This window comes from Hemitrygon akajei, unplaced genomic scaffold (genome assembly GCF_048418815.1).
Source record: "Hemitrygon akajei unplaced genomic scaffold, sHemAka1.3 Scf000125, whole genome shotgun sequence".
In the NCBI taxonomy this organism is placed as follows: Eukaryota; Metazoa; Chordata; class Chondrichthyes; order Myliobatiformes; family Dasyatidae; genus Hemitrygon; species Hemitrygon akajei.
This window is the reverse complement of record NW_027332011.1, coordinates 1561438-1624304: the sequence shown is the minus strand read 5'-3', so window position 1 is coordinate 1624304 and position 62867 is coordinate 1561438. Positions and strand designations below refer to the sequence as shown.

At 43.9% G+C, this 62867-nt stretch overlaps 1 protein-coding gene across 1 annotated transcript; it reads right to left on the bottom strand.

Moving 5' to 3' along the window:
• Positions 1 to 2983: 2983 nt before the first annotated feature.
• On the bottom strand, positions 2984 to 42825 carry LOC140723680 (uncharacterized). Its single transcript, XM_073038243.1, has 5 exons — positions 42628 to 42825; positions 40870 to 41788; positions 15057 to 15139; positions 5678 to 5796; positions 2984 to 3155 (listed from the first exon to the last, which is right to left on the bottom strand). Exons 2-5 carry the CDS (start codon positions 41480 to 41482, stop codon positions 2984 to 2986), a joined length of 987 nt encoding a protein of 328 aa, XP_072894344.1. The 5' UTR covers positions 41483 to 41788; positions 42628 to 42825.
• Positions 42826 to 62867: the final 20042 nt, after the last annotated feature.

Genomic DNA, 62867 nt, shown 5'->3' with positions numbered 1-62867 from the left:
GTTTTAAAATCTCAGCAGCAGACAACTCTTCGTGAGCGAGAACAAAATATACTTTCTCACAACTCAGTAGAAAGTTTTCCACAAGCGTTGTCAACCATATTCAGTTTAATACAACTATCTGCTGAATCAAATATTTCTAAGGCAAATCCCACATACGGTTCATTCACATTCACAACTCTACATCCTGCCTCCTTCCTTATAAAACTGTCAGCTCTACCTCTCTATCAAATGACCAATCACGCCAAACGACAATATAATCCTGCACAGAAAAAACTTAACTGTGAAAATAATCTCTTTTCCTGAATACTCAAACCATCGGGGGATTCTGACAAATGAGCAACAGACTTCTCAATGTGTTGAGGATGAAAAATCAGGCTGGGATAGACTAGGATGCAGATACTCCACCCATCAGATCTTCATTTACAGCTTCCAACATAACAACGGTTACACCGAGATACCTTTCTGCAGCTTTCACAATCATTTTATGTTTTTGCCAGTAGGACGAGATGTCTGAACACTACAATTCACCACATCCATTATAAACATCCCAAACTCCATTGTATCCATTGTACAGTATCTTTTCTGAGAGAACTGTGATGCCGACATATATCCACTGACCCTCTAGTCTATTCTCTGACTCGGAACACTTTATTAAGTTTAGCAGTCAGAGTCAGGTTTAACTTTTTGCAAGGTCTCTGCATAAGACACACCCAACTGTACTTTAACCTGTTGAACTGATCCGCCTCTATTTTCCTGAGGCAACATAGTTGCTGTTTTCACATTCCCACCTCTCTCCAATGACTCTCCATGACTGAAATTCACATTAACTAATTATCTCATTTGACCGACAGGTTCCTTTGCCAGTGACAGCAGGGGACAGTGAAGGGTCTGAACTACGATAGGTCTGGTGGAAATTCTGCCCCAAACTCAGACCCTCCCTGTCTGCTCTATCGCTACGGCGGAGTTCAGCGATGCTGCTGTCGGTGGTCGCCGGCCGCGGCATCTACAGGGACGGGCGTGGCTCTCCGTCCACATCTCCGAGTGTCTGTTCCGGCGACGTTTGTCAGACCTCCCTCAGCCTCCGCCGATGCAGAGAAAATTGCGCCACCAGCCGGCAGCAGGCACTCTGGGAGTTATGAACTACGATCCTCCACACTCCTGGTGAATCTCCTGTGGAGACCTCCTGCACAAAATATACTTTGTATAGAATGCAACAGTTTAAGAAACATACCAGGTCAGGCACAATCTCCTGAGAGGAATAATGTCGAAGGGTTTGGATAAAACCCTGCAGTTTCAGCATTGAGAGTGGCCCTTCCAGGCTGCACTGGTGCCCACCAAAATTATCCCATCTGCCTGCGGTGAGAGCCATTTCCTCTGGGCATGAGTCAGCTTGAATAGTCACATGGGCACAGGTGCTGAAAAGTTTATTTTCCCTGCTGCAGGAGTCTTTAACTAAACCTTTCTTATCGTATACTTAATCACATCACATTGCTTATAAATTTGTCTCAGTACAGGACCACAAAGGAGGTAGTGTTTTGTCTCTTATAGAGGCAGTAAGGTGGATTATTTACTCAGAGCCTGGTAGGATATACTGCAGATTATTGGGAGAGGCGGGAAATGACATCACTGGTGACTTGACCAAAATATTTGTGTTCTCTGTAACACGAGTAAGATCTCAGAAAAGCGCTGATCGATCTTATTCTGTTATTTAAAACGGGGATGGATAATCCTGGAAAATATAGAGTCACGTTAGGGGGGGGTAGACACGTTTCTGGAGAAGATTCTTAGGGATTCGATGTAGAGGTATCAAACTCCTCACACATCAACATACCAATCGTCTCCTCCAGAGTGTGACAGTCTGTTTCCCGACGGCCCGTTCGGCCGGGCACAGGACCATCCCTCCCGTCCATGTACCCGTCCAAGTGGCTCAATGGAACCTCGTTTCTCCACTTCCACTGGCGTCTCATTCCACACTCACACTGTCCTCTGAGTAAAGAAGTTCCTTCACGTTTTACACTTAAACCTTTTTCCTTTTACCCGGAACTTATGACCTCTTATTCAGGCCTCACTCAGCCTGAGGGGAAAAGCCTCAGCTTCGGTGCGACAAAACCCTTTGAATCTTTCTCTCCAATTCAGGTCCTCACCTCCTGGAAACATCATTATAAATGTTCGCTCTAATCGTTCAAGGTTCTTGACACTTCTTATGTGTAGATTGGTGACCCTGGATAGATGCACGGAGCTTAGAAAAATAGAGGGTTATGGGTAAGCCTGAGTAGCTCTATTGAAATGACAGGTTGAGCTCAGCTATGTGGGCCGAAGGACCTGTATTGTACTGTAGGGTCATACTTTCTATGATCCAAACTGCACACAATACTCCAGAATTGTCCTCAGTAACGTCCTTTACAACTTCAACATAACATTGCAATTCGTGTGCTCAGTACTTTGATTCATGAAGGCCAATGTGCCAAAGGCTCTGTTCATGACCCTGCCCTGAACTATGGAACTGTATTCCCGGATGGCTCTGCTCTCCGCAGACCACAATCCCCAACCAGTCACTGTCTGAGTCCGACCCTGTTGTTCCCGGCAAAGCGCAACACCTCACATCGGTCCTCATTACATTCCAGCTGCAAAACCGTCAGCCCATTTATCCAGCTGCTAAACCCATCTCCAAGTTTTGATAATTCTGCCTCACTGCCACTCATGCTCTGTATCCAGGTGTCATCTGCAAATCAGTTTACCAAATTCCCCATTGAAATCCCAAGTTACGTGGAGCTGAGGAGGACGATGGCGCCTAACGGCGACTCCTTGTTTGCAACTTCGGAAGGAGCTCTAGTTCTATTTTAATATCTCTATTTTTCCCTTTCATATTTCTTTTGAAGGACCCCGACCTGGAAATTACAAACTGACTTTGGTTCTTTGCGGGAATCGGACCCGTTCTCGGAGTCTGACGACTGGCCGTTATTCGATATACCAAGGACAAGGGCTAAGACACCAGCGCGCTTTCAGTATTCCGGGATTTCGTGGCTCTGGAGGCGGGTGGAGTTGAGGTCGGTGGGTGTTGCAGGAAATCGGTGCGTCGTGGGAGACGGAAGATCGAAAGCAGCGAGCTAGCTGCTGGCCGAGTGCCCGGAGACCCGAGTTCCTCGGGCACAGAGCTCGGAACAAGCAACACAACAGACATTTAACACCTGTTTGTGATGTCCATCCTGTGTTTGTGAAACGGGCACACCCATTTTTCCCTTATTAGAGAGAGTGAGAGCGAGAGGAGAGAGAGAGAGAGAGAGAGAGAGGAGAGGAGAGAGAGAGACGAGAGACGAGAGAGAGAGAGAGAGGAGAACGGAGAGAGGAGAGAGAGAGGAGAGAGAGATTGAGAGAGAGAGAGAGAAGAGAGAGAGACGAGAGAGAGAGGAGAGAGAGAGAGAGAGAGAGAGAGAGAGAGAGAGAGAGATGGAGAAGGGAGAGAGAGAGAGAGAGGAGAGAGAGAGGAGAGTGAGTGGTTACCGGATATGTTGAATTACCCGGGAGAACCGTGTAGTCTTTGTGGGTTCTGCAAGTCTGTGTCCCTATTGACGCCTTTGCTGCACGTTTCAGTGCTCGGTGGAAGGGCGCCGATGCTTTCGTTAACTGGTGGGTGGGGGGGGAGATGGTTGCTTTGCTACCTGTTTATACGTGGGTGGGGTCAACTGGGGGAATTTGGGGTGCTGGCATTTAACTGTCATTCATTCTTTGGGACACTCCTCTGTTTTCGTGGATGGTTGCGAAGAGAAGAATTTCAGGATTTATGTTGTATACATTTCTCTTACATTAACTACACATTTGAAACATTTGATACCATTGAAATACTTCTATATCCTGTCCCTTAGTATGTCTGACAATAAGTTAACCGCTTGTCTCAGGCTCATCCGCCTCTACTTTCCTGGCTTATCGTCAGAGGCTTTCACCATTCGATAGGTTTCAATCGGGTCACCCCTCATTCTTCTGAATCCCAGTGAATGCAGACCGAAAGCCATCGAACCTGGAATCATGTTCGTGAACCTCGTTGAACCCTCTCCAGTTTCAACACATTCTTCTGAAGATAAACGGTCTAAACCTGTTCACAATACTCCGGTTGAGGCCACACCAGCACTTTATAAAGCCGCTACATTACATCCTTGCTCTTGCATTGTAGCTACCATCAAATAAATGCTAATATCGCCTTTTCTTTCCTCATCACACACTGGAACTCTATAATAACCTTGAGGGAATCCTGCACAACGAGTCCCAGTTCTCTGTGCTTGTCCGTGTTTTGCATTTTCTCTCCACTTAGAAAGTACTCAACCCCTTTCATTTCCTCTACAAGTGTGAATGACCATACACTTCCTGGCACTGCGTTCCATCTGCCACTTCTTTGTCCATTTTCCTCATCTGTCAGTCTTTCTGCAGCCTCGCTCCGTCCTTAAAACTATCTGTCGCTCCACCCAATCTCCGTATTGTCTGCAAACGCTGCAAGAATGCCATCAATTAGATCATCCAAATCATTGACATATAACGTGAAAGAATTATCACAACACAGTCGTCTGTCGAACAACACTTCTCACTGGCAGCCAGCCGGAAAAGGCCCCTCTCTTCCCATCCTTCGTCGCCTGCTAGTCAGCTACTGCTGGAATTATTTTTGTTGTATTTTATTCCCTGTCTGATGCTGGCTTCGACTTCTCTTGTCAGCCACGGTTGTCAATCTGTTCTATTCTTTGCCAGAGACGTCATTCGGTGTATTTAAGGCAGAGGTTGATAAATTCCTGTTTAGTCAGGGCAGGAAGGGCGACGGTGAGAGGGCAGGAGATGGGGGCTGAAAGGGAACATGGAACAGCCACGATGAAAACGCGGACTTTATGGGTCAAATTTCCCGATTCTGCTCCAGAATCTTATGGTCTTGTTAAGGCTGAGCAGCTGGATGCTGTGGTCCATATAGGTACCAATGTCATGGGTAGGAAGAGGGTCAATATTCTTCAAAGTGAGTTCAGGGAGATGTGCGCAAAGTTAAATGGCGGGATTTACAGGGCTGTGTCCTTAGGATTGCTACCCATGCCACAGTACCAGTGAAATCAGAAGTATGAAGATTATATAGTTTAACGTGTGGCGATGGGGCTGGTGCAGACGAGAGAGCTTCAGATTTTTGGATCATTGGGCTCTCTTTTAAAGTGCATCTCCATACACGTCCTGGCACTGTATTCCATTCGCCATTTCTTTCCTCTATTTCCTCAGGTGGCTGAGTCCCTTTGCAGCCTCTCTGCTTCCTCAAAGCTATCTGCCCCATTCACCGACCTTCATACCTTCGGCAAACCCTGCGACAAAGCTACCTGCCCCTTCACCGACCTTTATATCGTCCGCAAACCCTGCGACAAAGCTACCAACCCATTCATCGACCTTCATATCGTCCGCAAACCCTGCGACAAAGCTACCTGCCCCTTGACCCACCTTCATATCGTCCGCAAACCCTGCGACACAGCTACCTGCCCCTTCACCGTCCTTCATATCGTCCGCAAACCCAGCGACAAAGCTACCTGCCCCTTCACCGACCTTCATATCGTCCACAAACCCTGCGACAACGCTACCTGCCCCTTCACCGTCCTTCATCTCGTCCGCAAACCCAGCGACAAAGCTACCTGCCCCTTCACCGACCTTGATATCGTCCGCAAACCCTGCGACAAAGCTCCCTGCACCTTCACCGATCTTCATATCGTCCGCAAACCCTGCGACAAAGCCGTCATCTAATTCACTGACATAGAATGTAACAGCGATCGGTCCCAACACAGACGTCTGTGGAAAAACACCAGTCACGACAGTTGAAACGAGAAAAGGCTCCCTTACTTCAAACACTTTGCATTCTGCTAGTCAGACAATGCTGGAATCGTCCCTGTTTGTTAAGCAGCCTCATGTCCGGCACCTTGTCCCGCTCGGGATCTGAACCAAGTAGCTGATAGATTGCGGAGGCGTTAATAATGATCTTTCCAGAATCGATAGGTTCTGGCGAAGTACCAGATGACTGGAAAATTGCAAATGTTACTCTGCTATTTAAGAAGGGTGGAAGGCGGCATAAATGAAACTACAGACCCATTAGCCTGACATCAGTGTTTAGAAACTTGTTGGGAACGATTGTTAGGGATAAGATCATGGAGTACCTGGAGGCACATGACGAGATAGGCCAAAGGCAGCATGGGTTCCTGAAAGGAAAATCCAGCCTGATAAAGACCTACTACAATTTCTGAAGTAATTACAAGCTCATGGAGCGGCTGATAATACAGAATCTGAGGCCACAAACCAGGCACGCCCGGGATCCGCTTCAGTTTGCGTATCAGGAGAAGGTGGGAGTGGAGGATGCTATCACGTATTTGCTGCACAAATCACTCTCTCACCTAGATGGGGTCAGTTGTGCTGTGAGGATTACATTCCTTGACTTCTCTAGTGCCTTTAACACCATCCAGCCCAAGATCTTAAAGCACAAACTAACGGAGATGGGAGTAGACTCTCACATGGTGGATTGGATAGTGGACTACTTGACAGATAGACCTCAGTATGTGCGGTTGGGAGACTGTAGGTCTGACACAGTGGTCAGCAGCACAGGAGCGCCACAGGGAACCGTACTCTCTCCGGTCCTGTTCACCCTGTACACATCTGACTTCCAATATAACTCGGAGTCCTGCCATGTGCAGAAGTTCGCTGATGACACGGCCATAGTGGGGTGTGTCAGGAATGGACAGGAGGAGTATAGGAAACTGATACAGGACTTTGTGATATGGTGCAACTCAAACTACCTGCGTCTCAATGTCACCAAGACCAAGGAGATGGTGGTGGACTTTAGGAGATCTAGGCCTCATATGGAGCCAGTGATCATTAATGGAGAATGTGTGGAGCAGGTTAAGACCTACAAGTATCTGGGAGTACAGTTGGACGAGAAGCTAGACTGGACTGCCAACACAGATGCCTTGTGCAGGAAGGCACAGAGTCGACTGTACTTCCTTAGAAGGTTGGCGTCATTCAATGTCTGCAGTGAGATGCTGATGATGTTCTATAGGTCAGTTGTTGAGAGCGCCCTCTTCTTTGTGGTGGCGTGTTGGGGAGGAAGCATTAAGAAGAAGGACGCCTCACGTCTTAATAAGCTGATAAGGAAGGCGGGCTCTGTCGTGGGCAAAGTACTGGAGAGTTTAACATCGGTAGCTGAGCGAAGGGCGCTGAGTAGGCTACGGTCAATCATGGAAAACCCTGAACATCCTCTACATAGCACCATCCAGAGACAGAGAAGCAGTTTCAGCGACAGGTTACTGTCGATGCAATGCTCCTCAGACAGGATGAAGAGGTCAATACTCCCCAATGCCATTAGGCTTTACAATTCAACTGCCAGGACTTAAGAACTTTTTTTTTAAAGCTATTATTAATGCTTTTTGAGTTAGTGATTTAGATGCATATCATATTATTACTGAGTTAAGTATTGTATGTACAACAAGTGTATGGGACATTGGAAAAAATGTTGAATTTCCCCATGGGGATGAATAAAGTATCTATCTATCTATCTATCTATCTATCTATCTATCTATCTATCTAGACAAAAGAGATGCAGTAGATATGATGTATTTGGAAATTCCTAGCAAGATTGGAGTCCATGGCAATGCAGTCAGGCCAGACTGGAAAAATCGTCTAATGATGCGTTTTGCGTGGAACTGATGAATAAAAAAAATAGCTATGACCTTGTTCATGGGGCTGTATTACAGAGAGCCCAACACCCCGACGGATTTAAAGGAACAAATTTGCAGAGTGGTCGCAGATCGCAAGAAACATAAGGTTGGTGTTATAGTGGGATATTAGTTCCCATGCAGTTCAGGTGCAAATCGTCCCTTCTGTGCAGGTCCCAAAATGTCCCCTTACACACATCTGTCAGCTGCTGTCTATCACAGAGACTGGGAACAAACTAAAACCTTTCTGGTTGACTTCCAGTAACTCATGGTTTTCTAGAGTGACTGTGCTGGGACCATTTCTTTTTAACCTGACTCTCAGTGACTTGGATGACGCATTTGATGGGTTTGTGGCCAGAATCGTCAGACTATGAGGTCACTGTGCGTGAATGGGAATAGATGGACATATCCAGAGACCAATTATTCGGTGGCATTCCGAAATAGTTCTTTGACTGATATTTGGCAGGCCATTGAGGAACTGAGTTAGATTCAATTTTGTTATGAACATGGAAATAACTACAACTGTACAGAGTGCGATACTTGATCTGCGATTAGAGAATGAGAGAGGGCAGTGGCAAAAGTTTGTGTAGAGAACACTTTGCATCTAGTGATCACAAGGTCATTTGTTTCACGGTAAATACGCATAAAGTTAGGTCTGCTGTACGGGGTGAGATTCTAACTTGGAGAAAGGTCAATTTTAATGGAATCAGAAGTAATCTGTCAAGTGTGGATTAGTTCAGGTTGTTTTCTGGCAAATGTGAACTTGGGAAGTGGGAAGCTTCAAAAAGTGTAACTTTGGGGCTAATATTCTTATATATGTGTGACTGAATAAAAGGTAAAGTTGAAAGATGTAGGCATCTTCGGTCCTTTTAGATGTTGAGGCCCTGGTGAAGATATAAAAGGAGGTTCACTGCAGGTATAAGCAGGCCGGAACAAATGAGGTGCTCATGGAGTATAAAAATGGAAGAGAACATAAGACACTGACGCAAAGCAATTGGCATTTTTACGACATTTAATTGAAGCATACAGACTACACACGGTGATTTCCATTTAACTAATTATATGAATTCTAAAACAAATTGAATGCACCAGTGACTATTTGGTTTGTCATATTAAAGGGGTGAATATCACTTTTTAGACATCACTTTCATTTTGACACGAAATCGTCTTTCTGTTATTCAGTGTCAAAAAGCCAAATTAAACCACTGTGGATGAATGTTGTAAAACGATAAAACATGAAAACTTCGAAAGTGGGTATGCATACTTTATAAAGTGCTGTAAAATACAAAAAATCCTGCGTACAATTAAGAAACATTAGGAGCGATGTTGTCCTTGATCCTGGTGCTGTGTGTTCTCAATCCTTTATGTCTGCTGCCCAATGGAAGGTGTGAGAAGACAGAATGACGGGGTGGAAAGGGTCTTTGTTTATGTTAACTGCTTTCCAGGGGCAGCTAGAAATGCAGCTGGAGTCAATGGAGGGGAGTAATGATCTGTGACAGACAGTGTTGAGATCACAATGTCCTTCTCTGACATGACTTCACAAATTGCCACACCTGACTCATCTGGACTGAACACCATTTGCCATTCCTCAGCCTACTCAACAAGCTGATCAAGAATCACTTGTATCAGAATTAGAACCGGGTTTTTTTTCTCACCTGTATGTGTTGTGAAATTTGGAAATACCCTCTACAATCCGATTCCTGAATGGGCATTGAAACCTTGGACACTATAATTGTTATTATTATTTTATTTTTTCTCCTTCCATACTATGTATCGCAGTGAACTGCTGCTGCTAAGCCAACAAATTCCACGACACATGCCAGCGGTAATAAACCTGATTCTGATTTGTTAACTTACCAGCAGCAGTTTCATCCAATACATGAAAACATAGAAAGGGAAAAAACAAAACAAGTAAAACAATAACAGTAAGTATATATGCATATTTAAATGATGAAATATGCTGCAAATACAAAAATAATATATATTATAAAAGTGAGGTGGTGTTCATGGATACAATGTCCATTTAGGAATCGGATGGCAGAGGGGAAGAAGCTGTTCCTGAATCACTGAGTGTGCGCTTTCAGGCTTCTGTATTTCTTTCTTGCCGTTAACAGTGAGAAGAGGGCATGTCCTGGGTGGTGGAAGTCCTGCATTATTGACGTCAATTTTCTGATGCATCACTACCTGACGATGTCTTGGATACTACGGAGGCTCGGACCCAAGATGGAGCTGACTAACTGCAGGTCAGTCAGCCTGACTTCAGTAGTTCGGACGCTACTGGAGGGGATTCTGGGGGACAGGAATCACCTGTATTTGGATGGACAGTGTCTGATTAGCAGGAGTCAGCGTGGCTTTGTTTGCAGGAAGTTGTGGTTGATGGATCTACAGAGGTTTTAGTAGATTTACAAAATCTTATTAACAGAGGTGAATAAAACTGTTTCTGAGAATGCAGGCTGGGGATTAGTGATGTGCTCCAGAGGGCAGAGCTGTGAGTCTTGTTGTTCATTATTTTAACAATGTATTTGCATGCAATTGCAAAAGACTTCATCAGTAAGTTTGGACATGTTGTTGATAGTGAATAATATTCGCATGGAGATCCTGATCAGTTAGGGAAGAGGGCCAGAGTGGCAAATGCCTCACAACACAGATACAGATGTGAGAGAAATTTGTGAATTCTGTAGCATCTTCTCTATTTCTGCATGAAAATGATCTACATGTGATCAGATCTTCACCTAAGTCCTAAAACTAGATAAAGAGTAGCCAATTAAATTAATAACACCAAAACATTATACTTCTTCACTTATTTATTTAGATGAATGGTCATGAGTCTGTGGGTCTTTGAAACTGGTGGCAGTGTAAACAGGATGGTGAAGAAATCCTCTGGCATGAATCCTTCATCCGTCAGGGCACTGAATACAAGAGTTAGGATGTATCCTCAAAACTATATAATATTTTGTTGAGACCGTACTTGGATTGTTGCCCAGCAACAGAAAGGATGTGATTCAGCTGGAGAGGGTGCAGTAAAGATTCACAAGGAGCGACTGGGACTGAGTTACAAGGAGAGACTGGAAAGCCTCGGTCTGTGCTCCCGGAATGTAGAAAGCTGAGTGTTGAGCGTATAGAAGTGTATAAACTCTGAAGGACATGGCTGATAAAGTGAATGGCTGCAGTCTTTTTCACAACAAAGGCCATCTAAAACTAGATGGAGTTGATCTGTGGTGAGAGGAGAATGATGTAAAGGACGTGTGGGGAGAAACTTTTTTGCATCTTTTACATTCCCCCCTAGTCACATGTGAACCATCTACACCTGGAGTGAGGAATCTCTAGCGCTGTCCATCTTCCACTCAGCTATAGAAATGCACAGGACAAAAACGCGGCCATATTGACCACGGTGTGTATCCCAGAGTTCCATTCAACCTGTGTTTGGTTCATTTCCCTCTCAACCTGTCCGATCCATTCACCTGTCCGAATGTCTGCTAAACATTGTGATTGTGTCTCCTCTGCAGCTTCTTCTGGCAGCTGGTACCATACACCCACCACTCTCTGTGTGGAAGAAGTTGCCCGAGTTTCCCATTTGATCTTTCCCCTTTCAAAACATTCTGTCCTTTCCCAGCTTAGCGAATTTCATCCTATAAATGAGCTACCAGAACTTCCCACTATACATTGTGGTCTCACCAATGCTCTGTACTCTCACAACATGAAGTCCCATCTCCTGTACTCCAAACTCTAACTGATGAATGCCTTCTGCACTACCCTATCTACACTTCCAGAGCACTATGTACTTGTAATCCTTGGTCTGTCTGCTCTCTAGCACTCTTGAGGATCCGACTAGCTGCCACAGACACACCTGTCGGTGCCCCCTGTTAAATAGTTTTCTGTCACTGAGGCTCACTCAGAACACTGAACAGTGCGGTATAGGAACAGATCCTTCTTCCCACGATGTCTGTGCTGAACACAATGCCACATTAAACGGAATCACTTCTCTCCCGTCAATGTCACTATCATCTCTGCTTCCATCACTCCCCATGGCAGCCCATACCGGGCCCCACCACTCTGTAAATAAAACTGATCTACCACTTGCAATGTTCACCATCTTTAAATGATCACCCTGTCACTGTAAAGGCAGCCTTCTTGAATTTGACATTTTCACCTGGGAAAGTGACTCTGACTGTTTCGCTTATCTACAATTGCATAGTTTTATAAACTTCGGTCAGGTCCTCCCTCAGCCTCCTTCTCACCAGCGAAAGCAGCCCCAGAGTGTCTGATCTTTACTTGTCACACAAGACCCCAGTCCAGGCAACATTTCTGTGAATCTTTTCTTCACCTTTCCAGCTTAATCACTTCTTCCTTATTTTGCTGACCAGAATTGCACAGGTTACTGCAGCTGTGATTTAATTAATATATTGTGCAACTGTAATGCAACTTCTCTGCTGCCAAAGGGAGGCATGCTGTTCACCTACTTCATAACCATGACAATCTGTGCTATGACTTTTCGGGAACTATGTACTTGTATCCCAAGATCTCTCTGTTCACTAACACTTCACATGACATTGCGTATGTCATGGCCTGCTTTACCTTCCCAAACTCCATCGCTGTGCACTTGTCTGACACTGTAACGACACGTCTCCGTCTCTCCGCACGAATCACACAGAGATAAATGTCCATCAACCGTTCTATGCACCTGTCTGCTGTCTGTGTGTAACTTGTACAAGAGAACACCTGGAGCCCTCTGTACTTGAATCATGTGCTGTTACTCTCCATATAAATAATAGTCCGCGTTTTGATTCTTTCCATCACTGAACACGCCACCGCTGTTTACCGCATTAAACTCAATTTTCCAAGTATTCTCTCTTTTACACAGCGTCTCTATATCCTGTGGCAGAGACCAAATGTCCCATCACAACATTACCCCCACCACATCCTATGTCATTGACAGACACCCTTGGACACCTCACACTCTGTCCCCTCGTCCGGGTAATTTATATCGATTGTGAGTAATTGACGGCCCTCAACTTACCCCTGCTCCCTTAGAAAACCCATTCCCAACCCAACTTCCGCCCACTCCACCAAAATTTTAATATTGATAGTATGTAACTGAGGGTGGATTAGATCCATGGGATATTCCAGTAGTTACATCCTCCAATCCGGAAACAAATCTGATAACTGAGTCTCTGTCTTCTATGTAAAAACCAGTCTTCTATTCCTGTGAACTCGTCTTGTGATTTCTGGTGTTGTGCATCAGCCTTTCAAGTGGCACCTTATTAGATGCATTCTGAAAACCCAACCACATCTATAGGTTCCTTTCTAGCATCTAGACTAATTCTCTTCATGTTAATCAAACGTAAGTTGCCTTTCACTCAATGAGCTGATAGGGTTTCAAATTGGGTCAAAGACTGACAAGTAAATGATGAAACATTTGGACACTGGCCTTCATCAGTCAATCCACAGAGGATAGTGGTCGGGGTGTTATGTTGCAGTTGTATAAGATGTGAGTTTACATTGCAATATCGTGTTTAGTTTTGGTCACACTGTCTCAGGAAAGATGTCATTAAGCTGGAAATAATCAGGGGAAGTTTAAAAGGTCATTGTTGGGTCACAAATGACTGAGTTATGAGCAGTTTAGGATTGTGTTTTTCTTCGAATGTGGGAGAACGAGGGGCAATATTATAGAGATGTATGAATCAAGGAAGTTTGCAGATAGTGTGGATGCATAGAAACTTTTTTTTAACAGGGATGTGGAATCCGCTACTGCAGGGCACCAGATTGTGAGAGGGCAGAGATTAAATAGAAATCAGTTGCTCTATGTCTCTCAGTCAGACGGTGGTCAGTTTCGCACATCATGCCCACTGGGGCACAGACCACTGCCCCGAGTTCTCTGTGCTGTGCCAGTCTTTCACACTGTCCCCAGGTGCAGCCAGTCTTCGTGGTGGATACATCCTTTCTCAGAGATGAAGACTTTGGAGCTTCTGTGGCTCAGGGTTTTTGTGGGACTGGATTGCTGGAGTTAGGATGTCCAACTCTATTCCATTTGCATCCGGGCTTCGGACAGTGCTGGAACACTGAGGTCCCTCTCCCGGATACCATCTGCAACCATCTCCCTGCAATAGCTGTAAGATCAAACACGTTTCTCACAATACAATGCATTCACCCACCCTATCTAAACCCTGCATAATTTTGCATACCGCCGTTAAAGTGCTCTGTGTTAATATCCCGCGAAACATCAAGCTAGCCCTTTTCCCCCTGTCTCCTACTACCACATTTCAGGCTGCGGCAGTACATGCTGAGGGCCACACTGAGGCTTGATGTAGCCGACTGTATCCCTGTAGAATGATGTGAGTAGAGATGTGCACAGTCCAGCTCTCATCAGCCGCATCAGAAAGTGCATATCTGTATTGTAATCCATTTGTCACTCTGTGGCCTCTTCCCCAAATGATCAGTGTCTCCCTGTAATCTATAATAACCTTCATTAACCGGTATTTAACTCTCCAATCTACCGGACCCTATGCCAATTTGCATGTCGCTCAGGTGGTAATGCAAAAACCCTCTTTCCTCGTTCTACCTATGTTGTTCGTACCCACATGCACCTCCCACTGCAAGTTCCTCTACAGGGCAGATAAGGCGACCCGAACCCGGGCATAGGCAGGCAACACAGTCAGTCTGTGACTCTGCTACAAGGTCTTCCACCATATCCAGTGTACATCAGTAAGCAGGGGCTACAGCATGCTCAGGTGTAACCTGTAGGCTAGTGGTGGGAGGGAGCGCCTTACGTCTATTCTATTAGGTCTACCTACACAGAAATAATTCCGGACATTGTCCGTGGAGTAGTGGAAAAAGAACCTACAATATGAAAAGAGGTGCAGCTTGTGTTCAATGATGCAGATAATGAAACACACTGGGGAACATAAAAATATCGAGCCTCCGTCACTTACAGCTTTACACAGCTGCTTCTTTTTCTGATCTCGCAAACTGCCAAGAACAGAATAAATAAATATAATTGTTAAAACATCCCGCATGGAGGTAAACATACGTATAACGTAGTTAAACACTCAACAATATTGTGAATAGTGCTGCAAATAAACGTTCAGGTTGATGTTGTTCCGAGCAGGCTGTGCACAACAAAGAGAATTATTGCGCATCACAAATCTGATTAATTACAGTCAGAAATAGATGTTCTTAACCCGTTGTAGTTCAGCACATGCAGAAATACGGGATACACCACATGTTGGTATAAAATTCATATGGGACACATTATTATTAAAGGTTTTGTAATAATTATATTTGTTGTTCTGATAGGAGTAAAAATTCCAACGAAGATTTCTCTGCAGATGGGGAAGGATGTGAAACACAGACTTGATGAATCCGCCCAAATTCTCCATTAGTCACATTCAGACTCTTCTCTCTGACCTCCTGGAGAACCTCTTCCTGGATTGGAACTGCAAGACAGCGGACACGAACAGACACATTGAGTGTGAAGCGGGAACGTCAGAACGGTTACGGGCTCTTGTATTCAATATGCAAAATGGTCTGTATTTTCAAAGCACGTCACTGACCACTCTGATGCCGTCATTGCTTCTCTGGATCTCAGCTCACTGAACTGAGATGATGATATCACTGCCGCCAAGCTGCCGAAGTCATTACTATTCCACGCGCACCGTTGACCATGATGATAATGTTGCCTCTGGAGCCTTCACACTGACCACAGTGGGAACGTTACTGTGTGTCCTGGTCATTCCCAAGGCACCCATATTTGAAATTCCTACTCTCTGCGTACAATTCAGTTTGAGAATTATCCAATGAGAGTTCCCTGCAGTCAGCTTATCGCGATTATCTAGCTCAAAGGCACCTATAAATGGTGTACATCATCTATTCTCAACGGGATCCATATGGCTCCCTTGGGGGCCCTGGCACAATTGAAGGGGGCCACCGACTGAAAACTGTGAGAATGGGAGCCCCGAGTGTTTATGGGGGCCCTGATAACGAAACCGATGAAATACCGAAGCAGTAAACTTCACTGGAGTCAATAGATTCCCTCCTATTTATAAAATATTTCCAACACACCATTTGAATTCAGCGCAACTGGTACATTCCTGTTTCTAATGGGATTTGAGATATTTCAGTCAGAGCCCCTGTGAAATATTTCTACACTAACTTCTCTCAAGGTCATAGGGAATATCCTGTCAGGTTCCGGAGACTTATCCACTTTTATATTCTATAAAAGTGCCAGTATTTCCTCTTCTTTAATCACCATATTTTCCATAACTACACTACTTGTTTCCCTTACCTTACAGAATTCAATATCTTTGTCTTTAGTGAATACCGAAGAAAAGAAATCGTTCAAAATTTCCCCCATCTCTTTTGGCTCTACACATAGCTGTCCACTCTGATTCACTAAGGGACCAATTTTATCCCTCACTATTCTTTTGCTATTTATATAACTGTAGAAATCCTATGGATTTTTTTCACTTTATTTGCCAAAACAACATCATATTCTCTTTTAGCTTTTCTAATTTCTTTCTTAAGATTCTTTTTTACATTCTTTATATTCCTCGAGCACCTCATTTACTCCATGCTGCCTCTATTTATTGTAGATCTCTTCTTTTTCCGAACCAATTTTCCAATATCCCTTGAAAACTACGGCTCTCTCAAACTTTGAACCTTTCCTTTCAACCTAACAGGAATATAAAGATTCAGTACCTTTAAATTTCACCTTTAAATGACCTCCATTTCTCTATTACATCCTTCCCATAAAACGAATTGTCCCATTCCACTCCTTCTAAATCCTTTCGCGTCTCCTCAAAGTTAGCTTTTCTCCAATCAAACATTTCAACCATGGGTCCAGACCTATCCTTCTCCAGAATTATATAGAAACTACACATGACCGATGTGGATTTGCCAGAAGAGAAGTTATTTCCAATTAACTGTTCTTAGTTTCTGCGTAATATCCCCGTAATTTGCCGTTTTTCAGTTTACAAATATCCTATCCTTATCTGCAGCTATCTTGGAAGTGAAGGAGTTGTGGTCTCCGTCACCTTACAGCTCACCCACTGAGAGGACATCTGAATAGACTCATTATCCAACAGCAGGCAGTAGTACAATCCCATTAGCTAGATTGCAACCTTTCCGTTCCTGAGTTCTACTCTAATGGACTCAGTGTCTGAACCCTCCACTATGTCTTCCCTGAGTGCGGCTGTGATATCCTCCCTGATTCGTAGTGCAACTCACACCTCTTTTACTTCCTTCTCCAGCTTTTGAAAAACTTCACGCATCCCTGCCCATCTATCAACCAAGTCTCTGTAATGACCACAGCATTGTAGCTCCATGCACTGATCCATGTTCTGTGTTCGTCACCTTTACCCATAATATTCCCTGCATTGAACTACACACCTTGCCCAGGAGTGTATTACACAAACTATATATCTTATCATAGCTATTTATTTGATTTTGCCTGCCCGTACTTTCACCGATAACTAACTTTGTGTCCAGTCCTTCATTAAGTGACCTGGTGTTCCGATTCCCAGCCCCCTGCAATACCAGTTTAATCCTCCCGAGTAGCATTAGCCAACGTCCCGTCCAGCATATTAGTGCCCCTCCAGATCAGCTGCAAACCGTCCCTCTTCTACAGGTCGCACTTGCCCAGAAATATGTTCCATTGATCGAAGATTAAAACACTGCCCCCTTTACCATCTCCTAATTTCTTATTCAGTTGTGCTATCATCCCATTTCTAGCTACACTACCCCATGGCACTGGGAGTAAACCAGAAATTATGAACTTGTATATCCTTCTCTTCACCCTATTTCCAAACTCTATATACTCAGTCTGTAGAACCCCTTCCCCATTTATAGATAGATAGATAGATAGATAGATAGATAGATAGATAGATAGATAGATAGATAGATAGATAGATAGATAGATAGATAGATAGATAGATAGATAGATAGATAGATAGATAGATAGATACTTTATTCATCCCCATGGGGAAATTCAACATTTTTTTCCAATGTCCCATACACTTATTGTAGCAAAACTAATTACATACAATACTTAACTCAGTAAAAATATGATATGCATCTAAATCACTCTCTCAAAAAGCATTAATAATAGCTTTTAAAAAGTTCTTAAGTCCTGGCGGTTGAATTGTAAAGCCTAATGGCATTGGGGAGTATTGACCTCTTCATCCTTATGCTGTGTTCTACCAGCATTTTGTGTGTGTTGTTGTTTGAATTTCCAGCATCTGCAGATTTCCTCGCCTTTGCTGAAATCCTTGATGGCTTTGTGGTCAAGTGGGTAGACTTCAGAAAGTTTGAGGAGACAGAAAGCCGCGGAAGGACGTATACCGATGAGGAGAATGGACAAAGAAGTGACGGATGAAATACATTGTCGGGAAGTGGATGACCAAATATCCAACAACAAATGAGGTGCTGAGGGACTTGGAGGTCCAAGTGCAGGATTCTCTAAAGCTTTGTTGCAGGTTGAGTCAGTCGTGACGGAGGCAAACGCGATGCTTCCATTAATTTCAGGAGGACTAGAATATAAAAAGCAAGAATTTAATGTTGAGGCTTTATAAAACACTGCTGAGGTTTCACGTCAAGCGTTGTGAACCGTTTCGATCCAGTCATCTCCGGAAGGATGTGCTGAAACAGGAGAAGGTTCAAAGGACGTTCGTGAAAATGATTCCTGGACTGAATGACTTGTCATTTGAAGAGCCTTTGATGGCTCTGTGAGATCATCGGTTCCGGGAAGGGAAGTAGAAATGAAGAGCACATATTACATGAGGTCAGAGTGAAATGTTCAGAGGGACCTGGGTGTTCTTGTATGGAAATAACTGCAGATACAGCAGGATTAACATGCAGATACGGCAGAGAATTGGATGGCCAAACAGAATTGTTTTGTGGTGCAGGATGGTTGAAATACGATGGCAGAAATGTCTCGCAGGGACAATATCAGGATGACTGATCAGTTATCCCTCTCAGTGCCATTCTTATGCCTCCTCCCCTGACTATCAAGAACCTACGAACTTCCGCTTTATATACAGAACTCAAGAAAATCTGAAGATGCTGGAATCCAAGCAACACAGGTCCCGATGAAGGGTCTCGGCCTGATCACCCTGAAGCCTATCAGGATCGAGTTGATGTCAGGAGGATGTTTCCTATCATGGATGACTGGAGGGCTGTCCATTGTGAATAGAGATGAGGAGGAATTCCTTTAGCCACAGGATAGTGAATCTGCCACAGGCAGCTGTGGACGGCAACAAATTGAGTATAATTAATGCAGAACAACAAACACATATTGCCGGAGGAACTCAGCAGGCCACGAAGCATCTACGGAAAAGAGTTAACAGTCGACGGTTCAGGCTGAATCCCTTCATCAGGACCTGTGTTGCTCAAGGTTCCCTACAAATTCTTCACTATTCTAATTAGAGGCTGCTGGCCATGGAGTTCAGGAAAATAAGGGATCCTTATCTCAATCTCAGATGGTGATGAGAGGGCGTATAGGAGCGTGTTGCGCCAACTAGTGGAGTGGTGTCGCAACAACAACCTCCCACTCAACGTCAGTAAGATGAAAGAGATGATTGTGGAGTTCAGAAAGGTTAAGACGACGGATCACATACCAATCCTCGTAGAGTGATCAGAATTGGAGAGAGTGAACACTTTCAAGTCCCTGGGTGTCAAGACCAATGAGAACCTAACCTGCTCCCAACATACTGATGCGGTTATAACGAAGGCAAGGCATCGGCTACACTTCATTAGAAGTTTGAAGGGATTTGGAATGTCAACACATACACTCAAAAACATCCATAGTTGTACCGTAGAGAGCATTCTGAGAGGCTGCATCACTGTCTGGTGTGGTGGGGTGGTGGTGGGGTTGGTGCAACTGCACAGGACCGAAAAAGCTGCAGAAAACTTTAAACTTAGTCTGCTTCATCTTCGGTACTAGCCTACACAGAACACAGGGCATCTTCAAGGAGTGGTGTCGCAGAAAGTCAGATGCACTATTAACCTCCATCACCCAGGAATTGCCCTAGCCTCACTGTTACCATCAGGTAGAAAGTACAAAAGACTGAAGACACAGACTCAGCGATTCAGAAACAGCTTCTTCCCCTCTTCCTAAACGGACATTGGACCCTTGGACACTACTTCACTTTCTTACACACAGACACACACACACACATATAATCTATTCAATATACAGTACTGAAAATCATTTATTATTATTATTATTATTATTATTATTATTATTATTATTATTATTATTATTATTATTATTATTATTGTTGTTGTTATTATTATTTTGTTTTTTTCTTCGATATTATGAATTGCTGCTGCTATTTTAACAAACTTCACGACACATGCCGGTGATAATAAACCTGTTTCAGATTCTGATTTCCCAATTTCAGACTTCACACTCACAAATGTATGTGAACATTGAATGAAGGGGCTGTTCCTGTGCTGTACTGTTCTTTGTTCTCTGTTCCCTGTTTAGAAGAACGAGAGGAGATCTCAGGGAAACACAAAATTCTTTCAGGGCACAGCAGTCAGGATTAAAAGAGGATGTTTCCCCTGTCTGTGGAGTGATGAAATGGGTAGGGGGATGGCTGGTGGAGGGAGTCTGTGGAGTCTCGTCATACAGTTAATTTAAAGTCACACAGCCATTCGTTGTAGAGTATAGAATTTTTGCCCTTTGGCCCATGATCTCTGTGCTAACCTATTTACCCACCTATACTCATCCTAATGGTCGACATTAGGTCAGTCTCCTTCTGGGTCTTGCCTGTTAAAGTGTCTGTCCAAGTGTATTTTAAACAGAGGACTGAAGGCCTATGACCTGCGGGAGTCGGTGCTGGTGTCGCGGTTGTTTGTCATTCATATTAATGATTTGGGTGAGAATGTAGGTGACATAGATAGTAGGTTTGTGGATAACACTAATAATCACGGTACAGTGAACAACGAAGAGGCAGCTCTATGTTTAGAGATCAACGATCAACTCTAGAGTTGGGTGGAGTGACATGTTGAAAAATAGTTCTTGGCAGGTACGTGGATAAGAAAGGTGGAAAGGAATAACTGGTAAATGAGACTAGCTCAAGTTGGTTGACAACAGCTGCCCGAATCTCCCGCAGATCCATGGGATCGCTCTGCCCGAGTGTTCCCATAGACCCCTGGGATTCTCTAATTCTCTGCTTTCTCACCCACCACTCCAGTCTCTGTCACCCTGTCTGAGGATCGGAAGAATGTGAGACGGACCCGGACCCGAAGGGATCTCCCTGACACCGGGTAGAGATTCACAGTCTGAGCTTGTGTGCTGGGATCGGAGGGATTCACATCGGGGAGACATTAATGGAAGGTGGATGTGGCGGGGAATCGGGTCTGGTATCTGGCAGTCGCCGCAGTGTCTGTGGAGACGAAGGGAGAGGTCGGACTGAGACCGGAGACCCGATTTTGGGTCATCAGACGTTATTGTGATGTGTTCCAGCAGGGTTATGACGTGATCAATGTCACCCCTGAGTCCCGTCTCGCTGCCGGTCCCATCCCTGGAGGGTGGGAGTGTATCTCAGTTACGAATCCGGGACAGTTTCATTTTACAACGCGGAGAAGGAGCCCCATCTCCACACCATCACTGGGAATAAAGTCACGGGGAAACTTTATCCTCTCTTCGTGACTGGAGATGAAACCCAGTGACTGTGAATCTGCGGAGGGTGAAATAAACACGAGATGAGAATTATCAATCCGTTAATTTTAACTCGTTTAATGCATCCGTCAACGGAACAGAAACACTGCGGATTCAGCAGCAGCCGCGGCGGTTGTCCTGAGCCCCCCCCGGGTCCTAAAGTCCACCCTAATATTCTTTCATGGTTGAATGGGATAATTGGGGTTGGTGCTGACTAGAAAAGGGGAGTCAGGTGCATCTTGGAAAGACCATAAGACATAGGAGCAGAATTAGGCCATTCAGCCCATCGACTCCGCTTCGCCAGTCCATCATGGCTGATCCCGGATCCCACTCAAACCCATACACCTGCCTTCTCGCCATATCCTTTGTGGACTGATGTCCGGATCGATCAGGAAATGATAAACTTCCGCCTTAAATATACCAACAGTCTGCGACAGAGTATTTCACCTGGTCACTACTCTCTGGCTGCAAAAATTGCTCCTTGTCTCCGTTCAAAAATATATCCCTACAATTTTGCGGTTGTGCCCTCTAGTCTGGATACCCCACCACACGAAACAATCTCTCCATATCCGCCCTATCTAGTCCTTTCAACACTGGATAGGTTTCAAAGTGTAACCACCCCCCCCTCCCCCCACCGCCTTCTGAGATTTGGGGTTCAAAATGTTGACAAAACTCCAAGTACGGTCTTACTTGTGTCTTACAGAGGCACATGCATTATCTCCTTTCTTAAATATTCTATTCCCCTTCAAAGAAATGCCAACATTGCATTTCCTTTCTTTACCATAGACTCAAGCTGCAAAACAACCTGCTGGGACTCTTGCAGGAAGACTAATGAGTCCCCCTACACCTCTGATGTTTGAATTTTCTCTCTATTCAAATAATAACCCTCATTATTGTTCCTTTGACCAAAATGCATTATCATACATTCCCCAGCACTGTATTCATTCTGCCACTTTTTAACCAATCTTCCAATTCGTCTAAGCTCTGCTGCAATCGCATTGGTTCCTCAGCACCACCTACAACTCCACCTATCTTCATACCATCTGAAAACTTTGCCAGAAAGCCATCAAATCCATTATCTAAATTGTTGACAAACTATGTGAAAAGTAGCCTCATGTGCGGTAACTTATCTAAGTCCTTCTGAAAATCCAAGTAAATGATATCCATCGCTCCTTTTCATTTCCTCAAAGCCCTGTAAAGGATTTGTCAGGCACGATTTCCTTTTGCAGAAACAAAGCTGACATTGAATTAGTTCAACATTAGTCTCCAAATACCTTGAAAACTCAAAGACTACAATACTTTGCCAAACACTGAAGTCAGGCTAACTGGACTAGAATTCCTTTCTTTGGCCTTCCTCCCGTCTTAAAGAGTACAATTTTCCCTTATCCAGTCTCCAGGACCATTCCAGAATCAAGTGATTACCAATGCATCCATTATCTCTTCAGCAACCTCTCTCGGGACTCTGCGATCTAGTCCATCTGGTCCGGATGACTTGTCCACTTTAAGACCTTTGAGGTTGTCTACCACTTTCTCATTTGTAATAGCAACGTCAATCACTCCTGCTGTTATTTCCACAGTGACTAATGCAACGTATTCTTTAAGTTCATCTACCATTTTTTTTTTGCCCGCATTACTACCTCACAAGCATCATTTTCCAGTGGTCCCATATCAACTCTCAACTCCCTTTCTTTCTTTATGTAATTGAATGAAAATTGTATGTTGTTTTATATTATTGGCTGGTTTGCCCTCATATTTCATCCTTACCATTCTTATCGCTCTTTTAGTTGCCTTTTGTTGGATTTTAAAAGCATGCCAATAATCCAACACCCCACTCAGTTTTGCTACTTTATTTGTCATTTCCTTAGGTTTCACACTGTCTTTAACTTCCCTTGTCAGCCACGGATGCCTACCCCTATCATCTGAGAACTTCTTCTGTGGGACATGTCTATCCTATGCGTTGTACAATATTACCAGATACTTCAGACACCTCTGCTCAACCGTCATCCCCTCCAGTATCCTCCTCTAATTCACCTGGGCAAGTTTCTCTCTCATGCCCCTGTAGTTCCCTTTATTTCATTGAGAGACAGATAAATGTGACTGAGGCTTCGCCCTCTCAAATTGCAGGATGAATTGAATTATATTACGATCACTGCCTCCTAAGGATTCCTTTAGATTAAGCTCCGGAATAAGAGCAGGATTACTACACAGCACCCAATCGAAGATAGCCCTTAACCGAGTAGGCCTACATACAAGCTGTCCTAACCAACCTGATTTTCCCAATCCCCCTGCATATTGATGTCCCACGATACAATTGTGACATTACCCCTAATACATGGCTTTTCCAGCTCAATTATGTGAGTTAACTTAAAGTCACTCCCATAACTTAATAAAGTGTTTACGTTAAAACTATCAACGCCCGAAGTTTGTAAAGAAGTCTGTATTTGATTTATTTAGACCTTATTTGCTACACACTGAAATAGTATGTGTGTAACCGTTTCATAATTACAAAACATACACGTCGCAAAATGATGTTTTCCAACCAGACATAAAGCATAATTAAGCAGAGGATAGATAATTCCGCGTCCGTTACTTGTTTTAACCCCTTTTTCTATTGTCCCAATAGGGTAATGTATTCTGCAAAGGTCTCTGCCATTAAGTCCATTATCTTACAAGTTACAAAATCTTACTGATTTGTTAAGTGGAATGTTTATACCCACAGTTGATTTTTAACAGATTTTGTTACTAAACAGTCAACCCCATCATTTCCCTCAACAGCGCGATGTGCAGGGCCCATAAGGTGCAGACATATAAACCAAACTTTCAATATGAAATAGTGTTTGATGAGTTTCCAACAGTCAATCTGACCGACTGCTAGAATGACCTATTTTAAGGTTCATAAAAACAGAAAAGGAATCTGAGCCAATTACAAGTTTGTAAGGACAAATTTTCTCCACCCACTGTAAACCTAAAATGATGGCAAACAATTCTGCTTCAGATACCGAACAATGACTGGTAAGTTATTTCTTTGCTGTTACCTGCAACTGAGGCAGAAAAATGAGCCACAACAGCATTTCCTATTAAGTTACTTTTTGATCCATGTGTAAAAATAGTTAACATATGATAATAATTTCCATTAATATACTGCTGAACAAACAGACTCTCAGGCAGCACAGAATCCTTAGAATTTATTAAATCGTGTATCCTAACGACAATTGGAAAAAAAAAGTGGTTCTAGCGAGAAATATCTTGCATATTTCATAATCCATATTGCATAATCCAATGCACCCATATTCCCAGCATGATAAGAACCCAGGCACCTAAAATTTAAAACACTCTTTGAGCGATGTTCACAACAGACCTCCAACACACCTTTAACATTTCTTTGTCTCCTCCAATTAATCTACTATGTTAGCATCAACTTCGACCTCTGTAATTGTAAGAACAATTGTCCCATTTCAACCAGTAAAGCCGAGGAAGGGGGCGACCTAACTGCACCACAGCACAATCTGAAAGCCTGTGCTTGTAGCACACCAAGAGATGTTAAATTTGAAGATGAAGCTGATTCAGTCATAATCAAGTACAGATCGAACTAAACAAATATAAACGGTCAACAAATATTTCCGTGTTGCACCCGAAGAATACCGATATAAATATCTGGAGATATTTAATGCTCCTTTACATTGATCAATTATTTTACTGATATGGTGCTTCCATATCTGCTTATTATCCATGTTGTTCGGCAGTTGCCGCCGATTGAACGCGGTGCCCGACGGGAGTTCTAGTTCTAGTAAAGCATGTTTTTTGTGCTTTATGTGTAGCAGTTTCTATTAAGAACAATTTATGTCATTTATCACCCTTTACATTACCCTACAATGGCATCATAACAATGGGGCCTGTGGTGGCGGAGGGGGGAATCTGTCACCTTCAGTTCTGGGATCAGTACACAGTCACTATCCAATTTCCTTCTGACTCTAGTCCTTGAGTCCCAGCTAGTCCTGCCTTTCTCGATTAATCACGAACTTTCTGTGGCGGCTGTCCATAGATGCGCACAGTACTCCAAATGTGATCTCCAAAACATAGAACAATGCAGCAGGGAACAGTCCCTTCTGCTCACTGTGTTCTTCTGAACCAATTGAACTGGTCATTTCCTGCCTTACTAAACCAATCCCTTCAGTCTATGCAAGGTCCACATCCCTCCATTCTCCACACATTGAGATGGCATCCGATAGCCCCCATTGCATCTGCCTCCACCTCTACCCCTGGTATTCAGTCCAGTCAATCACCACTATGGGTATGAGAAAATAACTTGCAACGTACATCTCCTTTAAACATTCTGAGTCAGCTTTAACATCACTCTCTTATGTAAGTTGTTCTTTTTACAGCAGCTGTCAGGAAATTACACTAAATTACAGAATAAATTACACTAAATTACAGAATAAATTGTGCAAAAAAGGACTAACAAGGTAGTGCTCCCCCTTTCACCATGAATACATGCCCTCTGGTATTAGACTTTTCACCCAAGGGATAAACACCGGCTGTCCAATAAACCTGCAGCACATAACTCCTTTAAACATGCTGTGTCATGTTTAACATTAACGTCTAATAACATTTGCTTTTTACAGCAGCAGTCAGGAAAATATACAGATTACACTAAATTACAAAATAAACTAACAGTGCAAGAAAGGACTAATGAGACCCTGTTCTCCCTTACACCCGGAGCACGTGTCCTCTGGTATTGGACATTTCATCCTCAGGCTGTCCACCCTCTCTGTTCCTCTGACGCACTGACTCTCCCACGTGCACCTGGATTATCCTGGAGCAAATATCATTTTCAGAATTTCTCCAAATGACTGCCTAACATTTAAATAATGGAAAAAAAACAATTTTCACCGTTCAAAGTGAAATTATTATTACAGTTTGTATAAAAGAAACATCCTTGATATGTGTTATTCTCGCTATTGGATTTCACTTTAGATTATGAGGACACTTAGTGCTCGTTTATTGTCATTTAGTAATGCATGCATTAAGAAACGATACAATGTTCCTCCAGTATGATCACACAAAAACACAAGGCAGACCAAGACTAACTGACAAAAAATACATAATTATAACAATAGTTACAACAGTGCAAAGCAATACCGTAATTTGATAAGCGCAGATCATGGATACGGTAAAAATAAAAGTCTCAAACTCCTCGATAGCCCATCATCTCACGTAGACGGTAGAAGGAAGAAAAACTCTTCCTGCCATGAACCTCCAGCGCTGCAAAATGTCCGGATGCAGCCTCTGGAAGCATCCGACCACAGCCAACTCTGAGTCCGTCCGAAAACCTCGGGCCTCCGACACCGAGTACCGTCTCTGCCGAGCGCTTCGACCCCGGCCCCCGCCGCCAAGCAACAGGCAAAGCCGAAGATTCGGGGCCTTTCTCTCCGGAGATTTTTCGATCGCACAGTAGCAGCGGCAGCGAAACAGGCATGTCAGAAATTTCACCGGATGTTCCTCGGTGTTTCCCACGTCCGTCCCCATCAAATCAGGATTGTTCACTGCCTCCTACTTAACAGATAACAGATATTCATTCTGGAGTGGCCGCGCGCGCTGCCGTCGCGCCGCCATCTCCACTTGGTACAATCTGTAGGGTTTTGGGGGTAATTTAGTTTTCATTAGAACAAAGAAGCAGCGAGGGATTTAGTTCTCAATTCTCTACACCAAATTCCAGACCAGTTAGTGGCGGCAACGTCCATTAATTTGGAGTGTCAACCACCATGCATTCAAAGCCCACCCTGTTTATATTCATGTTAGCCAATCATTCAAGGCGAAGGCGGAAACTGGTGTGTTTGACTTTGGATTATCCAACCAGCACCAGACTAGAACTCCCGCTGCCTTGTGGGAAAGTCGGTCTGTGAGGTTGGTGGGCGGGAATATGGATAGATGGACATATTCACAGACCAATGGATGACCGGCATTTCAGAGTAGTTCGTTGACTGACATCTGGCTAGTCCAGGACAGTGGTTTGCCCCTTCCCAGAAACACACTATCCTAATATCCCAGACTTGCTGGTCAATGGGACAGTCGGCCCCGGAATAAAAACTGAGAGATCAGGCGGTGAATGTGAGGAGTTGGCCTCCGGACTGGAGAAATTGTGGCCGCGTCCGGCTTGTGCTCAGGACGCAGCTTTATTAATAAAATGAAGCACCGAGGGGACAGAATATTTCACCGCCCTAATTATCTGTCCCCTGAATTTTGACTGAGTCAGCTCGTAAATAAATGTGTTTGTGCAGCAGCTGAAATCACAGATTTTTTGGAGACTGTGGATTTGGAGTTGTGACGTGTTTTAATTTCCAATACGTTTATAACCTCTGTCCTTTGCCCTTTCAACGGATGGACATAGATTTTGTGGTGCGCTCTTATTCGGGGATGTGTGTTGTTGAATATGGGATTGCACTCGAATCAGCGTATGCCAGCCGGTTTAGATTTACACAAGAATTCCGGGTTGCGTGCAAGTGTTTAATATCGAGTCAGCCGTTTTGTGTACTGTTTGAAAATGATTCTTTGGGATTAGCTAATGTGCATGTGGAGTTTTCAGCGGGTTGGTCTGCAAAATGATTATGGAGTGCGCTCCTGTTTAGGGATGCGCGCACATATGGGGGTGCTCACGGGATTAGTGTTACAGCCAGATTCGGGTACGTCAGCCGGTCTGGAGTTGCAAATTAGGTTTCGATTGAGTAAAGACAGCCATTTTCTGAACTATTTGAACTGATTTCGACTGTTCGGTAACCCATTATGCATGCGGGAATGCACACTGATTTGTGGATTGCGTAGATTTACGGCAGCCTTGGCAAATAGGGGGATGCCCACTGATTTGGTGTTACTCGTTAAATTAGGAGTGATAGGTCAACATAGGGATTTTTTTCGGATTTCGGGGTTGTGGTATCTGCGGATTTGGAGTTGTGACGTATCTCAAGGTCGTTTCATTTATAGATACTTCCGTTATCAATGCACTGAATATCTTGCTCAGAAATAATCTAATGTGCACGTCGAGGTGTCAGAGTGTTTGGGACGGACGGATTTGGTGTTGCATGAGAATTTGGGGGAGCACGAGGGGTGAAAATGTCTGTGGATTTGGGTGTACACACTGATTTGCGGGTTGCTTGCGGATTTGGAGGGGCGCCCAGATTTGGGGTGAACATGCTTTTGAGAATGCGTCGGCCAAAATGGGATGCACAGTAATTTGCAGGTGTGCACAGGGTTAGTGGTATGTAGGCCACATACGGGGTACACACTGACTTGTGGATGAGCGCAGATCGGGTTGTGTTGTCGAATATTGTGGTTCACTTGGATTGGGTGTCCATTTAGAATTGGTTGTGAATGAGCGGGTTGACTATTTAATTACAGAAGCTGTTAAAGATTCAACTCCAGATAAAGACCTTCCACTTTGCAAATCAGAACCTGTTTCAGGGTTTGCAGGGTTAAGAATTAGGGGCTTATGGTAAATCTAGTGGGACATTGGGCACAAGGGGAGACACATTTACAGAATATTTTAGGGTGAAGGTGATCAAGTATATAGAAATGAAAAGCAGATTTCATTACAATCTTTCATTTCAGTTATGGGAATTAGTTTAATTTAACTCTCTGCATCGGGTTTCACTTGGTGCAATGTATAGGATTTTTGGGTGTAATTTAGTTTTCATTATAAAAAAGAACCAGAGAGGGTTTTATTTCCCAATTCTCTACACCATATTCCAGTCCCGTTAGTGGCGGGAATGTGCATTAATTTGGAGTGACAACCACCATGTATTCAAAGCCCCCCCCCCCCCCCCACCGTATTTATATTCACTTTAGCCAGTCATTCAAGGGGAAGGCGGAAACTGGTCTGTTTGACTTTGGATTAGCCAACCAGAATCAGACTAGAATTCCTGCTGTCTGTGTCTCCGGGTCAAAGTCGGTCTGTGCGGTTGGTGGGCGGGAATAGGGATAGATGGACATATTCACAGACTAATGGGTGGCTGGCATTTCAGAGAAGTTCGTTGACTGACATCTGGCGAGTCCAGGACAGTGCCCCTTCCCAGAAACACACTATCCTAATGTCCCAGACCTGCCGGTCGATGGGACAGTCGGCCCCGGAATAACTACTGGTAGATCAGGCGGTGAATGTGAGGAGTTGGCCTCCGGACTGGAGAAATTGTGGCCGCCTCCGACTTGTGCTCAGGACGTAGTTTTATTAATAAAATGAGGCACCGAGGGGAGAGAATATTTCACCGCCCTCATTATCTGTTCCCTGAATTTTGACTGAGTCACCGCGTAAATAAATGTGTTTGTGCAGCAGCTGAAATTACTCAGCAAAACTGCGACGTAGTGAAAGATCAATTCAGAATCATTGAAACTGAATCCTTCCCCTGAGACCTGATAATATATGAAATTTACAACCTGTGTCATCCACAGGAGGATGAAGCTGCCGGAGAGGGTGAAGAGTAAAACCACAGACCTCCTCCTGCTCTCCATCTCCGGGTCACTGCGGTTCTCCCCCTTGCTCTGACCCTTCAGCCCCTTACGGACCCGACTGGCCACTAAAATGTGCCTGACTGTCAGAGCGTTGAGCAGCAGTATCCCAGCGAAAGGGAGGAACGAAGTTAAAACCGTATCGAGCCAGTCATATGCTACCCACCAGGGGTCAGTGAAATAATTGTCCTTGGTATAACACAACCACGGAACATTGTCGATTATCACTCTGGGTTCCCGTGTGAAGTATCGGGGAACGTTTCTCAGACAGGACAGAACGCCGGTTGTTGTTAGAACCACAGCCGCAGTTTTCCCGGTGCAATATTTTGTTTTCAGCTTCTGGCAGCAAATGGCGACAAACCGGTCAAAGGTGAAAGTGACGGTGAACCAGACAGAACAGTGTGTGGCTGTGTATCTCAGTACATCGATAACACTGCACACAGGGGTGATGCTCAGAAAACTCCACCGGAAGTAATACTGTCTGATTCGAATCAAAATGACCTCGGTGACAACAGTTAGTAGATCGGCCGCTGCCATGGCCACCAGGTAGCGGGTGGTGCAGGTAGAGAGGCCGCACTTCCCCCGAGACAGGATCACAATCGCCACTAAATTCACTGCATGTTGTGGGGGGGGGGAGAGGGTGAGGGAGACGGGGAGAGGGGAGGGAAGGGGAGGGGAGGGCGAGGGGGACGGGGGGGGAGAGAGAGAGAGAGAGAGAGAGAGAGAGAGAGAGAGAGAGAGAGAGAGAGAGAGAGAGAGAGAGAGAGAGAGAGAGAGATAACAGACAGAGGGCATTACTGAACCCATTCTTCAAGGGATCGGGTTTCAGCTAAAGATCAGGAGTGCTCGAGACTGTGAACGGCTGCTGATCTAACTTGAGACACTGGTCACACTGTCTCTGACCTGCCTTCTTCAGTGTGGTGATAAGACAATGTGTGGACAATCGTCGACGATAAAAGCGATCTGCAAAACAACAAAGATCGGTGCTGATACCGATTCCAGTAACTAACGTGACCGGTTTCACTGATTTAACCGTGACTGACCAGGCCCCTGGAAACTCAGCATCTGATGGAGCCGAGAAATGATACGGAGGGAAGCAACGCACAAAAAGTACTGGAGGGACTCAGCAGCTCAGGCAGCATCCATGGAATTGGACAAACTTCGGTTCTGGGCCGAGACTTTTCTACAGGACGAAGCGGTGCCCCAGTTTAGGACGGGTCTCAGAGGGAAAGCAGGAACAACTCAGTAACCTGAGGCTGAGCGGCTCCGTTAATGGATTAATTCTACAGCGCAGATCAATTCGATAACTCTCGTCAGCAGATCCGCGGACACTGGTTCAGATGATCAGACCCAATTATTAACACGTACAACAAGCTGGAGGAGCTCAGCAGGTCGGACAGCATCCGTGGAAACGCGTCTCGGCCCGAAACGTTGACTGCTCGTTTCCACGGATGCTGTCCGACCTGCTGAGTTCATCCAGCTTGCTGTACGTGTTGCTTTGACCCCAGCTGTGTACTTTGTGTTTACAGACCCAGTTATTGACCGACAGGCAGTGAGATCCGACTGTGACAAACTCCACAGGGAGACGTGAAACACAGGACCAGGGTTTCTCTCTGGTCAATAACTCAGAAACAGTGAACTTTACAATGTAAACCCCTCTCAGTCACAGCTTGCGGGAGAGCTGCCTGTCCCCACACTGGGACAACTCCGGACAAGGTGTCATTGAAGGCAAGATCCCGTGAGTTGGATGAGAGACAAGAGTTTAGTTCCACTTGTTATTAAATATGAAATATCAGAGTGTTGAACTGACAGGATCGATATCTCTGACGGATACTTGTACAACGATCATCAAGTTAGAAGCTTGTCAAATGATCATAAACAGATTCACATGGTTAACACACAGAAATGACAAACATGAATTGCTCTGCTCACTCACCAGGAACTCCAATGACGGCGATGAACACGTACAATATTTTCTCCACATTAATGTACCTATCCCACATAGCAGGCATTTTCTCTGTCCAGTGACCTGTCCCCACTGTGCTACAGGCGATCTCTCGGAATGAAATGTTAAGGCAGCACATGCCTGCGGTTTTTAATACCATTTAGCGAATCCACAGGGACACATTTCAACAGATTTAAAAATAGCTGTTTTAAAATTATTTACAAACCAATTATGTCAGGCAGGTACAATCCCCGTGGTGACAGATTGCGATTAAATAATTAACTAGTGCAATGTTTGGAATGTTTGTGTGAATTAGTTTGTCCCAACAAAGGTGACTGAACCTTCAGTAGTTTCTCATCAATTCAATGTGCTCCCACTGTAAATATGTATTTCAATGGAGCCAATTGAGACACAGAATATTGAAATAAATTGTGTCATTGCAGCTTGTAAAATTGTATTGAATCGCCTACTGTTACCATTCTCCTCGAGAGTATAAACACTTGGATTAGTTTGTGTTTGGGGGACTCCAACGAGGGGGTCGCCAAGAAAGGATCTGCTTGTGATGGTGAATAAACACTTTCACATCCACAAAACCCGCCAACATCTTCACTGACTTAGTCACAGTCAGAACATTTCGGTTCGGTCCAGGACCCACCCTTAACCCTAATACATGGCCATAAAGTCTAGTAGGGGGTTGAGTATGTTTCAATCATATCACCACGTATGTGTTAAAGAACACGGCGGAGCGCTGGACAGGCGGATAAGAAAGTGTGTAGCGTGTCTCTGTGTCTCTGTGCATCGACCCATTGTCTCTGCCTGACCCTGCCTGACTATACACGTATCCACAGACCTCAAGTTCAATTTATCCCCTCGATTCAGTCCCGTATCTTCTCTTTCCCAAAGTGTTGCATTGAACGTGGCCATGTTTAGGGTGGTTCAAGAGTCTCTGGCATTCCAAATAAAGTTTACGGGGCGGATTCCTACTTTAGTTTCTACAAGCGGTCCAGCTGCACCATCCAACCACGTGGTGAACACACATTCAACGTGGACTCCCCATAGGTAACTCTGGATACAAGCGGTGGCTTTTCATCAGCATCATAGGCTATGCATTATACGTAACACAGTTGTCCTTCCAGGGGCAATGGGCCATTGTTACATCCTGACAAATCCCAACCCACCTGGGCTGTGGGCAATCAATGGCAAAATAAACTTTGTCTCCAGAATTGCATCATTTCTTTGGGGATCCAGTACTCATAACAGTGGGAACGTAAGTGTTCCAACCACGTGTTTGCTAACCCAGCCATTAGGCGGCGCTGTTGAGCTCGGTGGCAGGTCATCCTGATCAGCACCCCGTCTCCCTTCATTCTACCACTGCAAACCTTGTTCTGTGATAGGGTCGTTTTACAACCCTGTTTCCCCTTACCCTCCTCTGTACCTTTCTCCCTCACTCCCTTTTCCCTCGTTCACATCATCCTTCAGAGAGCCCATGCTTCAGAATGTGTGGGATTTGAATGGATCAATCATTTCACACACCCTTCTGCTCTCCTCGGTACTGTGCGATACCAAGTTCCTCGGCCAGTTCCTACTCTGTCACGGAGTCAAATTCTGCGTATCCAAAGTAGGACCCAAAACACTCAATAAAACCGGCCACAACCTCGTCACAGATATAGAAGGTTCCTTCCTTTCCAGTGTCTGCAGTTATTCAAAATCTCCACTGTCACCTCTATTAGTCCAACAGCTTCTAATGGTGCCTTCTGTAAATCACCCCGTGTCCCCTGGGCGGGTGCCTGTTCCTCCGGCAGGGCTGAAGGGAAAGCTGAAGTTAGACAGAGAAGGGTTAGCTTCCCTTCCTCCGTGCTGAATGCATCAGGAAAGTTTCCGAGAATCATCTCTCATTCGCAGCTCCAGCACTCAACTGGGCCACGTCAAAGGGACAGAATACCGTGTCACACACGCCCCACACCCCCGGCTCCGGTGTGTCCTGCAGTCCCTCCATTACTACAGGCGCCATTGGGGCACTGAGTGTTGAAGGTTCCACCCACTCTCGGAAAAACCTGCTGGGAGGCGGGCCACTTCCCCAATAATCCTGGCTTTTATACTGTTAGTCCCGGAGTGCAGGGACAAAGGATGGCAGACGTGGCTGTTCCTCATGGAGATCGACTGTAGTGGGTTCCCGGCACGGCCAGCATGGAGGTTGCTGTCTGTGCTGGGCCTTGATGAAAAGAGCAAGAAGCAAGCAGCTGGCAGGATGGGGGAGGAAGCAGAAAGAGCCCCTGACCGGGTATGGAGCTGGAGAGAGGGGTTGATCTGGAGGTCAGGAACAGATGGGCAGTGACTTGGCCCTCACTTCTGATCCACCAACTGGACAGTGTAGTGGTTAAGGGTTGAAACACTCTATGAAGGTTGGGCATTACCTAACCGTATCTGCCCCTGGCCAAAGGCTACGATTACCTCATCAGGTGACTGAAGAGAGCAACCCGGTGTGTGATACAAGCGTCTCTTCATACGCTAAATCACCCCAATCTGCATCACCATCATCGTCAGTCCTCGCACATATCACTCCTCTCCGAGCTGAGAGTTCACTTTGCAGATTTTCCATCTGTTTTAAACACTTGCGATCAGCGCAGCCTTTCCTCTCAGCTGCCGATTTCTTCATGACATTCACAACAGCTGTAAATCCCGACCCTGACTTTTCCTTTCTCTAATTCTGTATCCGCCTGTTTATACTCTTCTTCAGTTTTCTCATGTTCTCTTGTTAACGCTTCACACTGAGCCTGAAACTGACTCATGTGGATCAAATTCACCTGATCCTGCTCCGTCAGAATTTCTAACTCTTCCCTACACTTACACAATTCCTCTGTCAGTTTCAGTTTTTTCTCTCTTCACTTCCATTAGATCATCCAACAAACATCACATTATAACATTTTTAATCCCTTATAATTTCTTTAATTTATTTTCATATTTTCCTGAATTCTTCCTCCAGAGTCCCTGACCCTCGACTCTCAAACTTTCCTAATAGCTCCTCATAATCTGACCATTTCCTTCATAATTAACCATGGAAGTAATCTCTGAAATCCTCTGAATCCCTGGGTTCTTCCTGTCCTTTCTCGTTCACAGTTTAATATCCTAACCTACTGTGTGGTTCAACTCGACACTAGGGTCCCAGACCACTTTTGTGTCTTTTCGAGTGCACCCCAGGGCGCGAAAATATGTTCACCGTTCATCAACTGAGATCAGTTTGGAAACTCACCAGGCAACTCTTAATTAATCAAATTCAAGTTCAATTTAATCAAATTCCTGCACAAACAACAAAGTAACTATGTTGATCTCTGGCCAAAAACTTAAAACATGAATTCCACTGTTCCCTCTGCAGTAATGCACACCCTGGCCACTTCTCAAATTCGCAACACTGAAACAGGGGATCCCATTTTGTCCAAACGATCGATCATTTCTTCTCCTGTCCCTTCCATGGGGTTTCTTCCTTGTGAGGGCTAGTCTCAGGAGTTATCACAGCTTTGTATTTGGAACTCTTGTTAAGAAACTCTGATAAGAAACTCTTATCAGTTCAGAGGATGCATGTAATTCTTGTTGGCTGAAGTTCATTAGGTTGTTGATTGACAGATTTCCACTGGATGTAGTCCAAAGGCTACACAACGTCTTGCCAAAGGTGACTTCTTTTGATCTCTTCAGCTCTGGTTCAGACACTCGGCAGAAATATTGAGATTCCTTCTGCAAACCTGCCACTGTACATAATAAACACCTTATCTCAGAGTGACTTCAGGTTCAGAGATAACGAGATTCCTTCTGCAAACCTGCCACTGTTCATAATACACACCTTATCTCAGAGTGACTTCAGGTTCAGAGATAACGAGATTCCTTCTGCAAACCTGCCACTGTACATAATAAACACCTTATCTCAGAGTGACTTCAGGTTCAGAGATAACGAGATTCCTTCTGCAAACCTGCCACTGTACATAATACACAGCTTATCTCAGAGTGACTTCAGTTTCAGAGATAACGAGATTCCTTCTGCAAACCTGCCACTGTACATAATACACAGCTTATCTCAGAGTGACTTCAGGTTCAGAGATAACGAGATTCCTTCTGCAAACCTGCCACTGTACATAATACACACCTTATCTCAGAGTGACTTCAGGTTCAGAGATAACGAGATTCCTTCTGCAAACCTGCCACTGTACATAATACACACCTTATTTCAGAGTGACTTTAGGTTCAGAGATAACGAGATTACTTCTGCAAACCTGACAGTGTACATAATACATGGTTTATGTGAGAGTGATTTCAGGCTTAGAATGGGAACACCAGAAACTTCTGGTGTTCAGTTGATCTGATTAGATTATCCCATAGCAATCAGTTCATCAATCAGTTCACAAAATGGGGGTTACAGAGCAGCTTCACAAAATGGCAGCCTCTATTCCTTCGACCTCATGGCAAAAACACAGACAATTGTTCACTCTCCTTCCACTGTCATTGACCCATTAACGTTTGATTTTTTTTTTTTGCATATGTTAATTCCTTCCTGACCCACAGTGGTGTGTTTTAGTGCAGAGCAGATGGGATGCTCCTCCGGTCAGATGTGGGAATTCTGGATATCTAACAGTTTCCCTCATGATTATTTGTTTGAAGTGCACCTAATCACAGCGCCTGATGACTGGTTCAGGGAGTTGGATGTACTCAGGATCATTCGGCAGCCTGAAGGTACTATCAATGAGACATCTGAAGAGATGGCCACACCCAGAGTACAAGCTTTGGATAGGAGAAGCGTGACCACCAGCAGAGGTAAGGGTCATTAGGAAGACCATTAGGTCATTAGGATGCCCAAATTACTGAATCCGAAATTCATAAACCTATTTTTTCAATGCAATCTGGTAAGGCTCCGGGACTTTATGGTTATCCTGTAGAATATTATAAAAAATTTGGAAAATTGCTTTCTCCATATATGTTGGAGATGCTTAAAGATTCTTTTGTGAAAAGCGATTAACCCTCTACTTTTTATGAGGCTTCTATTTCTTTCATCCTCAAAAAGGATAAAGATCCTATTGCCTGTGCTCATACAGACCTATTTCATTATTGAATGTTGATGCTAAGATTCTGTCAAAGATAATGGCCAATCGGTTGGAGAGTTTGTGGGTAAAATCATTTTTGAAGCTCAAACAGGCTTTATAAAGGTCGTTATTCTTTTTCAAATGTTCGGAGACTATTTAACATTATATATTCGCCCGCTTCTAAATCTCCACAATGCGTTGAATCTTTGGATGCTGAAAAGGAAATTGATCGAGTTGAATGGAAATATTTACTTAATGTCTTAGAAACATTTGGTTATGGTATTAATTTTAATAATTGGATTAAAATCATATATAAATCTCCTATTGCTACTGTTGTCATTAATAACTGTAGGTCTATTTTTCAGCTATCAGGGGATTTTGATGGGATTGGTTCTATTATTCTATCTTTTATTTGGGATAATAAAAGACCAAGAATTAGTAAATGTCATTTACAGAAGTTGAAAAAGGACGGAGGTCTCGCTTTGCCTAATCTAAGAATTTATTATTGGGGTGTTAATTTGCGATATGTGTCCTTTTGCTTATATTAGGGTGATAGGAATGATCGGCCAATTTGGGTAAACCTGGAACTGAGAGCTGCGAAACAGTTTTATTTAACTCCGTTATTAGGAGTTGCTCTACCTATACAATTAGCTAAAGTTGCTAATTTAAAACCTATATCCTGTGGTTAAGCACACTTTGCAAATTTGGCTCCATGTCCACAATTTTTTTAATCTTAAAAAATTTAAACTTTGTAGTTTATTTTATCGTAATCACTTTTTTAAACCTTCCTGGAGCAATCCAATTTATTTTTACTTTGGAAAAATAAAGGTATTACTTCCTCTTTAGATTTATTTAAAGAAGGCAGAATGATGTCTTTTGAACAATTAGTCGATAAATATTCTCTCTCATATTCATACTTTTTACAATACCTTCAAGTTAGATATTGTTTCAGAAATTCAAAAATATTTAAGTAATTTTCCTTACATATTGGAGGCTGACTTATTAGAGACTATTATGAATAAGAACCCTTCGAAGAAAGGTTCTATTGGAAGAATTTATAATTTATTATTACAATGGGATAAGCGTCCTTTACTTAAGATTAAACAAGATTGGGAGAAGGAACTCAGTTTGACGTTGATATGGGAGAATTGGACACGGATTCTGAAGCTGGTTAACTCTTCTTCGATCTGTGCTAGCCATTCACTGATTCAAATTAAAATTGTACATCGTTACCATTTGTCGAAGGAGAGACTTTCTTAAATATTTCCCAAAGTTGACAAGTATTGTGATAGATGTAAAACTGAGAGAGTTACACTGACACATATGTTCTGGTCAAGTTCTATATTAAAATAGTTTTGGAAGTCAGTCTTTTCGATAATTTCTAAAGCACTCAGAATCAAATTACAACCTAATAAATTGACTGTGCTTCCATTTAAGCAAGATTGTTCTCCTTGCTAAAAGAGAGGTAAAAACTAAACCCTGTAGGTTAGAAGTATTTAAAGTTATATCTTCATCTGCAATAATACCAAACAAGGCAGTAAAGGGATTTGGGTCAAATTGGACCCTAAAAATTTGTGAGAAGGTATGGAATACTTCCCGCCAAATCTTTTCAATTTTAGGGCAAATCCAAAACATATGAATTAAAGAGGCATCAGCAGAGTTACATTTATTACAAAGTGGCGAAACATTCGGATAAAAACTGGACAGCTTCTTAGTCTACCCCTCCTACACATCTTCAATGGCTACGTGATATTATGTCTGATTTAAATTTAGAAAAGATCCGCTGCTCAGTCTTAAATTCGAAACAATCTTTTTATGATATTTGGGCACCTTTCCTAAATAACTTTTCCAATTTATAAAGTTTAACAGTGCACAGACTTTTATGTATATTTTTATCTTCTCTTCTTAAGCGAATATGTTTTCTTTTCTAATTTATTGATTATCATCCATCAGTTTTTTCCCTTTGGTAGTTGGTAGGGGGTTGACTTTTTTATATATATTTTTTTATGATGTATTACCTATCTTTAAATTTTTGATTACAGAGTGGTATACCTTTATGTGATATGCTATAACATTTTGATCAATTTTATCACAATATATGAATGTACACAAGTTATGTTGAGATGTATCAATGTATTGCACTCTGTAAATCATTCTTTTCTTCTGAATAAAAATATTGTAAAAAGAAAGAAAAGAAGTTGACTGTGCTTTTTGGAATAATTCCTCAAAATATCCATGGTATTTCTGTGTCTGACCAACATGCTATTGCGTTTGTTACATTAACAGCTGGGAGGGCCATCTTGTTGAAATGGAAGGACATATCAGCTCTTACTTTGTCACAACGGGTCTCTCAAGTGATGCTGTGTCTTAGCTTGGAGAATGTTAGAAGTCGAACCTTTGAACCTTTATTTGATTTTGAGAAGAGATGGGGCTCATTTGCTCGTTATTATCATTTCAGTTAGCTGATAGATTTCCTCCACTATCTAAGTGTAATTATTTTTTGATATATCTTTCTTTCTTGTTGGCGGTTTGATGTTTATTTTTAGAAGCTTTCTGTATGACGCCTGGCTCCGGGGTTATACCCCCAATGGGTTTCTTTTCTCTCTCACATTTCTTGCTTAGTAGGGATTTTTAATTCACAAAAATGTTCAATCTTTAAGATAATTTGTTTTGAGGGATTGTGAGTGTTGTTACTTCAATGTACCTGTGTTATTTTTAATAATAATAATAATAATAATAATAATAATAATAATAATAATAATAATAATAATAATAATAATAATAATAATAATAATATTTGAACAGAAACATCTGAAGAGGTGGCCACACCCAGAGTACAAGCTTCGGATAGGAGAAGCGTGACCACCAGCAGAGGTAAGGGTCATTAGGGAGACAGTGCGGGGCTGTCCTGTGGGCATTCTCCTCAGCAGAACACCTTGTTGGATACTGCTGGGTGGGTGGTGGTTGACCCATTGGGGCACGGCAGCAACAGAAAGGCCGGTAGCACTGTCGGCTCTGATGCTCAACAGGGAAGTGTAAATTCATGCCTTGCGGTAGTTATAGGAGATGATAGTCAGGGGAGAGAAAGGAGATTCTGTCAATGTGGTCAGAATTTAAATGAGAACTGATTTCGGTGTCACAGATCCAAACCATTAAACTCCAGTCCCATTAAACGGGAACATTAGCTGAGGAATACCTCCCACATCCAGTGACCAGAGTGCAGAACTGGGTTTGATAAACAGCAGCAATAATTACCAAGTTCGGCACCAACAGTCACTTTTGAACTTGATTCAGTAACTGTGATGGTGAAATATCCAGCCTGTAGCCTGTCGCCTGGTTAAACAGTTTCCCCAGTGTGAACTCGGTAGTGTGTCACAAGGTGGGATGACTGAGAGAATCTCTTCCCACATTGGGAGCAGGAGAATGGCCTCTCCCCAGTGTGGACTCGTCGGTGTGTCTGTAAGTCGGATGACTGACTGAATCTCTTTCCACATTCAGAGCAGGTGTACGGCCTCTCCCCAGTGTGAATACGCTGATGTATCATCAGTTGAGATGACTGAGTAAATCCCCTTCCACAGTCTGAGCAGGTGAACGGTCTGTCCCCAGTGTGAACTCGCTGATGCACCTTCAGTTGATATGACCGAATGAACCCTTTCCCACAGTCTGAGCAGGTGAATGGCCTCTCTCCAGTGTGAATTCGCTGATGTGTCTTCAGTTCAACTGATCGAATAAAGGACTTCCCACAGTCTGAGCAGGTGAATGGTCTCTCTCCGGTGTGGACTCGCTGGTGCACCTGTAGGTCAGATAAATGAGTGAATCTCTTCCCACATTCCGAGCAGGAAAATGGCCTCTCCCCAGTGTGAATTCGCTGATGTACCATCACTTGAGATGACCGAGTAAATGCCTTCCCACAGTCTGAACAGGTGAACGGCCTCTCTCCAGTATGAACTCGCCGGTGGGCCTGTAGCCTGGATGAGTCAATGAATTTCTTCCCACAGTCTGAGCATGTGAATGGTCTCTCCCCAGTGTGAATTCGCTGATGTACCTTCAGTAAAGATGAATGAGTGAATCCTTTTCCACAGTCTGAGCAGGTGAACGGTCTCTCCCCTGTGTGAATTTGCTGATGCTCCTTCAGTACAGATGACTGAGTGAATCCTTTCCCACAGACTGAGCAGGTGAACGGCCTCTCCCCAGTGTGAATTCGCTGATGTACCTTCAGCTGAGATGACCGAATAAACCCTTTTCCACAGTCTGAACAGGTGAACGGCCTCTCCCCAGTGTGAGTTCGCTGATGTATCTTCAGTTCAGATGACCAAGTGAATCCCTTCCCACAGTCTGAACAGGTGAATGGCTTTTCCCCGGTGTGAACTGACTGGTGTCTCTGCAGTTGCGATGACTGAGTGAATCCCTTCCCACAGTCTGAGCAGGTGAACGGCTTCTCACCAGTGTGAACTCGCTGGTGTGTCAGTAGGCTGGATGACCGAGTGAATCCCTTCCCACAATCAGCGCAGGTGAACGACATCTTATCAGTGTGAACTCGCTGGTGTGCATGCAGGTCAGATGAGTGAGTGAAGAGTGAATCCCTTCCCACAGTTCTTTGCCAATTCATAAGTCAAATGTCAGATGTAGTAAACCCCTTGCACAATCAATGTAGTTGAAGAACTGATCTCAGGTGAACAAATGCTGGTGTGTTCTCAGCTCCCCAGTTCCAGTGGATTTCAGTGAGTTACAACAGAAAACTTCATTTTAGACACAAAGCACTTTTCCAGCTGTGATGACATAATTCTTCATCTCCAAGGATCAACAGTGACACATAGTTAAATATCTAGTAACTCCTTTAATATCTGGGCAGAGACAGCAAACTGACAGGTTGTTCTGTTTAAAATTCCCGTACACAATTTTTGCCATTTCTAACCTGTAAAAAAGATTTACAAAAGACATCAATGAGTGAAAGTCATCATTCAGAGAAGTCTATGGTCATCCACTTTGTTAGAGGCAATGAGAGTGCAGACTGTTTTCTCAATGGAGAGGAAATAATGTTGAAGAGTACGAGAATATAAAAGCAAGGGTGTGTTGTTGAGTATTTATAAAGTGTGGCCTCACTTGGACTGTTGAGAGCAGATTCAGGCCCCTTAAGTAGAACAGATGTGCTTACATTGCAGAGCATTCAAAGGAAGTTTACAAAAATATTTCTGTAATTAAAGGGTTTGTCAGATGAAGAACATTTGATGGCTTGGGGCCTCTACTCACTGGAGTTCAGAATAATGAAGGGGCCCTCATTGAAATCTATCGAACATTGAAAAGTCTCGAAAGAGTGGATTGGAGAGTATGTTTACCAGAGTGGGGGAGTCTGAGACCAGAGGACACAGCCTCAAAATCGAGCTTTGTTCTTTCAGAATGGAGATGAGGAGGAATTTCTTTAACCGGAGTGTGGTGAATCTGTGGAATTTGTTGTTATGAGTTGCTCTGGAGGCCAAGTAATTGGGTATATTTTAGGGAAGAGGGTGATGGATTCTTGATTAGTCAGGGCAGGAAGGGATATGGGGAGAAGGCAGGAGAGTGGGGCTGAGAGGGAAATGGATCCGTTGTAATGAAATGGTGGAGCAGACTCGATGGGCCAAATGACCTCATTCTGCTCCTGTATCTGATTAATTTTCACAGCCAATATATTATGAGATAATTTTAGTCTCCTTTCTGATCTCTGACATCACACTGTTACAGCGAGGATCAACCCAAGTTGGGGGAAGAACTCACCTTCTAACTGTTCATGGTGCCGGCAACTGGTCTGTCCATCGAATTCCCCGACAGTCTTCCTGTCTGTGTGAGAATGGGACATTCAATCTGTGACTTGGCCCAGTCTGATTCCTTCCATTAGTATTATTCTCTGTCCCATATTATTCTGAGCTGCGCAGTAACTGAAATGCTCCCACACACAGAGCCTTTGTTGCTGCACAGCTGGTATTTTGTTGATGCCGTGCTGTTTTCAGGCTGTTTAAACATTTAACTTTCAGACAAATAGTCGGTCCATACGTTGTGAGAAAAATAAATTAGGGAAAACATTGGTATTATTTCAAGTTCTGGTCATGTACGACAGCACTACAAAGAGCATGTGATGTTACATGGCAAACCCTGGAGAGTTTCAAATTACTCTGCCCCTCCGCACAGGTGATTGACGGTGGAGAGCCCATCAGAGGGAATGCCAATGAACATGATGGGGAGGGCAGTCCTCGTTCTCATTGGAGTGTGGCATATTTGTGATGAGAACGCTACAGGTCACTTGATACCCAGGCCAAAGGTAATTGGTATCATTATGTACCCAAAGCGAATGGTACTAAACATGTTCTCACAGGTAGAAAGGTCCAGATCAAGATGGAACAAAGGTGATTTCCACAAGGACTAAAACTGATGTAAGGATTTTGTTTCCTTCTTTTCATGCAGTAAAAATTGACATTTTCATTGACTGGAAGGTCAGCTCCTCAGTGCTCGGTGGTGCCCGAGTGATCCATCTACTCCCCTTCCCTCCCCTTGCGATTCTAAATACGGCCTACGGACTAACGGGGAAAACGCTGGCCCTTTCATCCATGGCTGCCTCTTTACCCAGAAACCCCCACGAGGAAGAGACCCATCTATCCGCCACGGCTCCAGCACCTTCGCTCCTCAGCAGAAAGTTCCCCGGAGCCCTCGTAGAGAGAGAGGGAAAGGACTTGGACTGTCCCGGGGAGAGGAGGAAAGGTGTGTCCGGAGCTGACAGTAATTGGACTTCAGTCGCGGTTCGGACGCCGGTACCGATAATAATCCGCCCAGATCCCCGCTCCTACCTGCAGCCGAGTCTCCGAGCCTTTTGTCCACCGTGCGCACGCGCGAAACTCCCCGCAACCCTTACGCATGCGCATCTGATCGCCTGGTCACGGACGGCGATTTCTGGAACTGACAGGAGAAAGTCTGTAAATGCTGGAAATCCAAAGCGACTCACACAAAACGCTGTAGGAACTCAGCACCTCAGGCAGCATCCATAGAAAATTGTAAACAGTCGGCGTTTTTTGGCCGAAAGCCTTCTGCAGGGCAGAGAAGCACGGGGGAAGATGCCAGAATAAAAATGTGCTGGGGGAGGGGAGGAGGCGAGCTGGAAGCTGATGCCGGGTGGGTGGGGAAGGTCAAGAAAGGGTGGGCTGGAGAATAAAGAATCTGATAGGAGAGGAGGGTGGACCAGAGAGAGGGCAGGAGTATAGGCAGGGGAGAAGAAGTACAAGGTCAGAGTGGGGCATAGAGGAGGGTGACGGTAATTTGTTCTCAGTACATATTTCCCTATTCCCTCCTCTTTGTTGTCCCATGACAACAGACATCCAATATCATCAGGACTTACGAAGTGAATGATGTATTTAAGGCGATAATGCTTCAGAACTCAGGGCTTTCTTTCCCCTTTTACCCCGCCCATTCCACATGAGGACCCGGAACCCTGATGTCGCCTCCTTTTCAGGCTCCCGACTGAGCACGAGAATCGTAATCAGATTGTTGGTATTATTATTGCTCCAACGGTTATTCCATCATGTAAATCAGTATACCACCATGCTCCCAGAGTCTCAAATGGCGACTGGCTTCCTGAGGGGTTATCATTGTGGAAATGTACAATGTAAACCAGTGTCCCACCATCCGCCCAGAGTCCCAAATGGCCACCTGCTTCCTGAGGGGTTATCATTGTGGAAATGTACAATGTAAACCAGTATCCCACCATCCTCCCAGAGTCCCAAATGGCCACCGGCTTCCTGAGGGGTTATCATTGTGGAACTGTACAATGTAAACCAGTATCCCACCATCCTCCCAGAGACCCAAATGACCACCGGCTTCCTGAGGGGTTATCACTGTGGAACTGTACAATGTAAACCAGTATCCCACCATCCTCCCAGAGTCCCAAATGGCCACCGGCTTCCTGAGGGGTTATCATTGTGGAACTGTACAATGTAAACCAGTATCCCTCCATCCTCCCAGAGTCCCAAATGGCCACCGGCTTCCTGAGGGGTTATCATTGTGGAACTGTACAATGTAAACCAGTATCCCTCCATCCTCCCAGAGTCCCAAATGGCCACCGGCTTCCTGAGGGGTTATCATTGTGGAAACGTAAATGTAAACCAGTATCCCACCATCCTCCCAGAGTCCCAAATGGCCACCGGCTTCCTGAGGGGTTATCATTGTGGAAATGTAAATGTAAACCAGTATCCCACCATCGTCCCAGAGTCCCAAATGGTCACCGGCTTCCTGAGGGGTTCTCATTGTGGAACTGTACAATGTAAACCAGTGTCCCACCATCCGCCCAGAGTCCCAAATGGCCACCGGCTTCCTGAGGGGTTATCATTGTGGAACTGTACAATGTAAACCAATATCCCACCATCCTCCCAGAGTCCCAAATGGCTACCGGCTTCCTGAGGGGTTATCATTGTGGAACTGTACAATGTAAACACACCGACTTTTTAGCTAATATAAAGTTTAGGGCCGTGGCTAATTGATAGGAAGCAAAGAGTGGGTATAAAGGGAGCCTCTTGACGAGTGGGCTCCACAGTCGTCTGTATTGGGACTGATACTCTTTATGTTAAATGTCAGTGATCTGCATGATGAAATTGATGACCTTGCTGCACAGATGATATGAAGATGGTTAAAAGTCAGGTCGTTTTGAGGAAATAGAGAAGCAATTGAAGGTCTTCAACATGATGAGGGGAATTGGCGAAGAAGTGGGAGATCGAATATAGTGTCAGCAGAGGGTATCATCATGCACTTTGGTAGCAAAAAATGAAAGGGGTGACTATTTTCTAAATTGTCCCTAAAGGTCAATTTGCAAATTGAGTCTGTGCTGAAGAAGGCAAATGTAATGTCAGCATTCATTTCAAGAACTGCTCTCCCACTTCTCTAATTTTATCTGCTGCCTCTCAAATATAGTCCATCAGATGAGTTATATTTTCAGATTTCTCCAATTTGTTTGTGCAACATTGTTGCCCAATTAAAACACACACACCCCATTTTTTAGCTAATATAAAGTTTAGGGCCATTTGGTTTTGCAGAGCTACTGTTTGAACTGCCGGCAACTATGCCATATTTCTGAAACAGCTTGTTGTCCCTCATCAAATCAGTCTTTTGCCAATTTCCCAACGACAAAGGCAAGTTCATCAATTCCGAGTAGCTTTTTCCATCCCAAACTAATGTGGATCCTTCAGATACAGAAAGTGTAAAAGCGAAGGAAGAGTGGATATCGGACGGTTGGAAAACAACGCTGGAGAGTCAGTAATGGCAGACAGACTGAATAAGTATGTTGTGTCTGTCTTCACTGAGGAAGACACCAGCATAATGGTGGAACTTCCAGGTGTCAGGAGTCAGAAGTTTGCTAAGTTACCAGAACCAGAGTGAAGGTTCTTCAGAAACTAAAAGGCCAAGTTAGATAAGTCACGTGCCCAGATGGTGTACACCCCAGCGTTCTGAAAGAGCTGGCTAAAAAGATTGTGGACCTATTAGTAATGAACATTCAACAATCACAAGATTCCGGAATGGTTCAGCAAGAATGGAAAATTGCCAATGTCACTCCACTCTTCAAGAACGGAGAGAGACAGAAGACAGGAAACTATAGGCCAGTTAGTCTGTCCTCAGTGATTGGGAAAATGCTGGAGTCGATTATTAATGATGAGGTCTGAGAGTACCGTGTCACAAGATAAAAAAGACCATAGTCAGCATGGTTTCCTGAAGGGAAAATCTTGCCTGACAAACCTGTTGAAATTATTTTAAGAAATAACAAGCAGGACAAACAAAGTAGAATCGATTGATGATGTTTACCTGGATTTTCAGACGGCTTTTGACATGATGCCACACATGAAGCTGCTTTAACAACCCACGAGCCCATGGAATTACAGGAAAGATTCCAGCATGGACAAAGCCGTGGCTGATTGAGAGGAAGCAAAGAGTGGGTGAAAAGGGAGCCTCTTGACGTGTGGATTCCACCGTCGTCTGTGTTGGGAGTGATACTCTTTATGTTAAATGTCAGTGATGTGCATGATGAAACTGATGACCTTGCTTCAAAGTTTTCAGATGACATGAAGATTTTTGAGGGTCAGGTCGTTTTGAGGACATAGAGAGGCTATGGAAGGTCTTCAACAGATGAGGAGAATGGGCAAAAAAGTGGGAGATGGAATACAGTGTCAGGAAAGGGTATCATCTTGCACTTTGGTCGAAGAAATGACAAGGCTGACTATTTTCCAAATACTCCCTAAAGGTCAATTTGCAAATTGAGTCTGTGGTGAAGAAGGCAAACGTAATGTCAGCATTCATTTCAAGAGGAATAGAATATAAACGCAGGGATGTAATGTTAAAAATTTTGTAAGCACTGGTGAGGCCTCACTGGGAGTACTGTGAGTAGTTTTGGACACCTTATCTTAGAAAAGATGTGCTGAAACTGAAGAGTGTCCAAAAGACATTCACGTCAATGATTCCCAAAATGAATGTGTTGTCATATGAATAGTATTTGATGGCTCTGGGCCTGTATTGAGTGGAATTCAAAAGAATGAGTGGAGACCTAATTGAAATATATCAAATGGTGAAAGGATTAATAGAGTGGATATGGAGAGGATGTTTCCTCTTTTGGGACAGTCTAAGAACAAAGGACACAGCCTCAGGATAGAGGGGTGTCTTTAGAATGGAGATGAGGAGGAATTTCTTTAGCCAGAGGGTAATGAATCTATGGACTCTATGGACAGTGAATCATTGGCAGCTGTGGAGGCCAAATCTTCACGTACTTTTAAGGCAGAGGTTGATAGTTTCTTGATTGGTCAGGGCATGATGTGCTACCAGGAGAATGCAGGAGATTGGGGCCAAGAGGGAAATTGGATCAGCTAAAATGAAATGGCGGAGCAGACTCGATTGGCCAATGGCCTAATTCTGCTCCTACATCTTATAGTCTTATGGCAACCTCTCATTTAACGTCAGCAAGAGCCAGGAGCTGATTATTGACTTCAGGAGGAGGAAACAGGAGATCCGTGAGCCAGTCCTCATCAGAGATCAAAGGCGGAGAGGGTCAGCAACCTTAAATTCCTCAATGTCATCACTTTCCAGGATCTGTCTTGAGCCCAGCATGGAAGCGCAATTACGAAGAAAGCACAGCAACATCTCCATTTCCTTAGAAACCTGCAAAGATTCAGCATGACATCTAAAACCTTGCCAAACCTCTATAGATGTGTGTGGAGAATATGTTCAGTGGTTACATCATGAAACACCAAAGCCCTTGAAAGGAAAATCCTACAGAAAGTAGTGGATATGGCCCAGTACATCACGGGTAAAACCCTCCCCACCACTGCGCACATTTCTCTGGTGCGCTGTCATAGGAAAGCTACATCTATCATCAAGGAACCCACCAAGTGGCACATGATCTCTTCTCACTGATGCCATCAGGAAGAAAGTGCAGGAGGCTCAGAACCAACACCACCAGGTTCAGGAACTGTTATCACCCTTCAATCATCAAGTTCTTCAACCAGAGAGGATAATCTTACTCAAATTCAATTGCCCCATCACTGAGCTGTTCCTATAACCAATGGAAACTTTCGCAGATTCTTCATCTCCTGTTCATGATAATTATTTCTTACTTATTATTTTCTATTTAATATTTGCACAGTCTGTTGTCTTTTGCACATTGTATTTTATCTACGATGTTGGGTTCGAGTTTTCATTGATTCAAAAATCATTCTTGGATTTACTGAGTTTGTCCGAAAAAAACAATCTCAGGATTGAACATGGTGACATGCGTAAACTTCGAGAATAAACTTACTTGGTAAATTTTGAATTCTACAATTAAATCTGTAAATACTCTCTCAAGCACATGTGTGATTTGTGATTTCTAAAGGTTCAGCATTTACAGGCTAAATTATTTGGCTCTGATCAGAATGATCGTCCCATCACTATGGCCCCTCTTCTGAGGTACCCCAGCTACAGGAAAGATTCCTGAATCAAACTGGGATCACTGTTTCAAGCGTGCACGCACACACACACAGACACACAGCATTGATGAAGTGCTTTGAACGTTTGGTCATGTATAGAATCAACTGCCTGTGCATGAACCTGGACCCACTGCAATTTGCCGATTGCCACAATATGTCTACAGCAGATGCAATCTCACTTGCTCTCCACTCGGCCTTAGATCACCTGGACAATAGCAATACACAAGTCAGGCTGCTGATTACAGCTCAGTGTTCAACACAATCAGACCCTCAATTGTAATCAACAAGCTCCAAATCCTGGGCCTCTGTACCTCCTTCTGCAACTGGATCCTCACCAGGAGACCCCAGTCTGTGTGGATCAGAAATAACATCTCGTCCTTGCTGACAATCAACACTGGCACACCTCAACGATGCGTGCTCAGCCCACTGCTCTACTCTCTACACCACGTCTGTGTGTCTAGGCTCATCTATAAACTTGCTGATGACACAACTATTGTTGCTGGAATTTCAGACGGTGACGAGGAGGAGTACAGGAGTGAGATAGATCAGCAAGTTGAGTGGTGTCGCAGCAACAACCTTGCACTCAACATCATGAAGACAAAGGAATTGATTGTGGATTCAGGAAGGGGAAGTCGAGGGAACACACACCAGTCCTCATTGTGGGATCAGAAGTGAAAAGGGTGAGCAGTTTCCATTTCCTGCCTGTCAACATCTCTGAGGAACTATCCTGGGCCCAACATATTGATGCAGTTACAATGAAGGCACAACATCGGCTATATTTCATTCGGAGATTGAGGGGAATCGGTCTGTCACTAAAGACACTTGCAAATTTCTACAGATGTACTGTGGAGAGCATTCTAACTGGTTTCATCACTGCCTGGTGTGGAGAGGCCACTGCACAGGATCGGAAAATGCTGCAGAAAGTTGTAAACTCAGCCAGCTCCTTCATGGGCACTGGACTCCACAGCATCCAGGACACATTCAAAAGATGATGCCACAAAAAGGTGGCATCCATCATTAAGGACCCCCATCACACAGGGCATGACCTCTTCTCATTGCTACCATCAAGGAGGATGTACAGGGGCCTGGAGACACACTCACTGGTTCAGGAACAGCTTCTTCCCCACTGTCAGATTTCTGAATGGACAAAGAACCCAGGAACACCCCCTCAGTATTTTCCCTCTCGTTTTGCACTACATTTTAAATATAATTTTACACATTCTAATTGTAATCTGTAGTTTTTATTACTAAATATTCCAATGTACTGCAGACACAAAGGAACAAATTTTACCACATATGCCGGTGATTCTGATACACAAACACACACAGCTGGGCTCAGACATACAACACTCCCACATTCCTCCCTTTGTGACACCCTGCTTGCTCCGTGGCCCCCGGTATGAAGCTCAAACTGTTGCAACACCTGCCCTTTAAATTCATGGCTGAGGCTGTGTTGTGTCTGTTCACTGTTTGAGTTCGATATTAAATGAAGAGCATTGAATGGGAAGGAAGGTATGAATAGCAGAATAAAGATCTCCTCTGAAGGTATATGGGGTCCTGGTGAGAGCGTACATGGAACACTGTGCACAGGTCTGGTCTCCCTCCCAGAGTCAGCCTGTGGGATGAAGGGAATGAAGAGATTTCCCAGATTGATTTAGGAGGTGAGGTAGTGTCCTCGGAGACTGTACTGGCAGGGCCTGTCTCAAAATTAGAGAAATAAAAGGCCGTCTGACTGAGCCAGACACAGTCTCACAGGGTATTGACAGGGTAGAGGCAGGAATGATGTCTCCTTTCGCTGTGGTGAGGAACTGGGGTCACAGAATATCCTCATCCAGAAGGCAGTGAATCTTTGGAATTTTCTCTACAAGATTTCTAAATTCGAAGGACAAATTTTGGGGCTCTGCGATGCTGGGAATGTTGCGCGAAAGTGGCGCTGAGGTCAAAGATCAGGCATTTCTGTGTGAAAGGCGGAACAGACGCAAGGGGCGTCTGTTTATTTGTTTCTAAAGTACGAGTTTACCTTTGTGCCTGGTTCTCCCTGGGCCTTCAGCCTGTCCTTTTGCACAGGGGAGCGCTCACAGCACCGGAGATCCATCAGCAGCCGCTGCGGGCCAGCTCCCGTCTCCCAGCAGCAGGAGACAGGACTGGGAGGAAACTCCGGACAATAGGCCCCGATCCACGGCGGGGAAAGACCGGGCACCCCCTGTGTGGCTGAAACATCTCACGGAATCTCCGCCCGAATCTTCACCTCCGCCATCGGAAGGATTCAAAACTCCGGCCGCTGTTGCAGCCTTTACCCGGGGAGCTGCTCCCAATCTCGGGTCTCTCACCGGGTCCACTCGTTCCCGATTCCAAACTTCGGTCCGTCCATCGTCCCGCCCACTGACACTCCTCAGCCAATGGAGGCAAGACTCTCCCAGCGGTGTTCTCTGATTGGCTGTGAGTGTGTCCGAGGGCGGGCTGCTGCCGGGAGCCGGAGATGTCAGTCACTGTTCCCAGAATCAAAGCAAGTTCCCCGAGGCTCAAAGTTCAAAGTAAATTTTATTATTATTTTTAAATTTTTTAAATTTTTATTAAACACAATCAAAAACAGAAACACTAAACATATGCTAACAAAGCCAGGGAGTCACACAAAAGCAGCAACAAATATATAACTATTAACTTTAAATATACAAATAAACAAGGAAATCCACTCTAAATACTGTTGGACAGAAGGAACGATATCTAAGAGGAGTCACAAAACAGGAACATTTACAGTGATAACCCAAAACGTTGACAAATTTGTACAGACGTTACAGCCTTCTGGCTATGGGAAGTTTTCAGAGTATAAAAGTATAGTTTGAAGTCTGACATCAAAATATAAATGGTTTCTTATTGCTGTGATTGCATTTATGGATATAAAATTTGCTGTAAATTAACAAAAGATAAAGAAATGATCCCTATGAGATTTGGTGTTATTAGTAAACCCAAATAAGACATTTTCAAAAAAAAGTAAAATCCACATTAATATATTGATCTATAAATTGACAAACATCAACCCAAAATGTTTTAACATATTCACAATCCCAAAACAGATGAAATAAATTCTCTGGATATAAACCACAAAAAGAACAGTTAGTTTCAATATCAGAATTAACCCTTGTCAAATAAACACTGTTTGGATAATATCTATCTATAATTTTAAATAAGCCCCAAATACTCCTCCACTTCAGATTCCCCAAGCGACTATTCCAAAAACTAACAGACTACATATAAGTCGCCACATACAACTCCTACAAACATACAGAGCAAAGCTACAGAACGGTAACTATACCTGGATCACTGAAAGATCAACCAGAGTGCAGAAGACAACAAACTTCGCCAATGCAAATAAACAACGAGAACATGAAATAACCGCAGCGGCTGCCGATAGATGTCCGGTGCTCTCAGCGCTCCCTGTTCAATCTGACAGGCCAAGAAACAGTGAGGCACAAAGGTAAACTCGTGTTTCAGAAAATCAGAAATAGAGAAGGCGTGGCCATTTGGCCCCCTGCGACTTTTCTGCCCTTCACTCAGAACATGCTTGACTTTTGACCTCAGCACCACTTTCCTGCAACTTCCCATCACCGCTGAGCCCCAGGATATGTCTATTCAATTTAGAAACCTTGAGGAGATAATTGCAATGATTCACTGCACTCTGGGTGAAGAAATTTCTCCTCATCTCAGACCTGCTGAGTTGTCCTCGGATTTTGAGTCTGTGAGCGCAGGTTCCACACCTTATGGGAAACATCATTCCAGCCCTTCCGCTGTAAATATCCTGTGAGATTGAATTTCTCTAATTCTGAGACAGGAATGTGATCTGTCTCAGTCAAAGCACCTCTTATTTCACTCATTTGGAGACAGTCCCAGTACGATGATTTGTTATGGGAGCATCCCTATGGATAGCAAGTGAGTGCAGTTATCCTGTATTGTTCCACAGACTGATGGCTGAGGGGTAGTAACTGTTCCTGACCCTGGTGGGGCGAGTCCTGAGGCTCGTGTACCATCTACCTGATTACAGCAGTGAGAAAAGAGCCTGCCTGTGTGGTGAGCCTGATCACAGCCGCCTGTATCACCGTCCCCTCTGGCCTGCCCTATCCGGGACCAAAGGGATTGTGGAGAGTAAATGTGGTACTCTGTCGAGTATCACTGTGATCCGTCCCCTCTGGCCTGCCCAATCCGGGACCAAAGGGATTGCGGAGAGTAAATGTGGTACTCTGTCGAGTATCACTGAGATCCGTCCCATCTGGCCTGCCCTATCGGGGACCAAAGGGATTGTGGAGAGTAAATGTGGTACTCTGTCGAGTATCACTGTGATCCGTCCCCTCTGGCCTGCCCTATCCGGGACCAAAGGGATTGTGGAGAGTAAATGTGGTACTCTGTCGAGTATCACTGTGATCCGACCCCTCTGGCCTGCCCTATCCGGGACCAAAGGGATTGTGGAGAGTAAATGTGGTACTCTGTCGAGTATCACTGTGATCCGTCCCCTCTGGCCTGCCCTATCCGGGACCAAAGGGATTGTGGAGAGTAAATGTGGTACTCTGTTGAGTATCACTGTGATCCGTCCCCTCTGGCCTGCCCTATCCGGGACCAAAGGGATTGTGGAGAGTAAATGTGGTACTCTGTCGAGTATCACTGTGATCCGTCCCCTCTGGCCTGCCCTATCCGGGACCAAAGGGATTGTGGAGAGTAAATGTGGTACTCTGTCGAGTATCACTGTGATCCATCCCCTCTGGCCTGCCCTATCCGGGACCAAAGGGATTGTGGAGAGTAAATGTGGTACTCTGTCGAGTATCACTGTGATCCGTCCCCTCTGGCCTGCCCTATCCGGGACCAAAGGGATTGTGGAGAGTAAATGTGGTACTCTGTCGAGTATCACTGTGATCCGTCCCCTCTGGCCTGCCCTATCCGGGACCAAAGGGATTGCGGAGAGTAAATGTGGTACTCTGTCGAGTATCACTGTGATTCGTCCCCTGCGGCCTGCCCTGTCCGGGACCAAAGGGATTGTGGAGAGTGAATGTGGTATTCTGTCGAGTATCACTGTGATCTGTCCCCTCCGGCCTGCCCTATCGGGGACCAAAGGGACTGTGGAGAGTAAATGTGGTACTCTGTCGAGTATCACTGTGATCCGTCCCCTCTGGCCTGCCCTATCCGGGACCAAAGGGATTGTGGAGAGTAAATGTGGTACTCTGTCGAGTATCACTGTGATCCGTCCCCTCTGGTGGCTCCCGGTCACCTTCGGGCGTCTGCCTGAGAAAGGGGAACCCACTCCCTGTCCCTGTTCGAGAGGTTCCATATATAACCCTGCGGAGTGGCACAAAACCCCGGGCAGGGTCTGGAAAGGGAACCCCACTCCCTGTCCCTGCCCGAGAGGTTCCATATATAACCCTGAGGAGTGCAGGCAAGTCCCCGGGCAGGGACTGGAGAGGGGAACCCTGTCCCAGTCCCTGCCCGAGAGGTTCCATATATAACCATGAGGAGTGCAGGCAAGTCCCCGGGCAGGGTCTGGAAAGCGGAACCGACTCCCTGTCCCTGTCCGAGAGGTTCCATATATAACCCAGAGGAGTGCAGGCAAGTCCCCGGGCAGGGTCTGGAAAGGGGAACTCACTCCCTGTCCCTGTCCGAGAGGTTCCATATATAACCCTGAGGAGTGCAGGCAAGTCCCCGGGCAGGGTCTGGAAAGCGGAACCGACTCCCTGTCCCTGTCCGAGAGGTTCCATATATAACCCAGAGGAGTGGCACAAGTCCCCGGGCAGGGTCTGGAAAGGGGAACCCACTCCCTGTCCCTGCCCGAGAGGTTCCATATATAACCCTGAGGAGTGCAGACAAGTCCCCGGGCAGGGTCTGGAAAGGGGAACCCACTCCCTGTCCCTGTCCGAGAGGTTCCATATATAACCCTGAGGAGTGCAGGCAAGTCCCCGGGCAGGGTCTGGAAAGGGGAAACCACTCCCTTTTTCAATGAATTCAGGTAAAGCCCCTGGTCCAGATGGTTATACTGCTGAATTTTTTAAATCCTTTTCTTCTATACTCGCTCCTTGGCTTTGTAAAATTTTTAAAGATGCGTTAACCGTAGGTAAATAACCACAATCTTTTTATGATGCCTCCATTTCTCCAATTCTTAAAAAAGATAAAGACCCCACTGAATGTGCATCCTATCGGCCAATATCCTTGCTGAATACGGATTCTAAGATTTTTACCAGAATTTTGCCCACTAGATTAGAAAATGTATTACCTCAAATTATCTCTGAAAATCAGACCAGATTTATTAAAAACTGTTATTCATCTTTTAACATTAGAACATTTATTAATATAATTTATACTTCTTCATCTAAAATACCAGAATGTCATTTCCTTAGATGCTGAAAAAGCATTCGATAGAGTTGAATGGCCATATTTATTTAATACGTTGCAGAATTTTAATTTTAGCTTGAAATTTATATCATGGATTAAATTAATCTATTATAATCCTTTTGCTTCAGTTCTTACCAATAATCAAAGATTTCCTTTTTTTCAGTTGTCCCGTGGTACGAGGCAAGGCTGCCCTTTAAGTCCTCTATTATTTGACATTGCTTTGGAACCTTTAGCCGTTGCCATTCGTGAATCAGCTAATATTTTTGGTATTACCCGTGTGTAAGGGACTTATAAGTTATCATTATATGCTGATGATTTGTTACTATACATATCTGACCCTGAGAGTTCTATTCCTGATAATTCATCCTTGCTTGCTCAGTTTAGTAGCTTTTCTGGCTACAAACTGAATTTTAATAAGAGTGAATTATTTCCATTAAATATGCAAGTTCCAATTTATAAACACTTACCATTTAAAGTTGTCACAGATCATTTTACTTATTTGGGTATTAAAATTACCAAGAAACATAAGGGTTTATTTAAAGTTAATTCTTTACCTTTAATTGAACAAATCAAGCAACTTGTTACCAGGTGGACCCCATTTTCTCTGTCATTGGTTGGTCGAATTAATACTATCAAGATGATAGTATTACCCAAATTTTTATATTTATTCCAAGCATTACCAATTTTTATTCCTAAATCTTTTTTTGATATTATTGACTCCAAAATATCCTCGTATGTGTGGCAGAGTAAAAATCCGAGATTAAGTAAAAAATATTTACAGAAGCCTAAGAAGGAAGGTGGTTTTGCTTTGCCAAACCTGAGATTTTACTATTGGGCAGTTAATATTCAGTATTTAATATTTTGGACACAAGAATCGGTCATAGTACCTTGCCCACAATGGGTAAATCTGGAGTGTAAATCTGTACAAGACTTCTCATTGTTTTCTATTTTAGGATCTTCGCTTCCTTTTGCTTTATCTAAACTGAATAAACAAATAACTAATCCTATAGTTAAACATACATTAAGAATATGGTTTCAATTTCGTAAATTCTTTGGCTTGAATAATCAAGCCCTATTATATCTAACTTCTTTTTCCAGCCCTCTTTTATGGACCAAGCCTTTGTGTTATGGAAAACAAAAGGTATAACTTGTTTTCGTGATCTATTTTTAGATAACAGTTTTATGTCCTTTGAACAGCTATCCAGCCGAAAACTCTTTTTTTTTAGATACTTGCAAGTTAGAAATTTCTTGAATGTTAGTATTTTCTGAAATTATTACCAGTGGACATTACAGAAAAAATTCTAGCTCTGAATCCTTGCCAGAAGGGTTAAGTAGCCATCATTTATCATATGATCATGAAAATACAGCCAGGAGTATCAGAAATAATTAAGAAGGAATGGGAAAAAGAACTTCACTGTCTTATACCCACAGAGCAGTGGGAGAAAATTTTACAATTAGTCAATTCTTCTTCTATTTGTGCTAAACATGCCTAATACAATTTAAGGTTATTCATAGGGCTCACATGTCCAAGGATAAACTCGCTCAATTTTATTCTTATGTTAATCCAACCTGTGACAGATGTCATTCTGAAGTCGCTTCATTGACCCACATGTTCTGGTCCTGCTCCTGTTTGCAAAATTATTGGAAAGATCTTTTTGGTATTATTTCAACAGTTCTGAATATCAAATTGCTACCGCATCCTATTACTGCAATTTTGGGTTTACCAATGGTGGATAATAGTCGTTTATCCCCCCTCAGCCCGGTGGATGATTGCATTTGTTACATTAATGGCTAGAAGATCTATCCTATTGAATTGGAAATAAATTAATCCTCTAACTATATTTCAGTGGTTTTCTCAAACTATTTCTTGTTTGAGTTTAGAAAAAATTACAAGTGTTGTCTTTGTCCCTTCAGTTAAATATGAAGAAACTTGGAGACCATTTATTCAACATTTTCATATGAGCTAAACTGACTTTTCCTAAACCTTACTTTTATTGTCCATAATTATTCGGATGGAGGTGCGGAGTTATTGACGCTACTGTGTATAATTGATATAATGCAATGACCCATGTCGGTTAGGATTTTTTTCATTTTTTTTGGGGGGAGGGTTTCTTATTTTCTCCATTTTTTGTAACCACTATGAGTTTGGGAGGTTATTATCATCTATTTATATTTATACCTTAACCTATTAATTATGTACTCTCAAGCTCTTTGTATTCATGTTTCATTTATGTTTGTTTAAAATCAATAAAAAGATTTAAAAAGGAGTATTCTGAGGAAAGGGTGGAATAGGCGCAACGGGCCGAGTGGCCAGGCCTGCTCCTGTTACTTATTTTCTAAAGCACAAGTTTACCTTTGCGCCTTGTTCTCCCTTGGTTTTCAGCCTGTCGGATTGCACAGGGGAGCGGTGAGAGCTCCGGAGATCCATCGGCAGCCGCTGCGGGCCAGCTCCCGTCTCCCAGCAGGAAGGGACGGGTCTGGGAGACAACTCCAGACAACAGGCCCCGATCCTCGGCGGGGAAAGGCCGGGCGCCCTCCGTGTAGCTGAAACATCTCACGGAATCTCCGCCCGAATCTTCACCTCCACCATCGGAAGGATTCAAAACTCCGGCCGCTGTTGCAGCCTTTGCCCGGGGAGCTGCTCCCAATCTCGGGTCTCTCACCGGGTCCACTCGTTCCCGGTTCCAAACTTCGGTCCGCCCAGCGTCCCGCCCACTGACACGCCTCAGCCAATGGAGGGAAGAGTCTCCCAGCGGTGTTCTCTGATTGGCTGTGTCTGTGTCCGAGGGAGGGCTGCTGCCGGGAGCCGGAGATGTCAGTCACTGTTTGTTCCCAGAATCAAAGCAAGTTCCCCGAGGCTCAAAGTTCAAAGTAAATTTTATTATTATTTTTAAATTTTTTAAATTTTTATTAAATACAATCAAAAACAGAAACACTAAACATATGCTAACAAAGCCAGGGAGTCACACAAAAGCAGCAACAAATATATAACTATTAACTTTAAATATACAAATAAACAAGGAAATCCACTCTAAATATTGTTGGACAGAAGGAACGATATCTAAGAGGAGTCACAAAACAGGAACATTTACAGTGATAACCCAAAACGTTGACAAATTTGTACAGACGTTACAGCCTTCTGGCTATGGGAAGTTTTCAGAGTATAAAAGTATAGTTTGAAGTCTGACATCAAAATATAAATGGTTTCTTATTGCTGTGATTGCATTTATGGATATAAAATTTGCTGTAAATTAACAAAAGATAAAGAAATGATCCCTATGAGATTTGGTGTTATTAGTAAACCCAAATAAGACATTTTCAAAAAAAAGTAAAATCCACATTAATATATTGATCTATAAATTGACAAACATCAACCCAAAATGTTTTAACATATTCACAATCCCAAAACAGATGAAATAAATTCTCTGGATATAAACCACAAAAAGAACAGTTAGTTTCAATATCAGAATTAACCCTTGTCAAATAAACACTGTTTGGATAATATCTATCTATAATTTTAAATAAGCCCCAAATACTCCTCCACTTCAGATTCCCCAAGCGACTATTCCAAAAACTAACAGACTACATATAAGTCGCCACATACAACTCCTACAAACATACAGAGCAAAGCTACAGAACGGTAACTATACCTGGATCACTGAAAGATCAACCAGAGTGCAGAAGACAACAAACTTCGCCAATGCAAATAAACAACGAGAACATGAAATAACCGCAGCGGCTGCCGATAGATGTCCGGTGCTCTCAGCGCTCCCTGTTCAATCTGACAGGACAAGAAACAGTGAGGCGCAAAGGTAAACTCGTGTTTCAGAAAATCAGAAATAGAGAAGGCGTGGCCATTTGGCCCCCTGCGACTTTTCTGCCCTTCACTCAGAACATGCTTGACTTTTGACCTCAGCACCACTTTCCTGCAACTTCCCATCACCGCTGAGCCCCAGGATATGTCTATTCAATTTAGAAACCTTGTGGAGATAATTGCAATGATTCACTGCACTCTGGGTGAAGAAATTTCTCCTCATCTCAGACCTGCTGAGTTGTCCTCGGATTTTGAGTCTGTGAGCGCAGGTTCCACACCTTATGGGAAACATCATTCCAGCCCTTCCGCTGTAAATATCCTGTGAGATTGAATTTCTCTAATTCTGAGACAGGAATGTGATCTGTCTCAGTCAAAGCACCTCTTATTTCACTCATTTTGAGACAGTCCCAGTACGATGATTTGTTATGGGAGCATCCCTATGGATAGCAAGTGAGTGCAGTTATCCTGTATTGTTCCACAGACTGATGGCTGAGGGGTAGTAACTGTTCCTGACCCTGGTGGGGCGAGTCCTGAGGCTCGTGTACCATCTACCTGATTACAGCAGTGAAAAAAGAGCCTGCCTGTGTGGTGAGCCTGATCACAGCCGCCTGTATCACCGTCCCCTCTGGCCTGCCCTATCCGGGACCAAAGGGATTGTGGAGAGTAAATGTGGTACTCTGTCGAGTATCACTGAGATCTGTCCCCTCTGGCCTGCCCTATCCGGGACCAAAGGGATTGTGGAGAGTAAATGTGGTACTCTGTCGAGTATCACTGTGATCCGTCCCCTCTGGCCTGACCTATCGGGAACCAAAGGGATTGTGGAGAGTAAATGTGGTACTCTGTCGAGTATCACTGTGATCCGTCCCCTCTGGCCTGCCCTATCGGGGACCAAAGGGATTGTGGAGAGTAAATGTGGTACTCTGTCGAGTATCACTGTGATCACTCCCCTCTGGCCTGCCCTATCCGGGACCAAAGGGATTGCGGAGAGTAAATGTGGTACTCTGTCGAGTATCACTGTGATCCGTCCCCTCTGGCCTGCCCTATCGGGGACCAAAGGGATTGTGGAGAGTAAATGTGGTACTCTGTCGAGTATCACTGTGATCACTCCCCTCTGGCCTGCCCTATCCGGGACCAAAGGGATTGCGGAGAGTAAATGTGGTACTCTGTCGAGTATCACTGAGATCTGTCCCCTCTGGCCTGCCCTATCCGGGACCAAAGGGATTGTGGAGAGTAAATGTGGTACTCTGTCGAGTATCACTGTGATCACTCCCCTCTGGCCTGCCCTATCCGGGACCAAAGGGATTGTGGAGAGTAAATGTGGTACTCTGTCGAGTATCACTGAGATCTGTCCCCTCTGGCCTGCCCTATCGGGGACCAAAGGGATTGTGGAGAGTAAATGTGGTACTCTGTCGAGTATCACTGTGGTACTTCCCCTCTGGCCTGCCCAATCCGGGACCAAAGGGATTGTGGAGAGTAAATGTGGTACCCTGTCGAGTATCACTGTGATCCGCCCCTCTGGCCTGCCCTATCCGGGACCAAAGGGATTGTGGAGAGTAAATGTGGTACTCTGTCGAGTATCACTGTGGTACTTCCCCCTGGCCTGCCCTATCTGGGACCAAAGGGATTGTGGAGAGTAAATGTGGTACTCTGTCGAGTATCACTGTGATCCGTCCCCTCTGGTGGCTCCCGGTCACCTTCGGGCGTCTGCCTGAGAAAGGGGAACCCACTCCCTGTCCCTGTCCGAGAGGTTCCATATATAACCCTGCGGAGTGGCACAAAACCCCGGGCAGGGTCTGGAAAGGGAACCCCACTCCCTGTCCCTGCCCGAGAGGTTCCATATATAACCCTGAGGAGTGCAGGCAAGTCCCCGGGCAGGGTCTGGAAAGCGGAACCGACTCCCTGTCCCTGTCCGAGAGGTTCCATATATAACCCAGAGGAGTGGCACAAGTCCCCGGGCAGGGTCTGGAAAGGGGAACCCACTCCCTGTCCCTGTCCGAGAGGTTCCATATATAACCCTGAGGAGTGCAGGCAAGTCCCCGGGCAGGGTCTGGAAAGCGGAACCGACTCCCTGTCCCTGTCCGAGAGGTTCCATATATAACCCTGAGGAGTGCAGGCAAGTCCCCGGGCAGGGTCTGGAAAGGGGAAACCACTCCCTTTTTCAATGAATTCAGGTAAAGCCCCTGGTCCAGATGGTTATACTGCTGAATTTTTTAAATCCTTTTCTTCTATACTCGCTCCTTGGCTTTGTAAAATTTTTAAAGATGCGTTAACCGTAGGTAAATAACCACAATCTTTTTATGATGCCTCCATTTCTCCAATTCTTAAAAAAGATAAAGACCCCACTGAATGTGCATCCTATCGGCCAATATCCTTGCTGAATACGGATTCTAAGATTTTTACCAGAATTTTGCCCACTAGATTAGAAAATGTATTACCTCAAATTATCTCTGAAAATCAGACCAGATTTATTAAAAACTGTTATTCATCTTTTAACATTAGAACGTTTATTAATATAATTTATACTTCTTCATCTAAAATACCAGAATGTCATTTCCTTAGATGCTGAAAAAGCATTCGATAGAGTTGAATGGCCATATTTATTTAATACGTTGCAGAATTTTAATTTTAGCTTGAAATTTATATCATGGATTAAATTAATCTATTATAATCCTTTTGCTTCAGTTCTTACCAATAATCAAAGATTTCCTTTTTTTCAGTTGTCCCGTGGTACGACGCAAGGCTGTCCTTTAAGTCCTCTATTATTTGACATTGCTTTGGAACCTTTAGCCGTTGCCATTCGTGAATCAGCTAATATTTTTGGTATTACCCGTGTGTAAGGGACTTATAAGTTATCATTATATGCTGATGATTTGTTACTATACATATCTGACCCTGAGAGTTCTATTCCTGATAATTCATCCTTGCTTGCTCAGTTTAGTAGCTTTTCTGGCTACAAACTGAATTTTAATAAGAGTGAATTATTTCCATTAAATATGCAAGTTCCAATTTATAAACACTTACCATTTAAAGTTGTCACAGATCATTTTACTTATTTGGGTATTAAAATTACCAAGAAACATAAGGGTTTATTTAAAGTTAATTCTTTACCTTTAATTGAACAAATCAAGCAACTTGTTACCAGGTGGACCCCATTTTCTCTGTCATTGGTTGGTCGAATTAATACTATCAAGATGATAGTATTACCCAAATTTTTATATTTATTCCAAGCATTACCAATTTTTATTCCTAAATCTTTTTTTGATATTATTGACTCCAAAATATCCTCGTATGTGTGGCAGAGTAAAAATCCGAGATTAAGTAAAAAATATTTACAGAAGCCTAAGAAGGAAGGTGGTTTTGCTTTGCCAAACCTGAGATTTTACTATTGGGCAGTTAATATTCAGTATTTAATATTTTGGACACAAGAATCGGTCATAGTACCTTGCCCACAATGGGTAAATCTGGAGTGTAAATCTGTACAAGACTTCTCATTGTTTTCTATTTTAGGATCTTCGCTTCCTTTTGCTTTATCTAAACTGAATAAACAAATAACTAATCCTATAGTTAAACATACATTAAGAATATGGTTTCAATTTCGTAAATTCTTTGGCTTGAATAATCAAGCCCTATTATATCTAACTTCTTTTTCCAGCCCTCTTTTATGGACCAAGCCTTTGTGTTATGGAAAACAAAAGGTATAACTTGTTTTCGTGATCTATTTTTAGATAACAGTTTTATGTCCTTTGAACAGCTATCCAGCCGAAAACTCTTTTTTTTTAGATACTTGCAAGTTAGAAATTTCTTGAATGTTAGTATTTTCTGAAATTATTACCAGTGGACATTACAGA

Excerpts from the sequence above, each read along its gene's own strand:
- LOC140723680 (XM_073038243.1), bottom strand. The coding sequence starts at position 41,482 with ATGAATTGGCAAAGAACTGTGGGAAGGGATTCACTCTTCACTCACTCA. Across the intron at positions 15,140-40,869 it reads ACCATTCACATGCTCAGACT|TTCCAATCCAGGAAGAGGTT; the intron begins GTGGGAAGAAAT and ends GCTGTCTTGCAG. Across the intron at positions 5,797-15,056 it reads AATTTGGGCGGATTCATCAA|ACGTCTGTGTTGGGACCGAT; the intron begins GTCTGTGTTTCA and ends GTTTTTCCACAG.